The 67,368-nt window shown below is 49.8% G+C and overlaps 6 protein-coding genes across 10 annotated transcripts in view; 5 read left to right on the plus strand and 1 right to left on the minus strand.

Annotated features, from left to right (window-relative positions):
• KIF5A (kinesin family member 5A) overlaps positions 1-416 on the plus strand; it is a 44,629-nt gene extending 44,213 nt beyond the window's left edge. For both annotated transcript variants that reach the window (XM_049783063.1, XM_049783062.1), the window contains exon 29: positions 194-416. The gene's annotated coding sequence lies outside the window, so the exon portion shown is untranslated. The remainder of the gene's footprint in view (positions 1-193) is intronic.
• Positions 417-15,927: 15,511 nt separating this feature from the next.
• Positions 15,928-36,565, plus strand: PIP4K2C (phosphatidylinositol-5-phosphate 4-kinase type 2 gamma). The gene is made up of 10 exons (XM_049783078.1): positions 15,928-16,188; positions 18,877-18,974; positions 21,071-21,167; positions 21,541-21,684; positions 30,841-30,987; positions 31,828-31,866; positions 32,605-32,718; positions 33,848-34,115; positions 34,375-34,478; positions 34,684-36,565. The coding sequence occupies exons 1-10, from the start codon at positions 16,015-16,017 to the stop codon at positions 34,762-34,764; spliced, it is 1,266 nt and encodes a 421-aa protein (XP_049639035.1). The 5' UTR covers positions 15,928-16,014; the 3' UTR covers positions 34,765-36,565.
• A 1,232-nt stretch (positions 36,566-37,797) lies between these two features.
• DTX3 (deltex E3 ubiquitin ligase 3) lies at positions 37,798-43,166 on the plus strand. Of its 3 annotated transcripts, XM_049783083.1 has the most exons (6): positions 37,798-37,966; positions 39,324-39,384; positions 39,745-39,821; positions 40,142-40,890; positions 41,930-42,147; positions 42,473-43,166. In XM_049783083.1, coding segments are annotated over exons 3-6 (1,044 nt in total). In that variant the 5' UTR covers positions 37,798-37,966; positions 39,324-39,384; positions 39,745-39,820; the 3' UTR covers positions 42,549-43,166. The 3 variants fall into 3 exon arrangements, with proteins under 3 accessions (XP_049639040.1, XP_049639039.1, XP_049639038.1); XM_049783082.1 differs by lacking the exon at positions 42,473-43,166 and having other exon boundaries at positions 37,798-37,970; positions 41,930-42,455; XM_049783081.1 differs by lacking the exon at positions 42,473-43,166 and having other exon boundaries at positions 41,930-42,455.
• Positions 43,167-43,522: 356 nt separating this feature from the next.
• Positions 43,523-54,452, plus strand: ARHGEF25 (Rho guanine nucleotide exchange factor 25). Of its 2 annotated transcripts, XM_049783073.1 has the most exons (16): positions 43,523-43,690; positions 43,972-44,077; positions 46,834-47,048; positions 47,171-47,266; positions 47,349-47,425; positions 48,667-48,733; positions 49,154-49,257; positions 49,706-49,775; positions 49,887-49,976; positions 50,690-50,782; positions 51,872-51,922; positions 52,345-52,422; positions 52,585-52,785; positions 52,882-53,062; positions 53,319-53,533; positions 54,001-54,452. In XM_049783073.1, the coding sequence occupies exons 1-16, from the start codon at positions 43,592-43,594 to the stop codon at positions 54,109-54,111; spliced, it is 1,854 nt and encodes a 617-aa protein (XP_049639030.1). In that variant the 5' UTR covers positions 43,523-43,591; the 3' UTR covers positions 54,112-54,452. The 2 variants fall into 2 exon arrangements, with proteins under 2 accessions (XP_049639030.1, XP_049639031.1); XM_049783074.1 differs by lacking the exons at positions 43,523-43,690; positions 43,972-44,077 and adding an exon at positions 45,771-45,892.
• Positions 54,453-57,348: 2,896 nt separating this feature from the next.
• LOC126022164 (solute carrier family 26 member 10-like) lies at positions 57,349-65,910 on the plus strand. The gene is made up of 17 exons (XM_049783011.1): positions 57,349-57,664; positions 58,135-58,245; positions 58,895-59,052; positions 59,267-59,431; positions 59,708-59,860; positions 62,206-62,288; positions 62,416-62,563; positions 62,660-62,773; positions 63,849-63,926; positions 64,061-64,177; positions 64,463-64,552; positions 64,790-64,906; positions 64,992-65,025; positions 65,102-65,184; positions 65,286-65,340; positions 65,430-65,536; positions 65,828-65,910. Exons 1-17 carry the CDS (start codon positions 57,349-57,351, stop codon positions 65,864-65,866), a joined length of 1,968 nt encoding a protein of 655 aa, XP_049638968.1. The 3' UTR covers positions 65,867-65,910.
• A 77-nt stretch (positions 65,911-65,987) lies between these two features.
• Positions 65,988-67,368, minus strand: part of B4GALNT1 (beta-1,4-N-acetyl-galactosaminyltransferase 1) — an 8,782-nt gene continuing 7,401 nt past the window's right edge. Inside the window, exon 11 of the mRNA XM_049783075.1 lies at positions 65,988-66,709. Within this exon, the coding sequence (XP_049639032.1) occupies positions 66,492-66,709 (218 nt within the window). The 3' untranslated portion in view covers positions 65,988-66,491. The remainder of the gene's footprint in view (positions 66,710-67,368) is intronic.

A 67,368-nucleotide genomic window follows, 5' to 3' on the forward strand; every position in this document is an offset into this window, starting at 1 on the left:
ACCAGAATCCAGTAATGGGAAAGGAAGAATGAGGGATGGTGTAGGGACAAGAGGGGAGAAGGGAGAGTGATATCTGGCTGTTGGCAGTTATGAACAGCACTATAAACCAAGGTTCATATAGAGGCTGCCTAGTTCCTGTTGAGTGGCTGGCTGCCACCTGGTTCCTCACAAATTCTTTCTCTTTCCTTCCCAGTTTCTAAGAGGGACTGAGGCCTCTTCTCAGCATGCTGCAATCCTGTGGTCTCTGACACTAACTCGCTCCCCAATCCTCGTTGTTTGACTGTACCATTTGATGTCTCCTCTTACTCACTCTGTATCTCTTTGTACTCTGTATCTATATATCAGAAGCTGCTGCTATGTCTCTGTCTTACTCTCTTTAAGTATCTACTGATGTATATTTAAGCAATTTCTAAACATAGTATATTCCCTTCTCATTTGGGACAACAGGGAGGAGGGTGAACATTTCTTCTTTCTCCCTCATATTTTTGTCTCTCACACTAATTGGTGTTAGCCACGGAAATGATGAAAGGAAAAAGTGGGAGTTCGAGGGCTGCAATCTTCCTCACATAGACATGCACACACACACATGTGCACACGCAAAGCCTTAAGCAGAAGAAGTCTCAGCATCCGGTGAGGTATAGAAATGGAGTCTGCCAGCCTCCTCTCACAGTTGGCACAGGGGAGGGTAAAACGGAAATATTGCTACAGTTGACACATAATTTGCTTCATTCACCTCTCACCTAGCACTGAGGGATTCTGGGTGTGCCCTTTGCCTCATCCTGGAGTTTGTCAAAGGACTTCTTGGTCCCTATTGCTCAGGGACTACTTTCCTTTCCCGTAAAAACTCCTTTTAATATTTTCTAACCCCTGGGCCAGAGTGATAGCACAGCGGTAGGGCATTTGCCTTGCACGCAGACGACCCAGGATGGACTCAGGTTCAATCCCCAGCATCCCAGTGTCGTTCCCTGAGCCTGCCAGGAACGATTTCTGAGCGCAGAGCCAGGAGTAACCTCTGAGCGCCACCAGAGGTGGTTTCAAAATTCACTGGAGGGGCCAGAGAGGTAGTATACTGATCATGGTACTGGCCTTGCATGCAGCCAGCCTGGGACTTATATGGTCTCCTGAGTTCTGCAGGGAGTGATCCATGAGCACAGAGCCACGAGTAAGCCCTGAGCCCTCCCAGGTGTGGTCCCAAAACAAAACAAAACCACTGAAATTTGAGAGGGAACTTCCTTGATAGTAGTCTCATCTGTCCATGGTGGTAGTAGTTATAGATAAGCAGAATCAAAATAATTGCTTCCTTGGATTGTGAGGAGGAGACATGCTTGGAAATTTCTAAATATTTTTGTCACAGAGATGAGCTGGATTCCTATCTGTCCCATATTGGGCTTCATATTTCTTCCCATTTGGGGGCTTCCAGTTGACTGACAAAATGTCTATCTTGAAATGTTCTTTCAAGCTGGAGCCTGATTTTTCCCGAATATAAACAAAAGACAGTTTCTGTGTTTCTTTCTTTTCTTTTTTTTTTTTTTTTTTTAGCAGCATTCCTTCTAATAATATCCCCATTTTGGTATTAAGTGCACTTTAAAGAAAGGGATAAGATCCAATTTTTTAGGGGTAGAAGAGTCCTAGGGGTCTCCTTGCTTCATCCTATGTACCTTATGGAATTATTGGTTTGGTTTCAGAATCTTTTCCTTCCACATGGTGCTAAGGTAGTTTTCTAGGTAACTGCAGGGTTGAGAATGGAGGTCACCAGCCAGTTCAAATCAAGAAAACCCGGTGTCCAGATACTGTTTTATCTGAGATGGGAGCACGGGATGCAGGGCAACCTGTTATTTAATTTCTAGGTCAGGAAAGAAAATTCCCTGTGAGAAAACTCAATGCTAGCTGGTAAATAGAAACAAAGTGGTCTGTGATTCTTTTTTTTTTTTTTTTTTGTGGTTTTTGGGTCACACCCGGCAGTGCTCAGGGGTTATTCCTGGCTCCAGGCTCAGAAATTGCTCCTGGCAGGCACGGGAGGACCATATATGGGACGCCGGGATTCGAACCGATGACCTCCTGCATGAGAGGCAAACGCCTTACCTCCATGCTATCTCTCCGGCCCCGGTCTGTGATTCTTGCAAGGAAAAATGATCCTTCTTGCTTTGTCTTTTGGGACTTTTTTTTTTTTTTTTTTTTTTTTAGCAAGGTGGTGATTTTTTTTTTTTAAAAATTTAAAAAATATATATAATTTAAAGACTTCCCCCCACACACAAAAAATCTAAAACTCTGTTATAAACTACCTAAAACAATGTGGAACTAGGTACTTGACAGTTTGGTTGTTGGAGGTGCCGTCATGGTCCACAGAGACCCAACCAGTTCTAGCTGTCTGAAGGCCACTGCTGAAAAACAGGGCTCACTCCTTCTGGCTCCCCTGCCCCTTACCCACTCAGCAAAGGGAAGAAGGGCGGGGTACATGAGCTGCACTCACTCCAGACCAATTGCAGAGCAAGTCCCCTGTAGCCTCTGCAGGTGTTTTTCAGAAAGGCATCCAACAATTCAGTGGGTTTTATGGAATCTTGCCACCAGATTATTTTTGAATACACCAGAAAACGTGAAGGTCTAGCACAGCTGAGAAGAGAGGTGGGGGGGGATCACCTTCTCTTTTATAAGATATAAGGGAACTATACTTCATTTACAGAAATGAGAACACACACACACACACACACACACACACACACACACACACAGAGCCTTCACTAGGATCACTCCAAATCCTCCTCCATCCACCTCCCTGACAGCCTCACCACATTCCTTTCAGAGCACCAGGGTCCCCATGAGCCCCTGGTCTGTCCACTCACATCAGCCAAAATATTGCATGCCAGCGTGGAAGACAAATCAAACTGCACAAACCCCAAATACAGTATGTATTTATTTGATGTACATAGATGACTTTAAAATAAAATAAATTCAGTGATGACTCTGTGGTGTCTTATATCATTTTCCTTCCCCAGTCTCCTTGCCTTTCATGTCACACATCTAGCATTTGGCAGCATGGTATAGATCCTTCCAGATGTTCTGTTGTTTTGTTTTTGGGCCACACCTGTTGACACTCAAGGTTTACTCCTGGCAGGCTCCGAGGACCATATGGGATGCCAGAGATGGAACCTGGGTTGGCACATGCAAAACAAATGCCCTACTAGCTGTACTATTTCTCTAGCCCCCCCACCTTCCAGATGTTCTGCCATGTATTTATATGATGGGTGTCTTCCCTTCAAATTGACAATGAACTTGAGGGTCTTTTCATATTGTTATACCTAGATCTACCTTATTTAACCTGAAAGTAGCACATGTTACCCTCTCAGGGCACAATGCTAATCTTACTGATGGTCAGACCAGCCCATAGCTGGGAGGGGCCTATGGAAGGTAACAAAGGGGTTGTCTCAGGGGCAGAGAGAGGAGATTCATTGAGAGAGATTCTGGAAGAAGCCTCATCAGGAAGCAGAATGGGGAAATGAGAGATGGTTGGGTGCAGAGAGGCTGTTTAGCTTAGAAGCCACACATGGTGGCTAGGGCCTTATAATAAAGCTACTTGTCTCCTGACTTCTACTGACTGCTTGTGGATCATTTCCTCACCGTTATCCTGAACCCTCAGACCGGCCAAAGAAGCTGCAGGCTCCGGGCAGGCCGAGAAAGGCCTCACCACTCCATCCACCACCATCCAGCACCATCTAGGACTCTTATTAATTTAATTAATCCAACAGCACAAATTTGGAAAGTGTAGGCCACTTTCATGCTTTTTGTTTGTTTCTTTGTTTGGGCCCCACCCAATGACAATCAGGGGTTACTCTTGGCTATGCACTCAGAAATCGCCCCTGGTTTGGAGGACTATATGGGACCTGGGAGATCGAACTGAGGTCTGTCCTAGGCTAGTGCAAGCAAGACAGATGCCTTATGGTTTGCGCTGGCTCTTTTTGTTTTTTGGGTCACATCTGGCGGCGCTCAGGGATTACTTCTGGCTCTGTACTCAGAAATTGCTCCTGGCAGGCTTGGGGATCATATGGAATGCTAGGAATTAAACTGGTGTCTGTCCTGGGTTGGCCATGTGCAAAGCAAACGCTTTACCACTGTGCTATCAGTCCGGCCCCACTTCATGCATTTCTTTCTATTCTCCATATCTACAGATTTCAGCTTCATGAATTCAGGCAACCAAATCTATGGGTTGGTTGAATACCAGGATGTTAAACTCAACTATTTATTGAACATGAACAAATTTCCAGGGTGCTGAAACAATCACACCTCAATCCAAAGGACTAACTGGTTTAGTTTGATAAGAGTCAAATGTTGGGGACCGGAGAGATAGCATGGAGGTAAGGCATTTGCCTTTCATGCAGGAGGTCATCGGTTCAAATCCCGGTGTCCCATATGGTCCCCCAAGCCTGCCAGGAGCAATTTCTGAGCCTGGAGCCAGGAGTAACCCCTGAGCACTGCCGGGTGTGACCCAAAAGCCACAAAAAAAAAAAAAAAGATTCAAATGTTGTATGCAAAGTTTTACTATATGGGGAGAGACCCCTAACCTTTATATTGTTCGAGGGTCAAAAAAACAAAAAAAATTTTTCATACTATATATTTATACTATATTAATTTATTCAACCATTTCACTATTGTTGGACATACTCAGGTAGCTTATACTTATTTTTGGGGGGGTCACCCAGCAGAGCTCAGGGTTACTCCTGGCTCTGTGCTTAGAAGTCACTCTTAGCAGGCTCGGGACCATATCGGATGGTCCAGGAATTGAACCGGAGCCCATCTGGGATTGGCCTCATGCAAAACAAAAGCCCTATTGCTGTGCTCTCACTCTGGCCCTGGTTTATACTTTTTAGCCAAAAATAATGGTGTCTTGGGATAGAGGTATAGTATAGTAGGTAGGGCATTTGCCTTGCATGTGGCTAACTCCGGTTCAATCCCCAGCATTCCATATGGTTCCCTGAGCCTACAAGGAGTGATCCCTGAGTACAGAGCAAGGAGTAATCCCTGAGTATCACCACGTATGGCCAAATATCCTACCCATAAATGCTATTTTTTCCCACAGCCAGTGGCACTCAGGAGTTACTCCTGGCTCTGCACTCAGAAATCACTCCTGGCAGGCTCGGAGTACCATATAGGATGCCGGGGATTGAGCCTGGGTTGGCAGCGTGCAAGGCAAACGCCCTACCACTGTGCAATTATCTCTCTAGCTCAGCTATTCTTTAAATTTTCATTCCTATCAGCTCAGACCCACCATCAGTTTGGTCCCTTTCTAGTGTGGTCATCCCTCTCTGCTAACAGATCAAACCTTGTTCAAGGTCATCACCCTAATTACTTCCCTGAATCAGTGTTTAGAGTTGTTTCTTTGTTTTGTTTTGGCCATACCCAGCAGTGCCAGGAATTACTCCTGGCTCTGCACTCAGGTCACTTATGTTGTGGCTTGTGGACTTTATTGGATGCTAGGAATTGAACCTTGCTTAGCCATATGTCAGGTAAATGTCCTACCCACTATATTATCGCTCTGCCCTCTCCCCTGTTTTTAGTGAGTTATCAGTATACAGTGTAGTGGGGCTCAAGAGATAGCTCAAGAGAATGAACACATTCTTCGCATGCAGGAGACTTAGATTATATCCCCAGGACCACATGATACTCCAACCTTTTCTGGGAGCAACTCCCAAACGAAGCCTGGAGTAGCCCAAAACCAAGTCAAGTCAATAGTATTAATATTAATGTATACTTGGAGGGCTGCTTCACCAAACCAACTATTATGTCAATATTCCTTCAACCAGGGGCCGGCGAGGTGGCACTGGAGATAAGGTGTCTGCCTTGCAAGCGCTAGCCAAGGAAGGACCGCGGTTCGATCCCCCGGCATCCCATATGGTCCCCCCAAGCCAGGGGCAATTTCTGAGCGCTTATCCAGGAGTAACCCCTGAGCATCAAATGGGTGTGGCCCGAAAAAAAAAAAGATTCCTTCAACCCATTCCAAGGTCACCGCTGACACAACCCCCTTCCTCTCTCTCTCTCTCATACACACACACACACACACACACACACACACACACACACACACACACACACACACACACATTCTTAATCCCATTAGTTCTACCCCGCCTATCTTTGTTCAGACCTCAAAAGCTTCTACAGACATAACTGGATCTTCAGTACTGTATAATGTGTTTTTCTTTCTTCCTTCCTTTGTTTTTTTTTTTTTTTTTTGGTTTTTGGGCCACACCCGGCAGTGCTCAGGGGTTACTCCTGGCTGTCTGCTCAGAAATAGCTCCTGGCAGGCATGGGGGACCATATGGGACACCGGGATTTGAACCAACCACCTTTGGTCCTGGATTGGCTGCTTGCAAGGCAAAGGCTGCTGTGCTATCTCTCCGGGCCCCATAATGTATTTTTCATTTCCTTAGCTCTGCTCAGTTTCCTTTCTCATTCTCTAAACTGACTCATCTAAACTCTCACACATTATGGTATATGGCTCCTTTCCTTGATAGTAATTTCCCTGCTTTTAAAAGAAAATGAATGTTGAGGGAGCCCAGCACAGCTGTAGGGTGTTTGGCTTGCATTTGTCCAACTGGGAGGGACTCAGTTCGATTCCCAGCATCCCATATGGTCCCCCACCTACCAGAGGCATTTTCTGAGTGCAAAGCCAGGAGTGACACCCCTGAACGCCACTGGGTGTGGCCCAAAAAATCAATCAATAAAATTAAAAAAAAATGTTGAGGGTGGAGTGATAGCACAACATGTAGGGCATTTGCCTTGCACCCAGACTGACCTGGGTTCAATCCCTGGCATCCCATATGGTCACCTGAGCCTGCAAGAATAACCCCTGAATGTCTCCAGGTGTAGCCCCAAACAAAAGAAAATTAATGCAAATGAACATGAAATTCTTCATCTCCCCCTAACCCTACCATGCACAGCATACATACCCTTTACACCCTTCTCATTTTTCTGGACCAGATAAGTTTCCCCCATCTTTTTATTTTTGGCCACACCTACACCTAACAGTGTTGTGGGCTTATTCCTGGCTCTGAGCCCAGGGATCACTCCTGGTGCTCTGGGGACCAAATGATTTGCTGGGGATCAAACTCAGATCAGCTCTGTGCAAGGCAAGCTCACTAACCACTTGTGCTTTCTCTTCGGCCCCAGAACCTTTTTTTTTTTTAATTTTATTAAAACCATTGTGATTTACAAAGTCCTTCATAGTTGGATTTCAGGCATACCGTGACAGTAAATTAGAGCTATTCCCACTACCAGTGTTGACCTCCCTCTGATGTTGCCAGAGTGTATCTCAGACCTCCACCCTTAGCCCCTCGGTTTACCAGTGTTAACAGGTCCATTTTAAGTTTAGATTGATTCTATTGTTGTTGACTTTGGCTCTGGTATGGGACGCCGGGATTCGAACTGATGACCTCCTGCATGAAAGGCAAACATCTTACCTCCATGCTATCTCTCCGGCCCTATTTATTTATTTTTTATCTCCACTAATGCACCTGAGACCATGTGGCCCTTGGCCCCATCCTCTTTATTTTTTCTACTTAATTTTATAGAAAAATGCAGATATTGGGCCGGAGAGATAGCATGGAGGTAAGGTGTTTGCCTTTCATGCAGAAGGGTGGTGGTTCGAATCCCAGCATCCCATATGGTCCCCTGAGCCTGCCAAGAGCGATTTCTGAGCATAGAGCCAGGAGTAATCCCTGAGCACTGCCGGGTGTGACTCAAAAACAAACAAAAAGATTAAAAAAAAAAAAAGAAAAGAAAAATGCAGAAATATGAGGTAAAATAAAATAAGTCACGTCCCAAGGTTCTATGAAAAAGGCTGGATACCCTATCTGGAGGATAAAAATTAAAAATAAATTAATAATAAATAAAATTTAAAAGGAGGTATTTTTGTTTTGCATAGATGCAGTAAACATTGAGAGGAATTGGAAAGGAAAAACCATTGACCTAAAAACAGGGTGTTTCTACCTATGAAGCATCCTGTCATAAGGCCAAATACAGTCTCCAGGCATACTAATTGTCTAACCCCAAGGTCTTTCTTCATGGTCCCAGGAAAAGTTCTCAATAACGGTTGCAGTCAGGATTTTATAAATAGAGATCTTGATTTTTGCACAAATCCTATGTTGAAGCTGGGGGTGTCAGAGCATCTTGTGGTGGTGAGGCAGGGAAACCTGCCCTTAAAGCAAGTTGTTGCTGTTTCCTAAAGTCATCAGGGTGTCTTATGAATCTACCTTGGAGCAAGTTGATGCCAGGGCAGCTTTTGGGCTTTCCCCCAGTGAAAGTTTGATTCCTGGTGTTGGTGCAGAAAGCCATGTCAGTACCATGGGCAGGAGAGATAGCTTAGAGGTAGGGCATTTGCCTTGCAAGTGTCTGACCCAGGACCAGTGGTTCGAATCCCAGCATCCCATATGATCCCCGGTGCCTGCCAGGAGTGATTTCTGAGCAGAGAGCCAGGAGTAACCCCCTGACAGCTGCCAGGTGTGGCCCCAAAACCATGCTGGTTCCAAAGATGAGATCCAAGCCAGAACCTTTAGAGAAAAAACGGCATATAAAATAACTTAAAATGATGCAGACTATGGGCTGGAGAGATAGCATGGAGGTAAGCCGTTTGCCTTTCATGCAGAAGATCAGTGGTTCGAATCCCGGCATCCCATATGGTCCCCCGAGCCTGCCAGGAGCGATTTCTGGGCGTAGAGCCAGGAGTAAACCCTGAGCGCTGCTGGGTGTGACCCAAAAACCAAAAAAAAAAAAAAAATGATGCAGACTGGAGTAGTTTGCATCTTCATTAACCTCTGTTCCAATGATGTCTTTTCTTACCTTTTATAATCCCTGAATACCTCCCTCCACCTTTAGTAGTTACGGATATTATCTATCCTGTTTCCTTACAACCGATTTCCTTTAAAAAAAAAAAATCCCAAGTTTCTGGAGCTGGAGTGATAGTACAGTAGGTAGCTACATACAACTGACCTGGGTTCGTTTTTTGGCATCCCATATGGTCCCAAAGCATTGCCTGGAGTAATTCCCGAGTGCAGAGTTAGAAGTAACCTCTGGGCGCCAAAACCAAAAAAAAAAAAAAAAAAAAAAAGAAGAAGGAGGAGGAGGAGGAGGAGGAGGAAGAAGAAGAAGAAGAAGAAAAGAAGAAGAAGAAGAAGAATGGGGCCGGGCGGTGGCGCTCGAGGTAAGGTGCCTGCCTTACCTGCGCTAGCCTAGGAGACGGACGCGGTTCGATCCCCCAGCGTCCCATATGGTCCCCCAAGCCAGGAGCGACTTCTGAGCGCATAGCCAGGAGTAACCCCTGAGCGTCACCGAGTGTGGCCCAAAAACCAAAAAAAAAAGAAGAAGAAGAAGAAGAAGAAGAAGAAGAAGAAGAAGAAGAAGAAGAAGAAGAAGAAGAAGAAGAAGAAGAAGAAGAAGAACAACAACAACAACAACAACAACAACAACAACAACAAAGAAAAGTCCTGAGCATCCTAGCCTCACTTACCACCTTGATCAGGCTGTTTGGTTGTATTTGTAGTTATCAAACACAAGGAGGCACTTCTCAGTCCTTGTCTGAATTTATCTTTCTATGACATTTGACACGACACTGCTCTCCACTCCTTCCTTCTAGAAACTTGACTCCTTGGGCTTCTGTGAGCCTACTCTCCTGTCTCCTTTAATTTCTCCAGCCATCCCTTCTCAGTCTTCTCTCTCACCAGCTTTTTTTTTTTTTAATAAAAATTACTTTATTTCAAGACCATGTGTCACAGAGTTGACATAGTTGATCATAATACATGTTTCCAGGTAAGTGGGAGAAAAAAAAATTTTTTTTTTGGTTTTTGGGTCACATCCAGCAGTGCTCAGAGGTTACTCCTGGCTCTACATTCAGAAATCGCTCTTGGCAGGCTCGGAGGACCATATGGAATGCCGGAATTTGAACCACCATCCTTCTGCATGCAAGGCAAATGCCCTACTTCCATGCTATCTCTCCAGTCAGAAAAATTATTTTTAATAATTATTTTTGGGTTTTTTTGTTTGTTTTTGGGTCACACCAGCAGTGCTCAGGGCTTACTCCTGGCTCTGTACTCAGAAATCACTCCTGGCAGGTTCAGGGGACCATATGGGATGCCAGGATTCAAACCACTGTCCTTCTGCATGCAAGGCAAACACCCTCCCTCCATGCTATCTCTCAGGCCCCATATTTTTAATAATGTTTTTATTTGGGGGCCGGAGAGATAGCATGGAGATAAGGCGTTTGCCTTTCATGCAGAAGGTCATCGGTTCGAATCCCGGCATCCCATATGGTCCCCTGTGCCTGCCAGGAGCAATTTCTGAGCATGGAGCCAGGAATAACCCCTGAGCACTGCCGGGTGTGACCCAAAAACCACAAAAAAAAAAAATAATGTTTTTATTTAAGCACCTTGATTACAGACATAATTATAATTGGTAACAGTTATATGAAGAACACCCCCTTCACCACTGCAACATTCCCACCATCAGTGCCCCCTATCTCCCATTCCCCCCAACCTGTATTCAAAACAGGCCTTGCACTTCTCTCACTCATTGACATTGTTATGATAGTTGTCAGTGTAGTTATTTCTCTAATTGCACTCACCACTCTGTGGTGAGCTTCATACTGTGAGCTGGTCCTTCCGGCCCTTATCTCTATTGTCTCTGGGCATTATTACAATAATGTCCTTTATTTTTCTTAAAACCATAGATATTACCTATTGATTTATACCAGGCTTCTATTTTTTTCGATGACACTCAGAGGTTACTCCTGGCTATGTGTTCAGAAATCGTTCCTGGCTTGGCAGACCATACGGGATGCCGGGGATCGACCAAGGTTCTTCCTGGGTCAGCCGCATGCAAGGGAAACTCCCTACTGCTGTACCACCAACCTGACCCCTGGCTTCTATTTTTTTAATTCTTTTTGTTGTTGTTGTTGTTTCTGTTTGTTTGTTTTAGGGACACACCCAGCAGAGCTCCTGACTTCTGGTTCTGTGCTCAGGAATCATTCCTGGGGGGCTTGGGTGAACCATATGGATGCTAGAGATCGAATCTAGGTTGGCCTTGTACAAGGCAAGCACCCAGCCCACTATGCTATTTCTCTGGCTCTGCACTCAGAAATTGATCCTGGCAAGCTCAGTGAACCATATGGGATGCTGGGGATAGAACCCAGGTGGGTTTGCAAGGCAAACACCCTACCTGCTGTACTATTGCTCTGGTCCCAAGGAGATGGGAAAACTGATCAGTGACATGCAGAAACATGAACTCAAATCTCTTCCTGACATCACACATAAAAGTCAAATAAAATAGTTTAGAGACCATGGGAGTTGGAGTGATAGCATAGTGAGGAGGACATTTGCCTTGCATGTGGTGGGCCAGGGTTAGATCCCTGGCATTTTATATGTTCCTTAGAGCCTGTCAGGAGTTATTCCTGAGCACAGAGCTCAGGACTTTAAAAAAAATTCAAAGACCTCAATATCTGATTTGACCTGGAATCACAAATACATAGAAGAAAATCCATGACATTGAAACTAGAGGCATCTTTAAAGATGACAAAGCAAGTGGAGGGGAAAACATTTGTTTAAATTAAGAAGCTTTTGCACTTCAGAGAAAAAGACCAGAATACAAACATAGCCCATAGACAGGAAGAAATAATTTCCCCACCTTTCATTTGATAAAGAATTAATATCCAAAATATATAAAACAATGGAAAATTTTTTACAAAGCAAAAGTATAAATCGAGGGGCCAGAGAGATAGCATGGAGGCAAGGTGTTTGCCTTGCATGCAGAAGGACGGTGGTTTGAATTCTTGCATCCCATATGGTCCCTGGAGCCTGCCAGGAGATTCCTGAGCGTAGAGCCAGGAGTAACTCCTGAGTGGCGCCAAGTGTGACCCAAAAACCAAATATATATATATATAAATCGAGAGAAGAGATGAACAGAAACTTCCTCGAAGAAATCTAAATTCACAAAGGCATATAAAAGATGTTCTATTTCATTAATCATCAAGAAAATGCAAATCAGAACAACAAGATAACCACCTCAAACTAAAAACTAGCACCCATCACAAAGAACCATCAGAATTGGTGCAGATGTGGAGGATAAATGTGCCCTTATTCATTGCTGGTCAGAATGTCAACTGGTCCAGCCTTCTGGGAAAACAATATGGACATTCCTCTAAAACTAGGAATAGAATTTTCATATGACCCAGCAATACCAACTCACAGTATAGAAAATGCAGCTGCATTTTTTTTTTTTTTTTTTTTTTTTGGTTTTTGGGCCACATCCGGCGGTGCTCAGGCGTTACTTCTGGCTGTCTTCTCAGAAATAGCTCCTGGCAGGCACAGGGGACCATATGGGACACCGGGATTCGAACCAACCACCTTTGGTCCTGGATCGGCTGCTTGCAAGGCAAACGCCGCTGTGATATCTCTCCGGGCCCAACAACTGCATTCTTAATCTTCATTGAAGCATTATTCACAATAGCCAGAGTCTGATGGTGCTGGAATGGTGCTGGGAGCTAAGCTAAGTCTGCCTCATACTTGGCAAGTCTGTTGTATTACCTCTCCCGCCCCTAAACCGTTGCATTTTTTTTTTTTTTTTGGCTTTTGGGCCACACCCTGAGGCACTCGGGTTGCTCCAGGCTGGCTCTGTGCCCCAAAACCACTCCTGGCAGGCTTGGAGGACCATATTGGGTCCTGGGGATCAAACCCAGGTCGGCCTCCTGAAAGGCAAATGCCTTACCCGCCCTACCCTCTCTTTGCCCATTGCACTTTTATTTATTTATTTATTTATTTGTTTTGCTCTGCTCTTTTTTTTGTTATTTTTGTTTTGTTTTGTTTTTTTTTTTTGGGCCACACCCGGCATTGCTCAGGGGTTATTCCTGGCTGTCTGCTCAGAAATAGCTCCTGGAAGGCACGGGGGACCATATGGGACACCGGGATTCGAACCAACCACCTTTGGTCCTGGATCAGCTGCTTGCAAGGCAAACGCTGCTGTGCTATATCTCCGGGCCCTGCTCTGCTCTTTTATTATTATTTTGGTAGTGTCCAGGGATCATTGCTGGTGGTGCTGGAGAAACCAGATGTAGTTCTAGGGATCGCACAAGGCAGACACTACCCACTTGTACTTTGTCTGGCCCTAATCCCTTGTCTTAACCACACCCATACTCAATTCAGTCTTTATCCTTCTAGCTTTCCCTGCCCAGCTCTCCCTACCAAGCCTCCCTTGCAGCTTGACATGGCCTGATCACGCATTCCCCTCTGGTACACCAGTGCCCTTGATTGGACTACGAACTCCTGTAGGACAGAACTCCATCCAACCCCTGGTTCATTCACACCAGGAGAATCAAGTAGATGTTCATTAAATACTTATTGAATAAGGGGCCAGAGAAATAGCATGGAGGTGGGCATTTGACTTGCATGCAGAAAGTTGGTGGCTCAAATCCCGGCATCCCATATGGTCCCCCGAGCCTGCCAGGAGCGATTTCTGAGTGAAGAGCCAGGAGTAACCCCTGAGCACTGCCGTGTGTGACCCAAAAACCAATAAAACACACACACACACACACACACACACACACACACACACACACACACAAACACACACACACACTTATTGAATAAGATCAATGATTCGACTTGTAAGGCGCATGAGGACATAAGAATTCTAGGATTCCCAGGGATGCTGGAGAGATAGATAACACAGGGGTATGGGCGTTTGCCTTGCATGCGGCCTACCCAGGACAGGGACCTGGGTTCGATTCCCTGCATCCCATAAGATCCCCCCAGCCTTCCAGGAGTGATTTCTGAGTGCAGAACCAGGAGTAACCCCTGAGCACCACCGGGTATGACCCCAAAAACAAAAACAAAAAAAAAACAAAAAATCTGGATTTTCAAGATCTGCTCATCACCAAGCACTACAAGGGTAAATGAAGGAAGGGTTCAGGTTAAGTCTCTTGAGGGGAAAATGAAACGAAGGAATTGGGCAAAACTGGAAGGCGGAACAACAGCGAATCTGTGAAAAAATTTTACCAGGACCACAGAGAATGAAATCAGGGAATCCGGGTTGGACAGCCTAGTATGCCTGGAGCCCTGAGTCGGTCTTATGCCAGAAATTTTCAGGGTTAAAGTCTCCATGTACTTAGGCCAAGGCTTTTTCCTTCCATTTCCCCCATATTTTGCTGGGTCTATGCAAACAACAATTGCTACCCACACTGTTTTTTTTTTTTTTTTTTGGTTTTTGGGTCACACCCGGCAATGCTCAGGGGTTACTCCTGGCTGTCTGCTCAGAAATAGCTCCTGGCAGGCACGGAGGACCATATGGGACACCGGGATTCGAACCAACCACCTTTGGTCCTGGATCAGCTGCTTGCAAGGCAAACGCCGCTGTGCTATCTCTCCGGGCCCACCCACACTGTTTTTACTGTATTTTTTGTTTGTTTTTTTGGGTCACACCCGCCAGCGCCCAGGAGTTACTCCTGGCTCTAAGCTCAGAAATCGCTCCTGGCGGCTCAGGGACCATATGGGATGCTGGGATTCGAACCACCAACCTTCTGCCTGCAAGGCAAATACCCTACCTCCATGCTATCTCTCTGGCCCTCCACCCACATTGTTTTTACTGTATTTTTTTAAACTCTCATCCTTTAAAAAAAAAAAAAGAGCTTACTAACCTTTCTGTTAATGCATTCATGAGTTCATCAGTGATTCAATCCTTTTCAAAAATATACTTGCCACTGAACATTTTCTTTTTCTTTTTCTTTTTTTTTTTTTTTTTGGTTTTTGGGCCACACCCGGTAACGCTCAGGGGTTATTCCTGGCTATGTGCTCAGAAGTTGCTCCTGGCTTGGGGGACCATATGGGACACCGGGGAATCGAACCTCGGTCCGTCCAAGGCTAGCGCAGGCAAGGCGGGCACCTTACCTTTAGCGCCACCGCCCGGCCCCACATTTTCTTTCCTTTCTCTCCCATCTCTTTAGTTTTTCTTTCAATTGTCTATTTCTTTTTTATGATTATTTTTTATTTTTTTCAATTTTCTATTTCTTACTTTTTTTTTTTTTGGTTTTTGGGCCACACCCGGTAATGCTCAGGGGTTACTCCTGGCTATGTGCTCAGAAGTTGCTCCTGGCTTGGGGGACCATATGGGACACCGGGGGATCGAACCGCGGTCCGTCCACAATTTTCTATTTCTTATTTTAAATCATGTTGCTTGGGGTCTTCCTGAAAAAATTGTATTATGATCAGTTATGTCGACTATGGGATGCATTTTCATCAATAAATAAAAAATATTAAATAAAAATTAAAATTAAATATTAAATAATATTAAATTTAAATATTAAATAAATTAAATTAAAAATAAATAAAATGGGCCCGGAGAGATAGCACAGCGGTGTTTGCCTTGCAAGCAGCCGATCCTGGACCAAAGGTGGTTGGTTCGAATCCCAGTGTCCCATATGGTCCCCCGTGCCTGCCAGGAGCTATTTCTGAGCAGACAGCCAGGAGTAACCCCTGAGCACTGCCGGGTGTGGCCCAAAAAACCTAAATAAATAAATAAATAAATAAATAAATAAATAAAATAATAAATAAAAATTAAATAAAAATATTTAAAAAAAAAAACAACCAAAAAACTGGAAGGTGGGAGAAGCCCCAAATTTGGGATTGAGTCAGGCTCAATCCCACCTTGACAAGGTCGGGCAAGGAAGGCGTCGGGATTCCCTGGGCTCCCAGGCCCCAAAACCTAGGAAGCAAAGCCCTGCCAGCCAGCCAGCCAGCCAGCAAGCCTAGTAACGATCCTGGAGGAGCAGAGCTCAACTCACGACGGAGGCGGGCGGGGCGGGTTTAGAGACTAGGGGCGGAGCCGGGGCGGTTCCACGGGCGGGGTCACCACTAGCCACGCCCACAGCGAGCCCGGCCTCCGGTCACGTGACGGCGGCGCAGGTGAGCGCTGCTTCCGGGGTCGGGAGCCCCGGATCGCTCCATCTACCTGCGCGGGAGTCACAGCCGGACCGCCCGGCCGGCCATGGCGTCCTCTTCCGTCCCGCCGGCCTCGGCCCCGCCGGCCACCGCCACCCCCGGCCCGGGCTTCGGCTTCGCCTCCAAAACCAAGAAGAAGCATTTCGTGCAGCAGAAGGTGAAGGTGTTCCGGGCGGCCGACCCGCTGGTGGGCGTGTTCCTGTGGGGCGTCGCCCATTCGGTGAGACCCTGGAGTCCCCCCAAAGGTGCCCCTGGGGGTCCCCAACTTTTCAGCCCAGGCTGTCGTTCTCTCTCTCTGGGTTCTAGGCTCCCCCCGTCTTGCGCCACCGCCTGGGCCCCGTTCCCTTGCCCACCTCGTCCCTCCCAGGGGCTGCCCCAAGTCTCTCTCTGCTTGCTTGCTTGCTCCAAGTGGAGGATTTTGGGGGGCTTCTCACTCTCACGCCCTTCTGCTGCCCCTCAGGTTCCTCCTTCTCCGCCTAAGCATTCCCCTGTCTTCCTGCCCTCCCACTCCACATCCCAGCTCCAGACTACCTTGACCTGTGCCAGTGCCAGGCCCCCTGGCTGGTAGGACATTAGGGGGCCCTGACCCCTTCTGAGTTGGGGGTGACTGACAGTGGGTGGGCCTGGGCAAGCTGTCTGTGCACTTTCCTGGCCCCTTGGTTTTCCAGGTGCAACCCCTTGGTTTCCTTGAATTTTTAAGCCTGCTGGCCTCTCCCTTTTCCTTCCAGAAGTATACATCATATTTTTAGAGAAGCTGCTATCACCCACACACCCACCCCAAATCCCACACATATTTGGGATTTTTGTCTATATGTGCTTTTGCTTTGAAATGCACCCTCCCTTGGCTTTGAAATGCACCCCCCTTGACTGAAAGGATGATGGGAGTAAGTGAGGAGTTTGGATCCTGGGGACTCTCCAAGGTAATGAACTTTAGAAGCAGAAAACTAGAGGATGTGGGATGTGGCTGGAGATCTGGAGGAGGCCAGAGAGGCCAGTTAGTTTATTCCCCGAAGACTTCCGTCGCCTGTAAAGTATGCAATGACCTTGAATATGACACAGTGTTTTTATAAATCAAACCCTTGACTCATGAAGACAGAGGTTGAGGGTGGTGAGGAAGAACAGTTTTGGGCATGTTCTTCATATGTGATTTAGAATGTCATGGTGGGGGATTGCCTATTTTGCTCCCTGAAGTTTGCGACTCTGTAGACTTCTCCCGGCAAGCTGCGTGGGCCTGTCAATCTCTGGCACTTGTGATGGGCAAGGTTGATGGAAGCAGAGCTGTCTGTTAAATGCATCTTTTAGGTGACTCATCCTTCTTCTGGGTTGCAGAAACGTAACAAAAGGAATTTCCTTTAGCAAGGGTTGAGAGCTTTCTGCCTCAGCTTTCATAGGTGTGTGTATTCATACACATATATATGTATATCTGTGTGTATATATATATAATGTTCATATATATTAGCCTCAACATCCCACTCTCCAGTCAACACACAGTTACTTCTAGTGTTTAGAATGGAGAAATTCCTTGAGCATATGTCTTACTGATGATTCAGCCTGTATGACAGCAGGTGACGAGGAGGGGGCATGCAGAACCATAGCTGAATTTTAGGCTGGGAATCACAAGTGGCTTTTTTCTTTCTTTTTCTGGAGGAATATGTTCTGTCCTCCTTTTCTACTGAGAATAAGAGGAGCTGGGTTTCACTGCAGGAGAGGGAATTTAGGTTAGACTGTACTTTATAACCTCTATGGAATCATCACACAAGGATAGGCAAGGGATGCATTTGTTTGCCTAATAAGCACCTCAGGACCAGTGCTAGCCAGGCTACTGAGGTGTGTATGCAGGTGACTAGAAGTGGTCCTTTCCCTTGAGCTCAGACTAGGTGGGTAATAGTTTATAGGAACTAAAAATTAAAGGCCCATGATAAGTAGCTTATTAAAGAAAGGAGAATTTTTTTTTTTTTTTGGCTCTTTGGGTCACACCTGGTGATACTCAGGGGTTACTCCTGGCTATGAGCTCAGAAATCACTCCTGGCTTAGGGGACCATATGGGACACTATGGTCCATCCTGGGTTAGCGCATGCAAGGCAAACGCCTTACCGCTTGCGCCACCTCTTTGGCCCCTAAAGAAAGGAGAACTCTTGAGTGACAGCACTGGATAGAATGTAAGTCTCCTTGGAATTTCTTAGTGCCGGAACTTCCTCTCCACCGGAAATAATAGACTGCAAGTTCAGGGGCTAGGAGATCATGTGATGCTTTCATATTTTGTGTGCTGTTGGCCTGATTTTAGTGGATAGAGGCCTGATGAACTCATATCCTTCTTCTGCCTTCATACTTTCTGAAATCAACTGCTCTTTTTTACCTCACACCTAGACAAATGGGTGGCCTGCTGCAGAGAAAGAACCTCCTGAAGGTGGTCTGGAAGGACCTTCCTATTTGTAAGGAGCTGCCTCTAGCAGGATACTGACATTTCTTTCTTATTGTTCTTGACTCCCCCACCCCCCAGCCCCCTTCACTCTCTTGTGTACTTTAAAAATGCCTTTTGTTTTGTTTTTAATGGAGCATGGAACTGTTTGTCTTGAGAGGCTCAGTTGACTGAGACTTTTTTTTTCTTTCTCAAGAATTTCTCACAACTTTAAAAATAGTCCTGGTTGCTTACAGGGTTTGCCTAATATAAAGTGACTGTGGCGAGCAAGCAGTTCCATGGGGGCGGGAGTGTGGGGCTTGCTTGCTGCAGTCCTTCCTGGACAGCAGGAGAGGTTGGCCACATTCTCTTGTCTCTGCCAGGCATATGCAGAGCCATTGTCTGGAAAGGCATGAGCTTTGAGTTACCCTTTTATGGCAGGAGAGTATATAAGTATCTCTGTCTACTCGTACTCACTTGCCCTTGCTTTTCTCCATCTGTTTTTTTCAGATCAATGAACTGAGCCAGGTGCCTCCTCCAGTGATGCTGCTACCGGACGACTTTAAGGCCAGCTCCAAGATCAAAGTCAACAATCACCTTTTCCACAGGTGGGAATTCCCACCCTTCTTTCAACCTTCCTAGCAAAGAACAAATTCGTCATTTTAAGAGTTAAGATTTAGGGGCCGGGCGGTGGCGCTAAAGGTAAGGTGCCTGCCTTGCCTGCGCTAGCCTTGGACGGACCGCGGTTCGATCCCCCGGTGTCCCATATGGTCCCCCAAGCCAGGAGCATCTTCTGAGCACATAGCCAGGAGTAACCCCTGAGCGTTACCGGGTGTGGCCCAAAAACCAAAAAAAAAAAAAAAAGAGTTAAGATTTAGTGAGGGTCTGAGAGATGGTACAGCATGTAGGGTGCTTGGACTGAACCAAGTTTGATTCCCAGAACCTCACATACAGTTCCCACCCCCTCACAGACACAGCAGGAAGAATAAGCCCTGAGCACAGAACCAGTAGTAAACCTTGAGCATTGATAGGTGTGTACCAACTGCCACCCTCCCCACAAAATTCAATGAGATTTAAACTTAGAAGGCAACATTTTGTTGTTTGTTTTGGGGCCACACCCAGCAGGGATCAGCTCTGTGCTCAGAAATAATTCCTGGCAGGCTCGGGGGACCATATGGGATACCAGGGATCAAACCTGGGTTGGGGGGCCGGGAAGGTGGCGCTAGAGGTAAGGTGTCTGCCTTGCAAGCGCTAGCATAGGACGGACCGCGGTTCGATCCCCCAGCGTCCCATATGGTCCCCCCAAGCCAGGGGCGATTTCTGAGCGCATAGCCAGGAGTAACTCCTGAGCGTCAAATGGGTGTGGCCCCCCCCCCCCAAAAAAAAAAAAAGGGCCCGGAGAGATAGCACAGCTGGGCGTTTGCCTTGCAAGCAGCCGATCCAGAACCAAAGGTGGTTGGTTCGAATCCTTGTGTCCCATATGGTCCCCCGTGCTTGCCAGGAGCTATTTCTGAGCAGACAGCCAGGAGTAACCCTTGAGCACCGCCGGGTGTGACCCAAAGACAAAAAAAAAAAAAAAAAAAACTTGGGTTGGCCACTTGCAAGGCAAACGTCCTACCTGCTGTGCTATCACTACAGTCTCTAAGTTGTGTGGTTTAAATTTGCTTTTCATTATAGTTTTATAAGGTATTTACTAATTTCTTTGTCCAATAGCCTGGTAGTTCTGTAGATTAAATGTTTATATTCTACTTTCATGCATTTCTTCTTCTTCTTCTTTTTTTTTTTTTTTTTTGGTCACACCGGCAGTGCTCAGGGGCTGCTCCTGGCTCTACACTCAGAAATCGCCTTCGGCAGGCTCGGGGGACCATATGGGATGCTGGGATTTAAACCACTGTCCTTCTGTATGCAAGGCAAACACCCTATCACTGTGCTATGTCTCCGGCCCATGCATTTCTTTCTTTTTTTTTCTTTTTTTCTTTTTTTTTTAAAAAAAAAAAGGAGGTTTGGAGTTGTTGGGTCATACCTGGCATTACTTTCTGGCTTTTTGCACAGAAGTAACTTTTGGCAGGGTTAATTGACAGAAAGGGATGTTGGGAATCGAACTTGGATTGACAGCATATAAGGCAAATGCCCTATCTGCTGTGCTAGTGCTCCAGCCCCTTCCATGCATTTCTGATAGAGGGACTCTGAAAGAAGTACGTGGATTTCCAAAGCCCTTCTATTTGAGAGGACATATTATCAAAGCAGGGCATTTCTAATTTTAGGATATCTCTACATTGCTTGAGATTTAGGAAATACTGGTTTGGTGGACAGTAGATTTTGGTTTGTTTAAGATACTTGCCAGCCATATAATTGTGGCAGATCATTCAGCTTGCATGAATCATAGTCTTCCCCCTACAAAATGGAAATAAGGGGTTGGAGTGATAGCACAGCAGGTAGGGTATTGGCCATGCATGTGCCTGATTCTTTACCCAGCGTCCTATGTGGTCCCCTGAGCCTGCCAGGAGTGATTTCTGAATGTCAAGCCAGGAATAACCCAGAGTGCTGCCAGGGATGGCCCTAAAAGAACAAAAACAAACAAACAATGAAAGGAAATAATACACCTCTAAAAGTTTTCTCAGGTTTTTCAAATAAGGTAATGTCTGAGAGGGTGTTTGATAAACTGTGTTGCTTTGTTTTCTTACCATGAAAACCCCTCTTTTAGGGAAAATCTGCCAAGTCATTTTAAGTTTAAGGAGTACTGTCCTCAAGTCTTCAGGAACCTCCGTGATCGATTTGGCATTGATGACCAGGATTACTTGGTGAGAATCCAATATCTGTTGAGGGTAGCTCTTTCTAACAGCTGGGGAACCTATGAGACATTCATAATTGGAGGAATGAAAGGTAACAGTCTTTTAAGTGTTACTCCTTACCTTGTTGTAGTCTCAGACATCTTCAGAGAACTGATGAAAGCTCTAAAGCCTCTCCTTGAAGGAAAAATAACAGAAAAAAAATTTCGCTTTCCGTATCATCCAGTCCATATTTGGGAATTTTATTATAGCCCCCCTACACAAGAACCTCTTGGACCAGGGCTATATCCACTTGTAGACATGGCCAGTTAATCGTTATCTTATGATTTACATTTTTGTATTTAAGGATGAGGGAAAGAGCCTGTACTCTGTTCTGTGTCCTCAGGTTTCCCTTACTCGAAGCCCCCCAAATGAAAGTGAAGGCAGTGATGGTCGCTTCCTTATCTCCTATGATCGGACACTCGTCATCAAAGAAGTATCCAGTGAGGATATCGCTGACATGCATAGCAACCTTTCCAATTACCACCAGGTCTGTCCTCTCTTTGATCTCATTCTCTCCCTTTTCTTTCCAATTCTTTTTTTTTTTTTTTTTTTTTGGTTTTTGGGCCACACCCGTTTGACGCTCAGGGGTTACTCCTGGCTATGCACTCAGAAATCGCCCCTGGCTTGGGGGGACCATATGGGACGCCGGGGGATCAAACTGCGGTCCGTCCTACGCTAACGCTTGCAAGGCAGACACCTTACCTCTAGCACCACCTTCCCGGCCCCTTCTTTCCAATTCTTACCCATTTTGTTTGATCTTGGGCCACACATATGCACAGTGTTGTTCAGGGGTTATTCCTGGCTCTATGCTCAGGAATTACTTTTAGTGGGCTTCGGGGATGTTGAGGATTGAATCTGAGTTGGCTGCGTGGTGCAAAGCAAGCTCCCTATCCACTGTATGATCACTCTGTCTCCTCAGTCTATTTTGTCCCCTAAGAAGCACTTGACATCATGCTTTTGTTTTATTTTACATTTTGAGGGGTCCATATCTAGGGCGTATCCAGTTCTTTGCAGGCTTACTTGCAAAATAATGCTGAGCCCTGTTTACTATCTCAGTGGCCTCGATTTTATGATGATTCTTTTTTATTTATATATTTATTTTTTGGTTTCCAAAGGTTTCTCAGGACTCTTGAGGCTACTTCCTGCAATTCTTTTTGTTTGTTTATCTTTTGAGGGGGTTGTACCACACCTTTAGGTACTTAGGGCTTACTCCTGGCTCTGCTCTCAGGGATCATTTCTGGCAGTGCTTGGGACAATATGGTGTGCTGGGAACAAACCTAATCAGTTGCATGCAAGACAAACTTCCTGTTTGTACTATTGCTTCAGCCCTTGTAAGAGAAGTTTCTTAAAAGATGAGTTGGGGCCAACCAATGAATAAGTTAGAAGAGAACATTCTAAGCAAAGAAAAATAGCACTTGTGAAGGCACAGAATCATGAGAGAGCTTAATATCAATTAAGTTGCTCTCAGAAAATCATTGCGGTGGATTATATTGTGGGGAAATAGGAACTAGATGATGAGGGATTTTATAAAACCTTCAAAGAACTTTGAGCTTCATACTGAAGGTGGATTGCTGGAAGATGATATATAGGTGGTTTAAATATATCCTTCTGGGGACCAGAGAGATAGCATGGAGACAGGGCGTTTGCCTTGCATGCAGAAGGATGGTGGTTTGAATCCTGGCATCCCATATGGTCCCCCAAGCCAGCCAGGAGCAATTTCTGAACATAGAGTCAGGAGAAACCCCTGAGCGCTGCCGGGTGTGACCCAAAAACAAAATATATTCTTATGGCAGTATTTTATTTTATTTTTTGGTGGGCAAGGAGTTTTAGGGCTTTCCCAAGTGGTTGTCAAGGCTACTTCTGGCTCTGTGCTTAGGAATCATTCCTGGTGGCAGTTCTTGGAGGACCATATATGATATAGAGAATGAAATCAGGGATAGTAAATATGAGGCAAATACCTTCATCCCTGTACTATCTTTTCAGCTCAGCCATACCCCAGACCCCTGGAGGTAATCTTAATAGTCTAGGTGAGAAAATACAAGACACTAGGGATGTAATGGCAGTAGAGATGGAAAGGACAAGAATTGGGGAAAGTAAGGCAAATAAGCTTCCGTATTTCTGGTTAGAGATAATTGGGTATTCATACAGTAATATGAAGCAGAAAAAAAATAATTTTGGGGCTGGAGTGATAGTATAGAGGGTAGGATGTTTGCCTTGCATGCAGCTGACCCAGGTTCGATTCCCAAAAATTCCATATGGTCCCCTGAGCCTGCCAGGAGTGATTTCTGAGCACAGAGCCAGGAGTAACCCCTGAGTGCTGCCAGGTGTGGCCCAGAAAAAAAAAAAAAGAATTTTTTTTTTCCAATCATTTCCCCCAAAATAACTTCTGTGTTTATCAGTAAGAATATGAGTAGCAGGCCCGGAGAGATAGCACAGCTGGGCGTTTGGCTTGCAAGCAGCCGATCCAGGACCAAAGGTGGTTGGATCGAATCCCGGTGTCCCATATGGTCCCCCGTGCCTGCCAGGAGCTATTTCTGAGCAGATAGCCAGGAGTAACCCCTGAGCACGGCCGGGTGTGGCCCAAAAACCAAAAAAAAAAAAAAAAAAAAAAGAATATGAGTAGCCTTTCTGGTTTTCAGTTTTCTCATTCATATAAATAATAATTCACCTAATAGTGCTGCTGTAATAAGTAAATATATTTGATAAAGGCCTCAAAATTGTTTTTTCGTTTTTTGGGTCATACCCTGCAGCGTTCAGGGGTTATTTCTGGCTCTCTCTCGGGGGATCACATAGGATGCCAAGGATCAAACCCGGGTCCATCCCAGGTCAGCTGCATGCAAGGCAAATGCCCTACACCTGTGCTATCTCTCCAGCTCCTATCTTTTCTGGGGTTTTTTGGATCAGAAATTTTTGTTTGTTTGTTTTGGTTTTTTGGGCCACATTCAGTGATGCTCTCAGGGCTATGCACTCAGAAATCATCACTCTTTGTTGTTGTTGTTTTGTTTTTTTATTTTATTTTCTTTGGGGGTCACACCTGGCAGCGCTCAGGGGTTACTCCTGGCTCTATGCTCAGAAATTGCTCCTGGCAGGCTTGGGGGACCATATGGGATGCTGGGATTCGAACCATCATCCTGCATACAAGGCAAATGCCCTACCTCCATGCTATCTCTCCAGCCCCAGAAATCACTCTAGGCTTGGGGAACCATATGGGATGTCAGAGGATCGAACCTTGGTCTGTCCTAGGTCAGCCGCATGCAAGGCAAATGCCCTACCTCTGTGCCACTGCTCTGGCTCCAAGAAATATTTTTTAAATAATTTATTTATTTAAACAACATGATCACAAACATGTTTGTAGATAGGTTTCAGTCTTTAAAAAAAAACCTTCGGGGGGCCGGAGAGATAGCATGGAGGTAAGGCGTTTGCCTCTCATGCAGGAGGTCATTGGTTCGAATCCCGGCGTCCCATATATGGTCCTCCCGTGCCTGCCAGGAGCAATTTCTGAGCCTGGAGCCAGGAATAACCCCTGAGCACTGCCGGGTGTGACCCAAAAACCACAAAAAAAAAAAAAAAAAAAAACCTTCGGGGCCGGGAAGATGGCGCTAGAGGTAAGGTGTCTGCCTTGCAAGCACTAGCGTAGGAGGGACAGCAGTTCGATCCCCCTGCGTCCCATATGGTCCCCCCAAGCCAGGGGCGATTTCTGAGTGCATAGCCAGGAGTAACCCCTGAGCGTCAAACGGGTGTGGCCCAAAAACCAAAAAAAAAAAAAAAAACCTTCACCAGTGCAATATTCCCAATACCAGTCCCCCCATCTTCCTCCTCTCCCACCCCCTGCTTGTATTTGAGACAAGCACTCTATTTCTCTCACTCACTACCATTGTCATGATTGTTGTTAGTATAGTTATTTCTCTCAATGCACTTACCTCTCTTTGCGGTAAGCTTCATATTATGGGCCAGTCCTTCCAGACCTCATCTCTATTGTCTCTGGGTATTATTACAATAATGTCTTTTTCTTTTCTTTCTTTCTTTTTTTGGGGGGGTTTTTGGTTTTTGGGTCACACCTGGCAGCGCTCAGGGGCTACTCCTGGCTCTATGCTCAGAAATGATCTCTGGCAGGCTCGGGGGATCATATGGGATGCCAGGATTCGAACCACCATCCTTCTGCATGCAAGGCAAATGCCGTACTGCTGTGCTATCTCTCCGGACCTGTCTTTTATTTTTCTTAAATTCCACAGATGAGTGAGACTATTCTATGTCTCTCTCTCCCCCTCTGATTTATTTCACTCAGCGTAATAGTTTCCATGTCCATCATGTTTGGAAAAATTTCGTGACTTCATTTTTCCTGACAGCGTTATAGTATTCCATTGTGTATATGTACCACCATTTCTTTAGCCACTCATCTGTTGTCTGGCATCTGGGTTGTTTATAGATTCTGGCTATTATAAAAAGAGATGCAATGAATATAGACATGCAGAAGGTATTTTTGTATTGTGTTTTTGTGTTCCTAGGGTATCTCCCTAGGAGTGGTATAGTTGGATCATCTGGGAGCTCAATGTCCAGTTTTTTGAGGAATTTCCATATTGTTTGCCATAAAAACTGGACTAGATGGCATTCCCACTAGCAGTGAATGAGAGTTCCTTTCTCCCCACATCCTCACTAGCACTGATTGTTCTTGTTCTTTGTGATGTGTGCCAGTCTCTGTGGCATGAGTTGTTGTTTTAATTTGCATCTCCCTCATGATTAGTGATGTGGAGCATTTTTTTCATGTGCCTTTTGGCCATTTGTATTTCTTCTTTGAGGAAGTGTCTGTTCATTTCTTCTCCCTACTTTTTGATGGGGATAGATTTTTTTCTTGTTAAATTCTGTCAGTAATTTGTACATCTTAATATTACGCCCTTTTCTGATGGGTGTTGGGTAGTTTTTCCCATTCTGTGAATGACCTTTGTATCCTAGTCACTATTTTCTTTGAGGTACAGAAGCTTCTTAATTTAATATAGTCCCATTTGTTTATCTCTTATTATTATTTATTATTTTTTGGTTTTTGGACCACATGCGGTGACGCGCAGGGGACACTTCTGGCTATACAATCAGAAACCGCTCCAATGAGGCTGGAGTGGTGGCACAAGTGGTAAGGCATCTGCCTTGACCGCGCTAGGCTAGGATGGACCTCCGTTTGATCCCCGGCGTCCCATATGGTCCCCTAAGCCAGGAGCTATTTCTGAGCATATAGCTAGGAGTAACCCCTGAGTATCACTGGGTGTGGCCCAAAAACCAAAAAAAAAAAAAAAAAGAAAGAAAGAAAGAGAGAGAGAAAGAGAGAAAGAGAGAAGGAAGGAAGGAAGGAAGGAAGGAAGGAAGGAAGGAAGGAAGGAAGGAAGGAAGGAGGAAGGAAGGAAGGAGGAAGGAAGGAAAGAAGGAAGGAAGGAAGGAAGGGAAAGGGAAAGGGAAAGAGAAAGAGAAAGAGAAAGAGAAAGAGAAAGAGAAAGAGAAAGAAATCACTCCTGGCTTGGGGGACCATATGGGATGCCGAGGAATCGAACCACTGTCTGTCCTAGGTTAGCATGTACAAGGCAGACATGCTACTGCTTGTGCCACTGTTCGGGCCCCATCTATTTTTTTTTTTATCTCTGCTTGTACTTGTTTGGACAATGGTGTTTCCTCCTTGCAGATGCCTTTAGTATCAATGTCATAGAGTGTTTTACCTGCGTGTTCTTCTATATACCGTATGGTTCCAGGTCTGGTATCAAGGTTTTTAATCCATTTGGATTTGACCTTTGTGTATGGTGTTAGATGGAGGTCCATGTTTGCTTTTTTACATGTGACTGACCAGTTGTCTCAACACCACTTGTTGAAGAGGCTTTCCTTGCTCCATTTTGTGTTTCTTGCCCCTTTGTCAAAGAATGATTGTACATCTGGGGAACATTCTCGGAATACTCAAATCTATTCCATTGATCTGAGGGTCTGTCTTTATTCCAATACCAAGCTGTTTTAATGACTATTGCTTTGTAGTACAGTTTAAAGTTGGGGAAGCTGGTGCCTCCCATCTTCTTCTTCCTAAGGGTTGCTTAGCTATTTGTGGGTATTTATTGTTCCAAATGAATTTCAGTTTTTGATTCACATTTTTGAAGCATGTCATGGGTAGCCTTAGATTAAGTGTCTTAATTTTTGGAGGGAAACTATTCTGGCTAAGAGATAGAACATTTCTGTAGTTCATCCATAGTCTATACTACTAATAGTTAATCTAGTAATAGTTAGGGTTTGGAGTTCAAGAAAGAGGATCAGAGCAGAAGTCTATGTTTGAGTTAATAGGTAAACTGGTGATATGAAAAGCTACAATTGAGACTATCAAAGAAGAGTGGGTAAAGTGAAATGAGAAGATTGGGGACAGAAGTTAAGGAGCAAGTAGGGAACGAGAGAAATAGTTCAGTATTTACCTTGATCATGGCTGACCTGGGTTTGGTCCTGGTACCCCATAAGGTCCTCTAAGCCCAATAGGATTGATTCCTAAGTGCAGAACCAGGAGTTACCCCAGAACAACCCTAGTGTGGTCCCAAAACAACAAAAGAAAACAAAACAAATAAAAGAAACAAGTAGGGGAAAGAGCCTTCTCATAAAGGAGACCAAGAATAGACGGACACTTTTAATTATGCTTGGCCTACTAATTCCATTTAGGACAGGATAATAACAGAATGGTATAACAGAAACAGAGGGTAAAGATTGTAACTGTGTTTTTTCCCCTACCTGAGCCTCACCTGGTAGTGCTAGGGTGTTGCCCCATTTGTTGGGTCCCGTTTGTTGATTGTTTGAGTATCCACAAAGAGCTCCCAGAATGAGAAATTGATTCCCATCCTCTTGTCCCCTTTTGGGGGGAGTTTTTGTAATATTTATCCACAGCAAATAATCCACACAGACAGGAGGGTTAAGGGTTAAAAGGTTGGGAGAAGAGAGTCCTCTGTCAGCCTGCTGCTAGCTCCAAAACACACCTTGAGCCAGCCAGACAACTCTGGCAGAAGACCCCAACCCCTCGCTCCCAAACTATTTATTCGGCTCTCAACAGCGCCCCACCTGAAAGGTCAAGGTGGGACAACAGGCAAAGAATAATCTTATGGAAATATTTTCATATACAACACTAGGGGACCTTGGGTGCTGGGGATCAAACCTGGACTTTCTCCATGCAAAGCATATATTTTAACCTTGAGAGTTTATATATACATATATATACACATATACATATATATGAATAATAGGAATCACTGGATTGACCCCAGGCCCCCTAACCCTTCACCAATGGTATAAGGTGAAGGGTTAGGGGGGCTGGGGTCAGTTCAGTGATTCTTTTTTTTTTTTTTTTTTTTTTTTTTTTGGGTCACACCCGGCAGTGCTCAGGGGTTACTCCTGGCTGTCTGCTCAGAAATAGCTCCTGGCAGGCACGGGGGACCATATGGGACACCGGGATTCGAACCAACCACCTTTGGTCCTGGATCGGCTGCTTGCAAGGCAAACGCCGCTGTGCTATCTCTCCGGGCCCCAGTTCAGTGATTCTTAGCCTTGCCACTTGAGTGCTTTGGCCCAGTACTACTTGGGGGCTGCCAGGGTCACTCACACTCAACAATGCTGGGGGCCAGGAAGGCACCTGCAGTGACAGAGATTAAATTCAGGGTCTGTGTAAGCTTGAGCCACATCCCCAGCCCCAGGTGAAAAAGCAGCTTTGTTTTTATTTTTGGGTCACATCCTACAGTGTTCAGGGTTTACTCCTGGCAGGGTTCAGGAGATCCTATGACAGCAGGGATTGACCCTGGGTCAGGTACCTGGGAAAAAACCCTGGCCACTATACTCTCTGGTTCCCCGCTGAAGATTTTTCCTTTTAGTTTTATTTTTTGGGCCACACCCAGCTCAAGTTACTCCTGGCTTTGCACTCAGGAATTGCTCTTGGTGTTGCTCAGGGGACCATATGAGATGCTGGGGACTGATATGGGTGTGAGGCAAATGCAATCTCCCTCTGTAGTATTTCTCTAGTCTTTGTGAAGAGTTTTTTGTTTGTTCATTTTTGTTTTGTAAGCAATACGGTGGTGCTCAGGGGTTACTCCTGGCTCTCACACTCAGAAATTACTCCTGGCGGGGCCAGAGCGATGGCGCAGCAGTAGGGCGTTTGCCTTGCAGGCAGCTGATCCAGGATGGGCCTCGGTTTGATCCCCGACATCCCATATGGTCCCCCAGCCAGGAGCGATTTTTTTTCTTTTTTTTTTTTTTTGGTTTTTGGGCCACACCCGGCAGTGCTCAGGGGTTACTCCTGGCTGTCTGCTCAGAAATAGCTCCTGGCTGGCACGAGGGACCATATGGGACACCAGGATTTGAACCAACCATCTTTGGTCCAGGATTGGCTGCTTGCAAGGCAAACGCCACTGTGCTATCTCTCCGGGCCCCAGGAGCGATTTCTGAGTGCATAGCTAGGAGTAAGCCCTGAGCTTCACCAGGTGTTTCCCTCCCCACCCCCCCAAAAAAAAATGAAATTACTCCTGGCTTGTTCAGGGATCCCAGGAATCCAACCTGGGTTGGCTGTGTGCAAGGTGAATGCCCTACCCGCTGTGCTAAAAATAAATAAGTAGTTTCAAGTGCCACCTCACTGTAATATGACCTTGATTAGGTACTCAGGAAGGATTGGGAAGAGAGGTGAGTTAGGGAGATTTCAGAGCAGAAATAATGGTATAAATCTGATTTTTTATTGGTTTGAGGTATGAATGGGATATAGCAAATGGATCAATTGCTGACTAATTTTCTGAAAAATATAGAGAGAGAAGTAGGCAGCAATACTGAGAAAGATATGGTCCAGAAAGAGGGATAGTTTAAGAACCCATATTATATGCCCTCAAACATGAATTTTATTTATGGGAATCTAGCTCACTAAGAAAGATGGCTCATATCACTTCATCGGGAAATGTAATTTCTTTTCTGTAACCCTGCAGTGCTCAGGGTTTCTCCTGGCTCTACACTCAGAATCACTCCTGGCAGTACTTGGGACCAAATGGGATGCCAGGAATTGAACCCTGGTTGGCCATGTGCAAGGCAAGTACTCTGCTATTGTGCTACTGCTCTGGCCCCTGTGAATGTAATTTCTAATTGTATTTCTATGACTACTTACACAAAAGGGCATAAGATAAGCATTAATGACACCTCTATTCTCCATCTTAGAAAATAAGAATGGTGGGCCCGGAGAGATAGCACAGCGGCATTTGCCTTGCAAGCAGCCGATCCAAGACCAAAGGTGGTTGGTTTGAATCCCAGTGTCCCATATGGTCCCCCGTGCTTGCCAGACCTATTTCTGAGCAGACAGCCAGGAGTAACCCCTGAGCACTGCCGGGTGTGGCCCAAAAACCAAAAAAAGAAAAAAAAAGAAAAAGAAAATCAGAAAGATGAGATGAATCATTTTAAGTTTAAGAGATAGTATCCAAATGGAATGAAACAGGAGATGGAAACTTAGAAACTAGGTGGCATGGGCAGCTCGGAACCCCCACCATTTTTGATATGTTGCTAGCTTCTCTACTTGAAGTTTTTTGCTCCATCCTAGAATGGTGATATCTGAATTCACATCTGTGGACTACCCATGGATCTTTTGCTTAGCCTCTCCACCTTTTTCCCTTCACTCCAGTACATTGTGAAGTGCCATGGCAATACACTGCTACCCCAGTTCCTGGGCATGTACCGAGTTAGCGTGGACAATGAAGACAGCTACATGCTCGTGATGCGCAACATGTTTAGCCACCGCCTTCCTGTGCACAGAAAGTATGACCTGAAGGTACGACAGGAGGGGACTCCTGAAATCCTGGTTTGGCTCTGGATGATTTGGTTCTAACTTCTTTTGATGGGGGGGTGGGGAGAATGTTGCCAAGGCTTCTTAGCTGCAAGCACCAAATGATTCATTTTTGTTTGGGGCCACATCTGGTGGTGCTTCATATTTCTTCGTAGATCAGTTTTCAGGGTCACTTCTGGCTATGTTTCGGGAGCCATGTGGTGTTGGGATTGAATTCAGTCCTTCATGCAAACCACAATCTCCAGCCCATTAAGCTATCTTTCCAGCTCCTACCTGGTTCATTTTATTTCTTGAGGTTTCTTTTAAGGGAGGAGCAGGGTAGGCATGGGTGCTCAAGAGACTTGACAGCCATTTGAATGATGCATATCTGACCAGGCATTCTGGGGGCTTCAGTGATAGGCCCCAGGATGTAGTGCCACTGTTACTCTACAGGGCTGGGATCACTAGGACCACTCTAACAGAGCTCAGGGACCTCTAGTACTACACTTGGTGATACTTGTGGGGCCATGTGGGGCCAAGGATGGAATCTGGATTACCTGGCATGTGCTATCTACCAGCCCCAGAGCAGTTCATTTTAAAGGGATGGAGGCTGCAGTTTTGAGGATCTGGGTCTTTTTTGTCTTTGGATTTGAGGGCCATAGCCATGGTACTATTCCTGGCCCTGTGCTAAGGGCTCTCTCCTGGGTGGTTCTTGGGATGGTGCTGGAGATTGAATTTGTGGCAACCGTGTGCAAGGCAAGCATCTTAACTCCTGTATTGTCTCTTCAGCCTAGCAGCTGGGTATTTAATCATTTTCCTTGACTTGCTCTTTGGGTCTCTTTATAGGGTTCCCTAGTTTCCCGAGAAGCCAGCGATAAAGAAAAGGTAAATATGAATTTTAAATGACAGGTGGGGGAGTGGAGAGGATGAGTGAAAGAAGGAGTCTTACTGAAATAAAAAAGGTCAGGCTCAGCAGTTCTTTATTCTTTTATTTTGGGGGAGGGGCACATCTGGTGGTGCTCAGGGGTTACTGTTGGCTCTGCACTCAGGAATTACTCCTGACTGGCTCAGGGGAACAAATGGGATGCCCAGGATTGAACCCAGGTTGGCTTTGTGCAAAGCAAGTACCCTACCCACTGTACTGATGCTCAGGCCCCTTGAGACTTCTTTATTCTTATCTAAACACTGAAAGGAAGAGAGATGAGAGACTTGAACTGATGACAGCCCCTAGAGAGATCAGTGGAGATAGGTCCTCCTTGCTGGTCTGCCTTCTTTCTGGGGAAAGCTTATAGGTTGGAGGTGAGAGTGAGAGGGATTGGGGAGAGTTTGAACAAAAGGCTTCCCCATTAATTCCCATTCAGGGCTCTTGTCCACAAATAGCTATTTGTGAAGAAGAAATAAAAGTCACTGCTAGAGTTTTGCCTGAAAACCGTAATCAATTTGGGGTGTAGCTGCAGACTGAGTCTAGGGAAACCATTGGAGGGGAGAACTGACTTTGGGGCGGCATCACAGAATGATATAGGAGGACTGGAAGCCCTGTTCTTTGCATTCACTGAATTAGAGCCCGAGATTACATTGTGGAGGTATGTTTGGTTCCCCGCAATGTCCTGTTCCCTTCTTAAGGTAAAGGAACTGCCCACCCTGAAGGATATGGACTTCCTCAATAAGAACCAGAAAGTTTATATTGGTGAAGAGGAGAAGAAAGTCTTCCTGGAGAAGCTGAAGAGAGATGTGGAGGTGATGGTTGGGTGCTCTAGGAAAATTCTTTGCTCCTTCCTTTTGCTCCCTGGGTAGTTGTCTCTCCCTAACACAGTCTTCTTTCTTTCTTTCTCTCTTTCTTTCTTTCTCTCTTTCTTTCTTTCTTTCTTTCTTTCTTTCTTTCTTTCTTTCTTTCTTTCTTTCTTGCTTGCTTGCTTGCTTGCTTGCTTGCTTGCTTGCTTGCTTGCTTGCTTTCTTTCTTTCTTTCTTTCTTTCTTTCTTTCTTTCTTTCTTTCTTTCTTTCTTTCTTTCTTTCTTTCTTTCTTTCTTTCTTTCTTTCTTTCTTTCTTTCTTTCTTTTTTTTTTTTTTGGTTTTTTGGGCCACACCCAGTAACGCTCAGGGGTTACTCCTGGCTATGTGCTCAGAAGTTGCTCCTGGCTTGGGGGACCATATGGGACACCGGGGGATCGAACCGCGGTCCGTCCAAGGTTAGCGCAGGCAAGGCAGGCACCTTACCTTTAGCGCCACCGCCCGGCCCCTCTTTCTTTCTTTCTTTCTTTCTTTCTTTCTTTCTTTCTTTCTTTCTTTCTTTCTTTCTTTCTTTCTTTCTTTCTTTCTTTCTTTCTTTCTTTCTTTCTTTCTTTCTTTCTTTCTTTCTTTCTTTCTTCCTTCCTTCCTTCCTTCCTTCCTTCCTTCCTTCCTTCCTTCCTTCCTTCCTTCCTTCCTTCCTTCCTTCCTTCCTTCCTTCCTTCCTTCCTTCCTTCCTTTCTCTCTCCTCCCTCCCTCCCTCCCTCCCTCCCTCCCTCCCTCCCTCCCTCCCTCCCTCCCTCCCTCCTTCCTTCCTTCCTTCCTTCCTTCCTTCCTTCCTTCCTTCCTTCCTTCCTTCCTTCCTTCCTTCCTTCCTTCCTTCCTTGAGTTCTCTGTGTAGAGGGGAGTTGGACATGAGCTCAGGAAAAAAAACCCTGGAGGTGGATGGCTAGAATGAGCTCTAAGGATGACCTTTGTCACCCATTTAGGCATTACAGGGCTGAGATATAGTCTCAACCTTCCGGTCTCATATGTCCTTTCCCCAGGGGCTCCTAGAAACTCAGTGTTGGAATGAGAAGATTGGTTTCTGGGGGTGGGGAGAGAAGTTCTGGAATGTCTGATTTGTCAGTGGGCTTTCAGTTCCTTGTGCAGCTGAAGATCATGGACTACAGCCTTCTGCTGGGCATCCACGACATCATTCGGGGCTCTGAATCAGAAGAGGAGGGGCCTGTGCGGGAGGAGGAGTCGGAGGGGGACGGAGACTGTGGCCTGACTGGACCTCCAGCTCTGGTGGGCTCTTACGGCACCTCCCCAGAGGGCATCGGAGGCTACATCCATTCCCACCGGCCCCTGGGCCCCGGCGAGTTCGAAGCCTTCATTGATGTCTATGCCATCCGGAGTGCTGAGGGTGAGGCAGATCTTGGAAATGTTGTGGGTGGGCAGGGTTGTCCTTGGACAGAGACCACGGTGTTGGGTGGAGAAGCTGGTTGGCTTTTCAGAGTAGGGCTGAGGGCAGGTTGGGGCCCCACTGGTAAACAGAGCTGAATGGTTGGTTCCCAGGGAGAAGAAATTGGGATTAGTTGTACCCTTCTTTATGCACTGATCTCTCTTTTTTTTCTCTCCTTCTCTCTGATTCTCTCTTTCCCTCTCCCCTCTCCCCACTCCAGGGGCCCCCCAAAAGGAGGTATATTTTATGGGCCTCATTGACATCCTGACACAATATGACGCCAAGAAGAAAGCAGCTCACGCAGCCAAAACTGTCAAGCATGGGGTGAGAGTTCCTCAAGCCTCTCCTTTTCTGTCATGATTCTTTGGAGACTCTTTAGAGAACCTCTTGTGCCAGAGCAGGGACCTGGCAAAAGGATGAAGGGCAGAGTGTGGGAGTGGTCTGGAGTAGAGTGGCGGTTAGGGAATGGGGAATAAGGGAGGCCTGGGGTGGGGGGAGGCTGATAACAGTGTTCCAAACTTTCTCACAGGCTGGGGCGGAGATCTCTACGGTCCATCCTGAGCAATATGCGAAGCGATTCCTAGATTTTATTACCAACATCTTTGCCTAAGAGACTGCCTGACTCCATGATGACTGCTGCTTTAAGTTCAAGGTGGTGGGGTTCTGAGAAGCTGGAGGGAATGTGGATATTCTGGCCACTAGTACTTCTTTTCCTCCTTCGCCAGTTCAGGCGATGTGCTCTTCCATCTCCATAACTATCTTATTGAATCGGCTCCTCCTGGATCTCAGAAATGCATCGTCCTTTCTTCCTTTTGTCCAGTCATCATAGTTCCCCTTGCCTGCACCCCCCCTCGCCCCAACATGTTTGCTTGCTACCTTAGAGTGTTCGTGTTGACTCTCCCAAGTGCCTTGATCTTTGTCAAATGTCCTGTTGTTTCTAAAACAAAGGAAGAGCTGGGGGTTAGGGGGCTGTTTGCCTGGCTGACAGCTGGGCCTCCTCAAGCAACTACTCTGGAAGCACTTTACTGTGTGTAGAACTAGTGTCTGAATTTTGCTGACAACCTTATATATCCCAGTGTGGCATGCTTCTTTCCGAGTATACCCTGGGATGGAGGACTTTCAGAACACTACAAATTTGGGTGCAGGCACACATACATTACAGGCTATGGCCAATCTCATATACTGGGTGGGGGTGAGGATGGGGGGAAGTGGTCAGGGGAACTGGCACCTCAGGGAGATGGGACCTAAGGATGCTGTGATTATGTAACTATTTGGAGAGGGTCTCTCTCAAGGATGGTCTACTCTCCGGTCATTTTCACCTCCCACCCCTCACTTCTGTGCTCTCCTCTCTCTTCGTGGGTGTGGGGGCTTGGAATCGGCCAGAGTGTTCATGCCTGGTTGAGGGCTTTCGCTGCTGCTTATCACTGGCGTCTCACACCACTTCCAGGACTGGAATCTTCAGTGAGGTGTGGGCGCTTCTGGAGGCAGAGGTGGTGGGTGGGCCTCATGTTAGATTTCTTCTCTTCAGATCTAGCTGTTTCTGTTTAGTCCGAACAGAAGGGACCAACTCTCCCTGGGTCTGCCCTAGTCATTTCAAGAGAATGGAGGTCTCTGTGTAGGGCCCCCCTCTCCCCTGCCATCCCCTGTGTATGTGCCTAGAATACTTCCTCCCCCTTTCCCTTCTCTAGCCCTTTTCCCCGTTGTATTTGTTATTCTGTTCTCTTCTGTCCCATCTTAGACTGCTACTGTGTCTCTCAGGGGACAGATGGCCTTCTTTGTCATCTTCACTCTCCACCCCCAGAGAGGAGCCAGAGCCATAACTCAATCATCTGCCCCCTCCAAACACAGTTTTGTTGATTTTAGCATGATAATCACACCAAGTAGAGGACCCTGGTGAAGCAGGTCGACTCCTCCCTTTTTTGCTGCCTTCCATCCCTTTGAGGCTTCTACTTGATTTTTGTGTGTTTGCTTGTAACATGAAGAGCAGTCCCAATAAATAAAAGACCTGCAGTGACACAAGCCTTCTTGCCCTGTATCTGACAAAACTGATAAGTCTCACGAGAAGATGTGGGCTAGAAAGGAGATTGTTCCTCTCCTTCAGTCTCTGTGCCACACGTTTTGAAGTAAAAGAAGAGTCCCCGGTTAAGGTTTGAGTCCCACATATTCTATTCCTGTCAGAAGCCTCCTGGATCTTATTCATTCCAACTGTACCTTTCCCCTGTTGAATGCAATAAAACTCCATGACACCAGCAACCGTTGTTCTTTGACCATGTGGCTAATGTATCATGAGCGGTATGGTCTTCATCATTCGTTGCTTCTGTTTTCATCTTTTATTAATAAAAAAAAAAAAGGATGGTGTGTATTTACTTCCTTTGCTGTCACTATATAAAAAATAAATTATTGAATCCAAATTTCTTCACAGAATTTCTCTTTTTTGCTCCAGTCGTCAGGGTATAGACTCCTTAACTAAGGATGTGGGTTCTCAGGCTTCGAACCCCAAGAGTTCATAGGGATTTGTAGGGAGATGGAAAACTAACTGGGAGCCAGGAGTCCAGCTAGTTGAGGCCTTGGGGAAACAGAAGTGACCCTCTTCTTGCCCAGAATTCTGGGCTTGACCTCCTGTCTCTATCGTTTTTGGGGGGCTCACAACTGTGGTATTCATAAGGTGGACCTAATGGGGGTCCAGAAATTGGGGACTCTGTACTTGATCTCCCATTTCTTGAAGGTAAGTGAGGCTCCCTGCTCATGATCTAAAAGAGAAGGAATTCAGAGTTCCTGGGAAAGAGATTCTCAAGTCTGGAGGGCAGGAAGAGTGCTGCAGGGTCCTGGGAAAGTGAGGAGGAAAAGTCCAGCCTGGGCCCAGAGGGGGTGTGAAGAAGAGGGTGGAGGAAAACTGTCCTGCTGGGGGGGAGGAGGGTTGGAGGCAGCTGGAAAAACCTGGTTAGATGTGGCCCAGGGGAAGAGATCTGGGCTGGGGTGGAGATTGCTCTGAAGTGGGTAGCTGGACAGACAGAGCAGGAGCTTTTTTCACCCCCTGAGTTTTAACTCTTGAAAGATAGGCTTGACATCCACTCCCCCAAGGGTTTATTTTCTTTTTAAAAGGTAGTCACTTCCACTTAGGTATGAACCTTTGTACCCCTCCCTGTTTGTAGAAAGAGAACCAGGGGCCACTTAGAAGTAAGTTGCAGGAGTCACAGAAGCAGAGAAGAGGAGAGAGAAAAAGGAACTAGTTTGGTCTTCAGGTTTTGTTCTAGATCAAGTGCTTTTGGTTTTACTACGACGCTTTCCTCCCCCACGATGTTCCTCAAAAGCCCCTGTGCCAAAAAAAAGCTCAGGAAACTGCGCCCCCGTCCCCATTCCCCATCCCCAAGCCCATCTCTGCGCCCCCATAACGCCCGGAGCTGCCACGCAGCGGCCCGAGAGCGCAGAGCAGAGCGAGGCCACTTGGGGTAGGGGAGCAGCAGCAGGAGGAGGGGGCCTCTCCGGAGCGCCCGAATTCCATCGCCGGCCCTCGCGCGCACGACTCCACCCCCGCCCCCCAAAAACAAGACGGGGCCCAGCCTCCATTTTTGTTTTGGGGCGGACTAGACGAGGAGAAAGAGGGGGTCGTGCTCCGAGGGGGTCAAAGGCAACGGCGGCGATCGGGGCGCGAGGGGAAGGGGCGCGGCCTCCCCATCCCATCTCTCCGGGTCCGCCCGCACCCCGATAGCCGCCCCCCATTGGGGTGTCCCCCTCCCTTGTTGCTAAGGCCCAGACCGTCATCCCAGTAACAGCCTCAGTCATGTGACCGGCAATGGCGGCGCTGATGAGAGGTAGGTGAGCCCGGGGCCCCCCACACCCACCGCGCGCCCCCCCAGGCCTCACTTGCACCCCCCGGTCCCCCCCGACACCTGCACCCCCTCCTCGCCTTTCTTCTCCCGTGCTCGGCCCTGGGGACCCCTCCCCAGCCTGGCCGATCAGCTGTCATCCTCCTCCAGCCGCGCGGCCTCCCTCTGGGGGTTGGGGGGATCTTGGGGACTGTGGTCGGTCCATGCACCCCTCCAACCAGCGGTGGGCTTGGGGGGGCTCGGGAAAAGGGAGATGAGGGGGTGTCGGTGCCGGGTCGAGCCTGGCAGGTCGTGGGGGAGGGGTGGCGTTGTCTTTTGGTTGATGCACCCCCTCCCCAGGAGGGACCCTGCACCCCCACTCCAGCAGGGCCAGCTCAGGCCTCTATCTCCAGGGACAGACTGTCCCGGAGCCCTGGCCGGCCTGGGCTGCCCCAGAGGAATTGGAGACCCAATCTAGGCTGGCGCCCCGCCTCCCCTTGGCAGTGCCAACAGGACTTGGAGCTACACCGCGGGGTCCTGGGAGGCCTTCGATGGGGAGGGGTCGTGCCACCCGGGATGCACCCCGAGGCTTGCAGATAGATTCACCTTCCGAATGGCCAGGTGCTCCTGGCATAGAGAGGACTGTCATGGAAGCACCCCGGGAGTGCAGCTCCCCTTCAGATGAAAGAATTGAGGTCATCCTAATGGCCCCCCTCTTCCTCTCTGAGCCTCCTACGTCTGGAGGTGGTTTGGATGGAGCTTGCTGGCTCAGTGAGCCAGGCCCAGAGTCAGGGGACAGGATAGGATGGTCAGGGCCCCTCCAGCCGGACCCCCCCATCGAGCCCCATCCCATCCCCTCCCCTCCTAGAAGGCTCCCAGGTTGCTGCCAGTCTTGCCCGGTGCTGGGTTGCAAAGGTGACAGTGAGAACTTGCTCATTGCAGAGGTTGCTGCCACTTTCTGGGCATCCCAGACAGGCAGGCTTCGGCCAAGGACTGTGTGAGCCAGCGCTCCCTCGTGTAGAGGCTGGATTGTATGGACATGTGGAGCAGGGTGAGGTGTTCTGAGCACAGACGATGTTTCTGGTCTGTGGGCTCTGCGGGAGGCAGCAAAACCTGCCCTGTGCCAGCCTGCCCCTTCCTCACTTCTCCTTGCTCCAGGGCTTTCTCGGGGGTCACAGCTGGGGAAGGAAAAGAAGAAAAGTTAGCATGTGGAAGTTCCTTCCTTAGCAGCTTGGGGGACAGGATAGAATCTTCTGGTGAAGGAGACCAGAGAGAGGAAAAAAGTTTGGTTTCTCAGCCGGATGGGGGAAATGGTAACCCTTGCTGTCTTAAGTCTTTCCCTCCCCCCACTTTTCCCCCCCAGTAATGGCCAGCTGCGTGGGCAAGTAGATTGCTGCTGCTGTCACCACCCATGGGCTTTCAAGGTATCTGCTTCCCAAGGGGAACTTCACTTAAATTGGGTTCCTTGGGCCAAATGGGGCGCTCAATGACTAAGCAATGCTTGGCATATGGGAGGTGAAGGTTTGATCCCTGGCACCACATGGTCCCTGCATAAAACCTGGAATGACTTCTTTTCCTCAAGAGAGTTTTATTGCCCCATGCACTCAGTGGGTGCCTTTCCCCCAACAGATAAACAAATTGCTTTTTTCTCTTCCATGTCCCAGGTAATCCCATTCTAATAATTTACATCTAAGTTTCTCAGCTGTGGGGCTGCTGGTGGGGACAAGTAGGAATGGAACAAGCAGTTTTTCATTTTCCCCTCTCCTTTCTTTCCCATTCTCCAGGTCACACCTCATACAAGTAAGGAGCAAGGACACAGAGAGAGAGCCTGCATGCCAATTCTAAGCTCTTCAGGATCAAAGTGAGCAAAAAAGAGGGTCCAAAAGTCCCTCTCTATTAAAGGGCATTTTCACCCAGAAGCAGGGAGGGGTGGGTTGTTTCTTGTGATCTTGGGGGGGGGTGTTGAATCCAGATTGATGCTTGCCTGAGATGCTAACAATAAAGTGAGAGAAACTGTCTTGCGCTTCTGAGTGCTGGTTTGAGAGCTAAGAGGAGATTGAGGTTGGGTGGACATTGAAAGAGTAGAGGGAAGAGAGGGTTGAAAAGGAACTGGAAGTAGGAGGCACTGTTATTTGTCAAATGGGGACCCCACACCCTGAATCCTCTTTACCCTGGGGGCAGTGTCGTTCGTCCTGTCCAGAATGGCAGCCTGTGGAGGCACCTGCAAGAACAAGGTGACTGTCTCCAAGCCTGTATGGGACTTCCTGAGCAAGGAGACCCCAGCCCGGCTGGCCCGACTTCGGGAGGAGCACCATGTGTCCATCCTCATAGATGGCGAGACTTCGGACATCTATGTGCTCCAGCTCTCCCCCCAGGGCCCACCCCCAGCAGCTCCCAATGGGCTCTATCTGGCCCGAAAAGCTCTCAAGGGGCTGCTGAAAGAGGCAGAAAAAGAGCTGAAGAAAGCTCAGAGGCAGGGGGAGCTGATGGGGTGCCTGGCTTTGGGGGGTGGAGGAGAGCACCCCGAGCTGCACCGTCCAGGCCCACCTCCTCTTCGAGCAGCGCCACTTCTGCCCCCTGGGGCCCGGGGACTCCCCCCTCCTCCGCCTCCCCTACCTCCTCCCTTACCTCCCCGCCTTCGGGAGGAGCCTGAAGAGCCCGAGCGCACCTGCCCCATCTGTCTGGGGGAGATTCAGAACGCCAAGACCCTGGAGAAGTGCCGCCACTCATTCTGCGAGGGTTGCATCACTCGGGCCCTGCAGGTGAAGAAGGCCTGTCCCATGTGTGGTCGCTTCTACGGGCAGCTGGTGGGGAACCAGCCCCAGAATGGGCGGATGCTGGTCTCTAAGGACGCCACCCTCCTACTGCCCAGCTACGAGAAGTATGGCACCATCGTCATCCAGTATGTCTTCCCGCCCGGCGTTCAAGGGGTAAGAGACTGCCTTTACCCTGTGGCTTCCTCTGAGTTTCCCTCCAGAGCTGGGACAAGTGGTTGCGCGAATGAGTATATGTGGTAGAGGGGAGACCTTGCAATCTCCCAGGATCCCTTCCTTCTCAAGCACTGAAATGGGGAGACAAACTAAACAAATCCCAAGTCACAGGGAAATCAGGTTCAAGAGAAAGGAACTGAGGGCTGGTGCCCTGATATCCTCAAGATGCTGCCAGCTCTTTTTGACTGAGGGGCATTATGTAGAGGTGAGGGCTTGGTGGGTGGCTTTGCATAGCTGGAGTGGACCAGATCCTTGTGTTGTTTTGTTCTGGATTTAGCAAAGAGCAAAGTCTGCCTGACTGCAGAAGGAGAAAACAGGAGTGGGCAAGGGCCTACAGTTGTTTTTCTGCTTGGCAAAGAGTAATTGTTGGGGAGGGAGAGATAGTACAGGAAGGTGAGATACTTGCCTGGCATGTACTTCTCCCAGTTGGGTTCTGGACACTATATATGGTCCCCTTGAGTGGCCCCTGAATTCAGAGCAGGAGTAGAGTTAGGAGTAGGTTCTGAGCATCACCAAGTATGGTCCACCCTCCCACACCCTCTACAAAACTTCATTTCCATTTCCAGTCCTTTCTGTGGCAGAGTGAGGACATCTGAGGAAGAGTGATAGAGAAGTAGAACAGGTTAGACAATGGAAGAAGCATTGGGGATATTTCTAAGTGGAAGAGAAAATGCTGCAAGAAAAATGATTCTCCATCTTCCCATTTCTACTGCATTAGATAGAGAGTAAGAACCTGCCATCACTTTAGAGAATCCATTTGCTCCATTGAGACTTGAGGGATGGAGACAGCAGAAAGAATCTCTTAGCAATAATGATTTCGTCTAGGAAGAGGTTCCTGGACCCAGGCTTTCCTGTCTCTGCTTCCTGGGAGGCCTTTCTCCTGTCACTGCCCAGTCAGCGTGAGCTGTGGGTAGATTAGCCAGAATGAAGCTGCCTGTCCTCCCAGGCTCACTGCCCACCCTGCTTTCCTCCCCCCCAGGCTGAACACCCGAACCCAGGAGTTCGGTACCCTGGCACCACACGGGTGGCCTACCTCCCAGACTGCCCCGAGGGCAACAAGGTGCTGACCCTGTTCCGGAAGGCATTTGACCAGCGGCTCACCTTCACTATTGGCACCTCCATGACCACAGGGAGACCGAATGTCATCACTTGGAATGACATCCACCACAAGACCAGCTGCACAGGGGGACCTCAACTGTGCGACTCTCCTTCATTTTCCTGCCCTTGGCTCCTGATTCCTACCACGACTCTCCCTTCCCACCCAAGGAACTGCATAGAGCCCCTGCCCCATGCCTCCCATTGGGGAGAGGACCACCCACCCACCATCTCTCGCCTCCCAATTTCTCCTCCATTCGGCCCACTGGCCCCTGATTATTCAACACGAATAAGCAGAACTGGGCTTAATAATTCTCTTATGTTTCCCTAACCCCATGGAAAGGTGAAGGGGGTGGGCATCCAGAATGGGGGAGACCCGAGTGGGCCCGAGACAGCTCACCTGATTCTCATTTCTCTTTGCTGCTAGGTTTGGGTACCCGGATCCCACCTACCTGACTCGGGTGCAGGAGGAGCTGAGAGCCAAGGGTATCACGGACGACTGAAGGGCCCCCCCCACTACTCTGTCGCAGCCCTGGCACTTCTCCACTAGGATCCAGCGGGAACCTCTGTCCTCTCCTCTCCCTCGGCCCCCCACACCACCCTCGCAGGGGACCGGACTGACCAGGGAGGGAGTCCTAAGGTGGAGGGGACAGGCCCTGTCCCCCACAGGCCTAGTGTTTCAGTGCTCTGTGAGCCGCTCCCTTCTGGCAGGGCTGATGTCCCGGCTCCGGCCCCTCCTCCTGTGTACATATTCCCTCCACTGCCCTCAGCTTCTGGTATGTGCTATAAGCTCCAGTGACTTAGCTGAGAGCATCGGGCGGGGAGTGGGGGGGTCCTGCACCCTTTCCTCCCATTCTGCTCTGGCTGAACCGCAGGGCAGGGCAACAGGAGTGGGGCTGTGAGTCCCACCCCACCCCTCCTTGGAGCTGCCCTGTGTCTCCCTCAGAAACAAGTCCCCCTTTTTTCCCTTGTCCTCGCCCTTCCTGTGTCTCTGTCTCTGTCAAGTCTCTGTCTTTCTCCCGCTCTTCCCTGCCCCCTCGACGAGCCTCCTCCTTACCCTGTTCTGGAATCTCCGCCAGACTGTAGCTTTTAATTTAATAAAAATAAAGTAAAATATGCAACTCTCTCTGCCACACCCTTTCTGTTGTGTGGAGGGCTGGAGGGGGGAGTGGGGGAGTGAAGGGAGGGGACCATGCTGGGGGAAATCCCTGCGAACACCCCCCCCAAGCTGCTGCCTGGGGGGAATGCCATGTACATAGCGGGTGGTACCCTAAAAATACAAGCAGGCTGGCAGGCTTCATCCTGGCCTCCAAGTTAGGATGGGGAATTAGTTGGGGCTTTGTTTGTTGTGCAGCTGAAGTTTAAGGAACAACCCCAGCCCAGTGGAGAAGTTTGGCTGGGGTGGGATTGAGGGCGGAGTCGGGCTGGGGGGCGGATTCCACAGCAGCAACTCCCCGGAACGCACGCAGGCCTCGGAGCCCCCCAGCTTCCGTGCCCCCTGGATCCCCGAATCTTGGAGCGGGGTAGGCTAGGGTAGGGGTCCAGCATGAAGCCCCCGGACCGCCCCGGCCCTGGCCGCACTGACCGGATACTGGGGGTCATGGGGGGCATGCTGCGCGCATGCGCCCTGCCCGGGCAGGAGGGGGTAAGAAAGGGGAACGGGGGGGGGTATATGGGGGGCATTAAGAAGATCCTGAAGGGTTACACCCCCACCACTCCATTGATCCTCAAAAAGGACTTTCCGCGGGGCAATGGTTGGGGTCCAGCAGTTTCCTCCTGTTCAGAGCCAACCAACCGCGCCCTCCAGCCCTTCCCGGGGACCCCCTTGGCCCGTGGCGCATTTTTGACAGCGGGGAGACCCGGCGGCGGGCGGGGGTCGTGGCGGGGGTGCAGGGCAGGTTCCTCACGGACCTTCTGTCCCCGCAGGCTCCGAAGAGAAGCCCCCTAGGGCCGGGGGGCACAGAGCCCGGGTCTGATTGTCCCGAGGGGGACCAGAGAGGGCCACGCGAACGCGAGGCTCCTCCGCTGCACGGTAAGAAGTCGGGGTTAGGGATGGGGCACGCTTGCCATTCTGAGGACCGGGATGGTGACAGTTCCGAAGGGGACAGCCCTCATTAGCAGCTCATTTGCATGCGTCCGAGGCCCGTTAAGTCCCGGAGACCCGCACGTGCCCCCCGACCGGGCCCGTAGGCGCAGGCGGGGTGTCCCTGGCCCTGGCCCCACCCCTGGCCCCTCGCCAGCTGCGCTCCGGGACGTCGCCTTAATTGGCGAATTGCTGCAGCCGGAGCCCCGGGGCCTGCGGGGAAGAAGGGTCCGGCAAAGGGAGGCGGCACCTGGGCTGGGTGTGCCCTTCCCAGGACCCCAAGTGCACACCCCCCTGGGGTGCCTCAAATGCATACCCCCTGGGGCGCCTTATGCACCCCTGCAAGTCAAGTCTAGAGGCGACCCCAAGCCTCAGCACATGTTGCTCATGCCCCACTGGCTCTTGCCCCGACCCCCTCCCGGGCTCCTAATCACAGAAATGGGGGCGCCCGTGCATACCCCACTGGCAGGCCAGAGACACAGAAGCGAGGGGAGCCCGGCGCACACCCCACTGATAGGCATGACCCTATCTGGGCTTCTTTATTGCAGAAGTGGGGGCGCCCCTATGCATACCCCACTGATAGATCTGCCCCAACCGGGCCTTTGACTGCAGAAATGGAGGGGCGTCCTGATGCACACCCACGGACAGACCCGACCCCAAACTCTTGATTTTAGAAGTGGGGGCGCCCCGGTGCGTACCCCACTGGAGGCCCCTCCCACCTCGGCCCTTGACTGCAGAGATGAGGGGCGCAGGGGTGCAAACCCCACCGGCTGGCCTGACCCTCCCAGGCCCTTAATTTGCTGAAGTGGGGTGTCCAGTGCATACCCCACTGACCGATCCGCCTCGCCCGGGTCCTTGACTGCAGAAGTGGGGGGTGCCCATGCATACCCCACTGGTAGGCCTGACACTCCCGGGCCCTTAATTGCAGAAATGGAGCGCGCGGGCACACCCCACTGCCAGGCCTGACCCCGCCTGGGCTCTTGATTTCAGTAGTGGGGCGCCCCCAGGTGCATACCCCACTGGCAGGCCCGACCCCCACCCCTAGCTCCGCATCCCGGGGTGCGGAGGGGTGCGGGGCGCCCGGCCGGCGCGCAGGGCGGAGGCGCTGGGGACGTGGAGTGGGAACGTGGTGGAGCCTGGGAGAGGGGGGCTGGGGCGGGAACCCGGCTGGGGCTGCAGGGGGGCCGGCGGGGAGGGGAGGGCAGGGCAGGGGAGAGGCGGGGAGGGCGGAGCTGGGCTGCAGATGCCCCTCCCCGCCGCGGCTCCGAGGCCCGGCCTGTTATTCCGCTTGCCGCACCGCCCGGACCCGCGCGCTGGGCGCCCCAGGCTCGGGGACTCGGCCCCCCGCTTGCTCCCGGCCCCGGCCCGGGCCTAGAGCCACCGAACCGAACCGAGCAGAGCCGGGCCGAGCCGAGAGGCCGCAGCCGGCGCTGGAGCGGCTGCCGCACCCCGACCCGGCCCCCCACGCCATCCCTCTCTGCGCCCCCCGATTCCCCGCAGCCCCGACGTCCGCCTCCCCCTGGAAGCCCCCCAGGGGCCCCCTCCCGCCCCTCCGCCCCCAGCCTGGCCCAGGGTAGGAGGGAACGGGGGTGCGCGCCCCGCCCCGCCCCCCGTGACCCCCCCTGCATGGCCGGCCCGGGTGGGGGGCGCGGGGGGCCCCGGGCGCCATGCGGGGGGGGCACAAAGGGGGTCGCTGTGCCTGTCCCCATGTGATCCGCAAAGTGCTGGCCAAATGCGGTTGCTGCTTCGTCCGGGGGGGACGTGGTGAGTGCGAGGTCGCCAGGGAAGGCTCGAAGTGTTTTGGGGGGGGTCGGGCTGGGGAACAAGACCTTGGATGGATGGATAGATGGGTGGATGATGGATGGCGCTGGCCCTGGGTTAGTTAGGGCTTTAGGGCTTGGGGACCGGACCCTCTCTGCATTTTCCTGGAAAGGGACTTCATGGGCTTGCTCTACCTCTAGAACGGCTTCTCTGCCCCCCAGTTGCTCTCAGTTCAACTTAAGGCAATTGGGGAAGGGGCGAGGGTGGCGAGGGATTCCTCAACTGAGTATGGGGAAAGACCTCCTGGCTCTGAGCCTATTTTCGGCCCTCAGCTCCGGCCCAGATCGACTTCAGATCCGAAGAGGGACCGAGGCATGAAGGGATGAGGGGGTCTGCCAGAGGTTCCCACACAGCTGGAGAGAGCCCCGAGGAGCATTCCTCATTGGCACCCCTCTGTTGGGGTTTGTGCGTGCTGTGGGTAGGGGGGACAGCAGAAACATTTAAAAGTGATGATTGCAATTAGTGGAGGAAGGGTCTGGGGGTGGCAACTGGGCTCTTTGCTCCCCCCTCTTCCTCGGAGAATGGTCTGTACCCATTGGAAAGGGGAGGGTTGCAGGAGAGCAGATGGCCACCCCCAGTTTCTAGCATCTTCCCAGATGGCTGCCCCCACCTCCATATCTGTGCCATGTTCAAGGTTTGGGGGAACCCCCACATGTAGCTGGGGGTTCCACATGGCTTGGGGAGCCAGGTGTCCTGGTGAAATTTGCTGTCGTGAACAACTTAAATGGGGCTGGCCGGATTGAACGTAAATCCAGGAAGATCTGGGCTGAGCATCAAAAGCCAAGACACACTGAGAGAGGGCTGTGGGGCTGTGGGGATTTTTGGGGGTTCTGAATCTGGAACTGGAACTGTACCTGAACCCCTGTCCTCTCTCTGCTTTTTAGAATCTTATTCCATTGCTGGCAGTGAAGGAAGTATCTCGGCTTCTGCTGCCTCCGGGCTGCCTGCCCCCTCTGGCCCCAGCTCTGGTCTCAGCTCTGGCCCTTGTTCCCCGGGCCCCCCAGGGTCAGTCAGTGGCCTTAGGAGATGGTTGGATCATTCCAAACATTGTCTCAGTATAGAAGCTCAAGCAGACTGTGGCCAGACTGGACCACATGAGGTGAGAACAGAAGCATGTGGGACCTTGCTGAAGATTCTGGGAGAGGTCCGGCCAAGTCCTCTGGCCAATGGGGAGATGCACCTTCTGTCCCTAACTTCTGGTCCTTGACCTCTGAACTCCAGACCTGGATGCTGGAACCCACTTTAGCGACCGGAGAGGAACTGCCGGAGCTGACCTTGCTGACCACATTGTTAGAGGGGCCCACAGTTCCGAAGCAGGTAAGGGTCCTTGAGAATGCTGTGAGAGGTCTGTGGGAGGTATCCACTTGTTTATTCTAGAATGTTCATTCATTCCTTCCAGCCACCTGAGGAGGAGACATTGTCGCAAGCTCCAGAAAATGAGGAGGAACAGAAGAAGGCAGCTCTGGAGAGGAGTATGTAAGTAGCCACACACCCCACATTGCCCCATCTCCTGACCCCGCTCCTGCAGTGCCCCTCTCATTTTAGACTTAAGACATGGAATTTCCTCCCAGATTGACTATGGTAACAAAGAAGCTTTTATCTGTTTCTTCCTTCCTTCCTTCCTTCCTTCCTTCCTTCCTTCCTTCCTTCCTTCCTTCCTTCCTTCCTTCCTTCCTTCCTTCCTTCCCTCCCTCCCTCCCTCCCTCCCTCCCTCCTTCCTTCCTTCCTTCCCTCCCTCCCTTCCTTCCTTTCTTTCCCTCCCTCCCTCCTTCCCTTTCTTTCCTCCCTCCCTTTCTTTCCCTCCCTCCCTTCCTCCCTTCCTTCTTTCCTTCCTTTCTCCCTCCCTCCCTCCCTTCCTTTTCTCCCTCCTTCCCTTCCTTCCTTCACTCCCTCCCTTCTTTCCTTCCTTCCACCCCTCCCTTTCTTTTCTTCCTTCCTTCCCTTTCTCCCTCCCTCCCTTTCTTCCCTCCCTTCTTTCTTTCCTTCCTTCCTTCCTTCCTTCCTTCCTTCCTTCCTTCCTTCCTTCCTTCCTTCCTTCCTTCCTTCCTTCCTTCCTTTCCTCCTTCTCTCCCTTCCTCCCTTCTTTCCTTCCCTCCCTTCCCTCCTTTCTTTCCTTCCTTCCTTCCTTCTTTCCTTTCCTCCTTCTCTCCCTTCCTCCCTCCCTCCCTTCCCTCCCTCCCTTCCCTCCTTTCCTTCCTTCCTTCCTTCCTTCCTTCCTTCCTTCCTTCCTTCCTTCCTTCCTTCCTTCCTTCCTTCCTTCCTTCCTTCCTTCCTTCCTTTTTCCCTTCCTTGTTTCCTTCCCTCTCTCCCTCCCTTCCTCCCTCCCTTTCTTCCTGTCTTCCTTTCTTCCTTCTTTCCTTCCTTCCTTCATTCCCCCCTACCTTTCCCTCCCTTCTTCCCTCCCTCCCTAATAAAAAAAGAGGAAAAAAAAAAAAAGAAGCTTTTATCTTAGAGGGAGAAATTGGCTAAAACCAAAGTGGAATTCTGTGGAAGGGGGGAGAGATAGTACAGCAGTAGTGTGTTTGCCTTGAATGCAGCAGATCCAGGACAGATCCTGGGTTCGATTCCTGGCATCCCATATAGTCCGAACCTGCCAGGAGGGATTTCTGAGCTCAGAGCTAGGAGTAACCCCTGAGTGTTGCTGGGTGTGGCTCACAAATCAAAATAAATAAATAAATAAATAAGTAACCCAAGGTGGAATTCTGCTTTCTTCCTAGGTATGTCCTGAGTGAACTGGTAGAGACAGAGAAAATGTATGTGGAGGACTTGGGGCAGATTGTGGAGGTAGCTTCCTTTCTTTTTTCCCATCCTGACTCAGCCCTTTTAGGAAAAGCCTTGATGTACGCTTGCTCTGTGAGCTGTGCTTCTAATGTGCCAGAAGAAGGAATTTTAAAAATTACATAAATGAAAGTAGAATATCAAATACAGAAAAGATAATCCTTAAAATCTTTTCTAAATAAGTCTTTTGTTTGTTTGTTTGTTTGTTTGTTTGGGGGCAAAACTAACATGAGATACCAAGGATCAAATCAAGGTTGGCTGCAAATGCCCTGTCTGCTGTCCGATTACTACAGACCCCAATCATCACATTTTTGTCATGTTTTTGTTTGTTTATTTTTGGTCATGGCCTATGCATGGCTCCTTTGTGAAGCTGATTCCACAAGGTATTGTTCTCCTGACATTCCCCCCCACCCCATCTTTCCTCAGGGTTATATGGCCACCATGGCTGCTCAGGGAGTGCCTGATAGTCTTCGAGGCCGGGACAGGATTGTGTTTGGGAATATCCAGCAAATCTACGAATGGCATCGAGAGTGAGTGATGGGGTTTCTGGGGTGGCAGGTGGATGTAGAGCTGATTGTCTCTTTCTTTCTCTTTCTTTCTTTCTTTCTTTCTTTCTTTCTTTCTTTCTTTCTTTCTTTTCTTTTCTTTTCTTTTTTTTTTTTTTTTTGGCCACACCCGGCGGTGCTCAGGGGTTACTCCTGGCTGTCTGCTCAGAAATAGCTCCTGGCAGGCATGGGGGACCATATGGGACACCGGGATTCGAACCAACCACCTTTGGTCCTGGATTGGCTGCTTGCAAGGCAAACGCCGCTATGCTATCTCTTCGGGCCCCCTGATTGTCTCTTTCTACCTACTGTTGCCTGAGGAATGGTTGGCAAAGTTTCTTGGGGTGCCTCCACTAGGGCAGAGAGCTCTAAATTGGAGGGTGGGATAGGATAGCTGACCTGCCTTTTTTTTTTTTTTTCCCAATGCTTCCAGCTACTTTCTTCAAGAACTTCAGCAGTGTTTGGATGATCCTGATTGGTTGGCACAGCTCTTCATCAAACATGTGAGGCTTGGGAGGGTGGAATCTAGGAGGGGAGGGTCTCAGGATGTGTCTGGGCTTTCCCTTCTCATCCACAGGTAAGCATCCCTGAAAATGGACCCCTTTCTTACACAGGAGAGACGACTGCATATGTATGTGGTATATTGTCAGAATAAGCCCAAGTCTGAACATGTGGTGTCAGAATTTGGAGACAGCTACTTTGAGGTCAGTGACTGAGGTACTGTGTCAGGGATCGGGAATGAAATTGGCATAATAGGACCAGAGAGATAGTCTATTTATTTATAATTTAGAGATAGTTTAAAGCATAGGAAAGTTTTCTTTGCATGTTGGACATTCAGATTTGAACCCCAGCACTCTATGGTCCCCTTGAGCACTGCCTGAAATGACCTCTGACCAATAAGCTGGGAGTTGCCCCTGAGTGCCACCAGCTGAGGCCCTGAAACAGAGCACTCTCCCCTGGAAAAGAAGGGGACTGGAGAGATAAAACAGCTGACCTTTGGGCTGAAGAGATAGCATGGAGGTAGAGCATTTGCTTTGTATGCAGAAGGATGGTGGTTCGAATCCCGGCCTCCCATGTGGTCCCGGAGCCTGCCAGGAGTGATTTCTGAGTGTAGAGCCAGGAGTAACCCCTGAGCAATGCCAGCTGTGATCCAAAACCAAAAACAAACAAACAAACAAAAAATAGCTGACCTTCATTAGATCAACCTGGGTTCACTCCCCAGCACCCCAAATGGTTCCCCTGAGCCGTACTAGAAGTCAGCCCTGAACTCAAAACCAGGAGTAAGCCCTGAGCATAGCTGAGTGTAACTCAAAACTAAAAAATAATAAGTGAAAGAAAGGGGGGAAAATCAAGCAAGAAAGAAATGAACATGAACCCGCTTCTCGGACTAATATAACCACCCAGTCTCTGTCCCCAGGAGCTCCGGCAGCAGTTAGGACATCGCCTGCAGCTCAGCGACCTCCTCATTAAACCAGTACAGAGGATCATGAAATACCAGCTACTGCTCAAGGTCAGAAATACCTGTTCCCGGGGTCAGAGAGATAGCATGGAGGTAGGGCACTTACCTTGCATGCAGAAGGACGATGGTTTGAATCCCGACCTCCCATATGGTCCCCGTGCCTGCCAGGAGTGATTTTTGAGTGTAGAGCCAGCCAGGGGGAACCCCTGAGCACAGCCGGGTTTGACCCAAAAACCAAAAACCAAACCAAAACAAAACAAAAAGAAATACCTGTTCCCTGGGGCACTTGGTAAAGAGGAGAGATCCCCTTCCTTCGTCTCCCTAAGGTTTCTCACACCATATGCTGATCTTTCTAAGACAGTTTTACCTTCCCCTCTCATCCCTTCATCCCTCATTGTCACTGAAGTCATTGCAGTGATGGAGGGCCGCACAAATTCCTGACTCTGATCATGGTACCCAGGAAGTTTTTTTGGCCACTCACAGCATTGCTCAGGGCTTACTCCTGGTGGAGCTTGAGGGGCAATGTCGGGTGCCAGGGATCAAACCCTGGTAGGCCACATACCAGGCAAATGCCCTGCTGGCTGTACTATCACTAGGATCCCTCACACATGAATTTGGCTAGCAGTGTTTATGCATCCAATGTTTCTGAGTTACAGAAGTTTTGGCCATAGTGCCCACCAGGGGGCGCACTTCTTAACTGTGGTGCTTCCACATCTTATTGCTGTGGCGCTGGCGATACTGGGGATCATAAGAGAGCAGAGTTGTCTGCTCCTTGGGGGTCATTATCCGTGGGGATTTGAACTTGTGACTTTACAATTAGCCTTGCTCTAGACCCCTTTGCTGTTCCCCAGCCCTCTGTGGGGAGTCTTTCTCTGTGTGTTAGATGACAAAGCCTTAAAGAGGTGGTCTTGGTGCTGAAGTGATAGTACAGCAGGTAGGGTGTTTGCCTTCCATGCAGATGACCCGGGTTCAATTCCCTGACATCCCATATGGTCCCCTGAGCCTGCCAGAAGTGATTTCTGAGTGCAGAGCCAGGAGTAAGTCCGGAGTGCTGCTGGGTGTGGCCCCCAAACCAACAAAAATCAAAAACAAATAAATAAAAGTGGTCTTAAAACTTTCCTGACCCTCCCTGCTTTGTAGGATTTTCTCAAGTATTACAGCAGATCTGGCAGAGACACTGAAGAGCTCGAGGTGAGAATCCCCCAATTTCCCAGCTCATATTGTCTACTTGGTGGGGCTAGAGTTGTCTGGTCTTTAGAGGGAGGTTAATAGTGGCACGAAGGGGGCCGGAGAGATAGCACAGTGGTAGGGTGTTTGCCTTAAAAGCAGCTGATCCAGGACAGATGTGGTTTGAATCCCGGTATCCCATATGATTCCCCCAAGCCTGCAAGGGCCAATTTCTGAGCGCAGAGCCTGGAGTGGTTACTGAGTGTCTCGGGGTGTGACCAAAAAATCATTATATATATAATATATATATATAATAAATATATATATAGTGTGTGTGTGTGTGTGTGTGTGTGTGTGTGTGTGTGTGTGTGTGTGTGTGTGTGGCATGAAACACAGTTGAAGAGATTTCTCCAACACTAACAGTGCTTTTCTCCGCCTGCTTCCAGCAAGCCGTGGAGGTCATGTGCTTTGTACCCAAGCGCTGCAATGACATGATGAGCCTGGGGAGACTGCGGGGTTTTGAGGTAAGGCAGGCCCTGTGTCCTCAGCCTGAGCCCTTCCATGAGGAATGATCCCCATCAACTGATCCCTGTAGTTTCTGGGGGTCTGAGGAGGTGGGTGTTAGAATAGAGTTGCCCTTTTTTAAAATTTGTTTCTTTCCCTTGGTCACTACCCCTTGTCTCTAGGGCAAACTGACAGCTCAGGGGAAGCTCTTGGGCCAAGACACATTTTGGGTCACGGAGCCAGAGGCTGGGGGATTGCTCTCTTCCCGGGGCCGAGAGAGGCGTGTTTTCCTCTTTGAGCAAATTGTCATCTTCAGTGAGGTGCTGGGAGGGGGTGTTCGAGGTGGCACACAGCCCGGATATGTGTACAAGAACAGTATCAAGGTAGGAAAGGGCCACGGAGGGGGGGGTGTCTGGCTCTTGGAATTTTGGGGAGAGGACCTGAAGGATCTGAGGGCACGCTCCGATTTGCCCTTCCAGGTGAGCTGCCTGGGACTGGAGGGGAACCTCCAAGGTGATCCTTGTCGCTTTGCCCTGACCTCCAGAGGACCAGAGGGCGGGATCCAGCGCTATGTCCTCCAGACTGCAGACCCTGCTGTCAGTCAGGCCTGGATCAAACAAGTGGCACAGATCCTGGAAAGCCAGAGGGACTTTCTCAATGGTGATGCTCTCTCCCACCCTTCTCTACAGCCCTTGACCTCCCTCAGATCGCACTGCCCATCCTGCCCTCCAGCTCAGACTACTCCCTTTTTCATCCCCTCACCCCATATTTCCACCACTTGCTCTGTATTTGGTTGATTCAAAATCTCTGACAGCTCCAAACAATTTGCACTTATGCTGGCCGCCCCTTGGAAAGTCCCAGGGCCTGTCTGAAGTCTGCTCTGCTCTGACCCTCCTCCTGTCTCTCTCTGCCCCAGCATTGCAGTCACCCATTGAGTACCAGAGAAGGGAGAGCCAGACCAACAGCCTGGGCCGGCCAGGAGGGGCTGCTGGAGTGGGGAGCCCTGGGAGAGTTCGCCCTGGAGACCGGGCCCAACTCAGCATGCACATGCCCATCAACGGCTCTCTACCCTCCCTGCTGCTGCTGCCCAAAGGGGAGGTAGCCAGAACCCCCCTGCCCCTAGACACACAGGTAGGAATAAGGGTCAGAGTGGGAAGGGCCCCTCTTGTTCTAGAATCATCCTCTTCTTCCTGTCTCTTCACCCCTATTTCCTGTGCCCTCACCCTTGTCCCTCATTACCCAGTTTAAGTCTGGGAGAAGTGAAGGTCAGATGGTCTAAGAAATGGGTTGGAGGGGCTGGAGTGATAGCACAGTGGTAGGGCATTTGCCTTGCATGTGGCCAACACAGGAAGGACCCCGGTTCAAATCCCGGCATCCATATGGTGCCGTCCCACCCCGAGCCTGTCAGGAGCGCTTTCTGAGCAGAGTCAGAAGTAACTCCTGAGAACCATCGGGTATGACCTAAGAACTAAAAACAAAGAAAAAATAGAAAAGAATTGGTAGGAGACTTGAATGGGGGTGTGTTTGGGAGTTTCTATGAGGGTGGGAAATGTTCCTGAATTTTTTCCTTTGCTCCTCTGACTTGGGTCTTTTTTCAGGCCCTCAGTGACATTCCCCAGATGCCTCCCGAGTCTCCTCCAGTTCCACAACTTCCAAACACTCCTCCCTGTCAGGCCCGACTTGCCAAGCTGGATGAAGATGAGCTGTGATGGATGAAGGCCAGGAGGGAGGCGCTGACTTAGCCACTCTGTCCCCCCAGCAAACTCAGCCCAGAGAGTCCTTCTGGCACTCTGGTGTGTCTCAGGGTAGGCAAGTGTCAGCTGGGAGGAAGGTACTAGACTTCAGAGAACTTTTTTCTGCCCAAGGAACTTGGGTTCCTTCAGCTTCCACCCCTATGCATGCATCACAGGTCACCCCCAGAGGAGGATATATGGGGGTAGAAGCTGGGGCAAGGGTCAGCTAGAAATCATTGGTTTTGTTTTTGATCTTGTTTTTTTCTTTTCTTTTTCCCCCACCCCTGTTTTCTGAGAATAAAGGTTTTGTTATATCACTGAGGCTGCTGTCTTGGCAAAGGGAAGGCCAGACTCAATGATGGGTAGTTGGGATAGGGGGGTGGTGGAGGAGAGCAGTGGACTCCAATTGAGTGGTGTTGCAGAGAAGGGGGTGGTAAAGACAGAAAGACCTGCTGGTGTGAGATAAACAATAGTACTATCTGCCTTTAATCTGTGGTCACAACATATCACAGTCTAGACCTGGGATTGGGGAGAAGGACCACTTGGAAACCCCAAGATCATTTTTATTTGTTTTTTGGGTCACACCCAAACTCAGGGGTTACTCCTGGCTCTGTGCTCAGAAATCACTCCTGGCAGGCTTGGGGGACCATATGGGATGCCGAGATTCGAACCACCGACCTTCTGTATGCAAGGCAAACGCCTTACCTCCATGCTGTCCCCAAGATCATTTTGGGGGGCAGACGGGTCACACTTTGTGAGGCTCAGGGGATATTCATGTCTCTGCATCCAGGAACCACTCCCAGGGGCTGAAGAGATAACACAGCGGTAGGGCATTTGCCTTGCAAGCAGCTGATCCAGGATAAACAGTGATTCGAATCCTGGCATCCCATATGGTCCCCTGTGTCTGCCAGGGGAGATTTCTGAGCATAGAGCCAGGAGTATTCCTAAGTACTGCTGGGTGTGACCCAAAAGAAAAAAAAAAAAGAACCACTTCCAAAAGGCTCAGGGAACCATATAGGATGCCAGAGATTGAATCCAGGTCAGTCGTGTGCAAAGCAAACAGCCTCCCCATGTACTATCACTGGGACCCTAGTCCCAAGATCTTTCATTGGTCCTCTTTCTTCCATCCTCTAGCCTCTGTTCTGAACCCCACTGGAAAGCCCCAGGGGCAGGTACAGGTTCCCTCTTCCTCCCAACATAGAGCTTTCTTGGTGGCCAACATACCTTTCCTTTGGAGCCTGAAGTTCTAGCAAGGACAGTGGGAAGGTGGAAAAGGTCGTGGGGGTCATGACCTCTTCCTGGTTCAGTCTTTCTTAGTTCTGCTCTCTGGGAAGTCAGACGGTATATCCACAGGGAGCAGGAAGGGAATCTTCAGAGGCAGCTGCACTCCTCCCCTCTTTTGCGACTGCCTCTGGGACAGAAAGAGCCAAAGGTTCAGAGCTCCTGGACCAGGTGCCTTGTCCTAGGTCAGTGGACATCACCGGGTCCACCTTGTCTGGGTGTCCCCTGGGCCAGGTCACGTGGCTCAGGCTTCCTCAGCAGACAATAGACTGCTGGGGTGGGAGGGTGACAGGCAGCTGGAGTCTCCCTGGGGCCTGAGGTCCCCCTGGCTGACAATGAGGGGAGGGACCTCTTAAGGGGGGACAGGACGTACAGCCCAGATAAGACTTCTAGGGGAACAATAGGAGGAATTGAAGAGGGGAGACCCACCCTCACTGAACCCCACCCCCAGGACTTTGGGGTCAGGGACTCAGGATGGGGGTGATGAGGAGGGATGCTGAGGATTCTTGAGCCAGGAGGAGGGGATGGGCCCACAGCAGACTGCTGGTACTCAGAACTTTTGTTCTGAACTACCTTGTCCCAGAGGTCCAGGGAGTGGACCATTCTGTACTAAATCCCACCACATGGAATTTTGTGAGCCCCACTTTGTAATTATACTTGTAATATATGGTGCTTGGTTGTATCGGGTTCTTTTTTACCCCGTTTTTTGTGGGGGAGGGGTGCAATGGCTATTGCTGGCTCTGCATTCAGGAATTATTCTGGGCAATTCTCAGAGAACCTTATGGGATGGGGATCCAACCTGGGTGGGTCACATGCAAAGCAAATGTCCAGTCTGCTTATACTTTGCTCTGTCCCCCTGGTTTTGTTGAGTTTTTTGTTGTTGTTGTTTGTTTGTTTTTTAATTACAGTGTCCCAACCTTGCTGTATTTCTTCACTGGAACTGAATTGTGGTTCACTCACCCTCTCAGGAGAGCACATGTGGGTTTTAGGTGCTTGATTCTCTAATATCTCTGACCCCTGGCCCTTATACTTTCTTGGGGAAAAGCTGCTTACTAGCGAATTTGGGGAAGAGGATTTAGGAGGTGAGAGGAACTGTATATATGGAGGTGTCAGAAATTCCACTGGGCTCTCTTCAGTGGGCTGGGGACTGCAGTGGCTCTGCAAGGCCAGCTTCTCTGTTTCTGCCCAAAGTGCAGAAGCCCTGGAAAGAGGCATTGGGAGTGGGGCTCGCAAGTCATGGCTGAGGAGAGGTAAGTCGTGGACACTGCGTGTTTTAGATGAATGCGGGCTTTCATGGCCTTTCTCTCAAGTTCCTGCTTTGCAGCCACCCCTCACAGCAAGCTTCAGAACCAGTGTTCCACCCAAGGATGTCCTAGGAAATGGAAAAAAGTGTAGCTTAGAGATGCCCCTGTCCTGGTTGAGAGAGAGAGAGAGAGAGAAGAGAGAGAGAGAAGAGAGAGAGAGAGAAGAGAGAGAGAGAGAGAGAGAGAGAGAGAGAGAGGAGAGAAAGAGAGAGGAGAGGAGAGGAGAGGAGGGAGAGAAGAGAAGAAAAAGAGAAGAGAGGAAGAGAGACGAGAGAGGAGAAAGAGGAGAGAAAGGAGAGAAGAGAGAAGAGAAAGGAGAGAAAGAAAGGGAGAGGAGAGAAAGGAGAAAGGAGAGAGGAGAGAGAGGAGAGAGAGAGAGAGAGAGAGAGAGAGAGAGAGAGAGAGAGAGAGAGAGAGAGAGAGAGAGAGAGAGAGAGAACACATGCAGTCGCTTTCTGGCTGCTCAAGTACCAGAGAGAGGAGAGAGGACACACACACACACACACACACACACACACACACACACACAGCCACTTTCTATAGCCGGATTGGGCCCTTAATCCAGGAGGCGGGACTCCTGCCAGAAGGTATTTAAGACGGGGCGCACTTGCGGGGGACCCAGGGCAAAATGAGTGGCCTCCTGGACGCGGGGACCTGCCCGTGCCAGGGAGAGACTTCTGACTTTAAGTCTCCCCTGGGAGCCCAGCGCAGGGAACCTCTCACCGAGGCCCGGTTCCAGCAGCTGTGGGGGGACGCAGAGCCGGAGCCCCCGCGGTGCGGGGCGTGGAGGCGGCGGCCCCGAGGCTGTTCCCGGGCGGGGGTGTGGCGCTTGCTGCTGGCCCGGCTGCCCCCCCTCCGTTGGCTGCGGCTCTACCGCTGGCGGGCCTGGCTGGTCGGCGACGCGGTGGCCGGAGTGACCGTGGGCATCGTGCATGTACCCCAGGGTGAGCGTCCCACCATCCCCATCCAGCTTGATTGTGGTGCCCAAGCTTAGGAGGCATCTTAAAAGCAGGGCGGCAGAGGGGCCCAGACCTTACAAGTCGGGGGGGAGCAGGGTGGGTGAAGGCTGGAGCGCCCAAAGTCACTGGCAGGACTTGGGGGGACACCATCAGGGTTCCCCCTCCCAGCTCCTCTGCTCTATCGCTGTCGCACAAGTTCTGGCTCAGGGAGCTGGAGAGGGCCCCAGGACTCAGCCGACACGGATTTTAACCTTGGCAGCCCCACGACCTCCCACTGAGACCGATTCCCCCCACCTGGTTCCTTCTTGACAAGGTCGCAGCTCAGGATCCAGCCAGGATCTAGCCAGCCCTTTCCTGCACCCCTGTGCAAGGTGGCACAGGGTGGTCCCGGTCCTGGCAAGGGCCCCTCACTGTCCCCACTCAATGATCCTTCCTTCCTGTCCTCCTACCCCCAGGCATGGCTTTTGCCCTCCTGACCTCGGTACCTCCCGTGTTCGGGCTGTACACCTCTTTCTTCCCCGTCCTCCTGTATAGCTTGCTGGGTACTGGGAGACACCTGTCTACGGGTGAGTGACCCAGGGGCTCGCCTCCTGCCCAGGAGGCCCCTGTGTGAGTGTGGGGTGTCCTTGCTTCTGGTCTCTTCTTTACCACCCACCCACCCATCCCAGCATTTGCTGGGAGTGATGGATGGGTGCTAAGATTTTCTCCCAACTGGGTGGGGGACAGAGTGGTAGATAGGTAGACAAGGGTATTTGCCTTGTTTGTGGCCAACCAAAGTTAGATCCCTAACATTCCAGGCGGTGTTTAGAGGCACCGCCAGGAGTAATTCCCACATGCAGAGGCAGGAGTCATCCTGAGCACTGAAGTGTTGCCCGCCTCCCCCCCCCAAAACACACACACACACACACACACACACACACACACACACACACACGAGTTTATCCCAACCTTTGCTATCCATTGAGTTTGGTGTTAGAAGGACATCTTGAGGATTTGGGAAATGGGGCAAAGAGAGACATGGTCACCCAGAAGTGGAGCCCGGGGTGTGCAAGCAAGCAGGGGTGGAATGGGGGGGGCAGTCTCTGCTCTTCCTTCACCACTGGCACAGGTGCCAGCTCTTGTCTCTGGCCAGCTGGGGGGCCAGAACCAGAACGGGGCCTGGCACTGGCCTGCCATGGGCACAGCGGGCGATCGCAGCCCCTTTCTCGGAGCTAGGAACTTTCGCGGTACTCAGCCTGATGACAGGCTCGGCCGTGGAGCGACTGGTCCCCGAACCCGTGGCGGGGAACCTGAGTGGGTCGGAGAGGGAGCAGCTGGACGCCCAGCGGGTCGGCGTGGCGGCTGCCCTGGCCTTCGGGAGCGGGGCGCTGATGGTGAGGGAGAGGGAGAGGGAGAGGGCTGGGGCACCCCAGGGAAACCCAGGGCTTTCCGGGTGAGGGCCAGGCGCTGAGAGCAGTGAGGGGGACAGAGGGAGCCGAGGGACCAGGCCCGGATCCCGGGGTCCAAGGCGGGCGGGCGGGAGAGGTGGAAGGAGGAGCCGGTGCTTTGCGGGGCTGCGGCCCTGACATCGCTTCTTCTCCCCCGCAGCTCGGCATGTTCGCCCTGCGGCTCGGCGTCCTGGCCACCTTCCTGTCCGAGCCGGTGGTCAAGGCGCTGACGAGCGGGGCGGCGCTGCACGTGCTCGTGTCCCAACTGCCCAGCCTTTTGGGGTTGCCCCTGCCGCGCCAGATCGGCTGCTTTGCTCTCTTCAAGGTGGGGGGCCCGGGGGAGACGGGGCGGGCTCCCAGGGGGTACTCGGAGAAGGGGAGAGGGGGAAGGAGGAGCCGCGCTCTGTGGGGCGGAGGAAAGCAGGTTTAGGCTCAGCGAAGGTGGCTGCCCCGTTGGGGCCGGAGGGACGCTGGGTCCCTGGGGGTGATGCTGGCTGGGTCCCTGGGGTGATGCTGGCTGGGTCCCTGGGGGTGACGCGGGGACCTCGCTGCGCCCCCCGGACCCAGCTACCCGGCCTTCTGCTCCCACCCCTGCCCGCAGACGCTGGTGGCCGTGCTGCAAGCGCTGCCCCAGAGCAGCCCCGCCGAGCTGACGGTCTCCGCGCTCAGCTTGGCCTTGCTGGTGCCCGTCAAGGAGCTGAACGTGAGGTTCCGCGACCGACTGCCCACCCCGATCCCCGGCGAGATCGTCATGGTGAGGAAGGCGCCGAGGTCGCAACCCCCGGCCCAGCCACCTGTCCGCTGCCGCTCCCTGGTGGCCTGCAGAGTGGTCACAGCCCCGAGGACCTGCTTATAAAGGCCTTTTCCAGGCTCCTCCCAGAGCATCCTGAATCCCTGGCACCTCCTCACACAAGGGAATTGGGTGCTTCTCTCGCCTAGCCAGCAGGACAGCTGATATGCACCCTCTTCTATTAAGCTTCCATGCAGTCTGTCCTTCATTGTCATTCTCGGTGCACCGTTCTTTTTGGCGACACTTCTCTTCCTTCCCAACTAAATGAGTGTTTCACATCTTCACAGGCAGTCTATAATACCTAAACACAGCCCGGACTCCCTACTTAGGGTGCAGTGTTTCTTTCCTTTCTTGATCAGACCAGGTCGTGTTTAAGGGCTATCCCTGGCACTACTTTCGGTGATGCTGGGGGGTGCATATGAGGTGTGGGGGTCCAACCAAGTGGTTGTGCGGAAAGCAAGTACTTTTTAGCCTTTGTGCTCTTTCCCACTTCTCTTCATTTTCTTCCTTCCTTTCTTCCTTTTCTTTCTTTCTTTCTTTCTTTTCTTTCTTTCTTCTTTCTTTTCTTTCTTTCTTTCTTTCTTTCTTTCTTTCTTTTTCTTTCTTTTTTCTTTCTTTCTTTCTTCTTTCTTTCTTTCTTTCTTTCTCTCTTTCTTTTCTCTTCTCTTCTCTCTTTCTTTCTCTCTTTCTTTCTCTCTTTCTTTCTCTCCTCTCTCTTTCTCTCTCTTCTTTCTCTCTCCTTTCTCTCTCTCTTTCTCTCTCTCTTTCTCTCTCTCTCTCTCTTTCTCCTCTTCTCTCTTTCTTTCTCTCTTTCTCTCTTTTTCTTTCTCTCTTTCTCTCTTTCTCTCTTTCTTTCTTTCTTTCTTTCTTTCTTTCTTCTTTCTTTCTTTCTTCTTTCTTTCTTTCTTTCTTTTCTTTCTTTCTTTTCTTCTTTTCTTTTCTTTCTTTCTTTCTTTCTTTCTTTCTTTCTTTCTTTCTTCTTTCTCTCTCTCTCTCTCTCTCTTTCTTTCTTTCTTTCTTTCTTTCTTTTCTTTCTTTCTTTCTTTCTTTCTTTTCTTCTTTCTTTCTTTCTTTCTTTCTTTCTTTCTTTCTTTCTCTCTTCTTCTTTCTTTCTCTCTTTCTCCCTTCCTTCCTCCTTCCTTCCTTCTTTTTTATTTATTTATTTATTTTTTTTTGGGTCTCACCCAGCAGTTGCTCAGGGGTTACTCCTGGCTCCATGCTCAGAAGTTGCTCCTAGCAAGCACGGGGGACCATATGGGACGCCGGGATTCGAACCGATGACCTTCTGCATGAGAGGCAAACGCCTTACCCATGCTATCTCTCCGGCCCCTCCTTCCTTCCTTCTTTCCTTCCTTCTTCTTCTTCTTTCTTTCTTCTTTCTTTCTTTCTTTCTTTCTTTTTTTTCTTTCTTTCTTTCTTTCTTTTTCTTTCTTTCTTTCTTTCTTTCTTTCTTTTCTTTCTTTTCTTTCTTTCTTTCTTTCTTTCTTCTTTCTTTCTTTCTCTTTCTTTCTTTCTTTCTTTCTTCTTTCTTTCTTTTCTTTCTTTCTTTCTTTCTTTCTTCTTTTCTTTCTTTCTTTCTTTCTTTCTTCTTCCTTCCTTCCTCCTTCCTCCCATCCTTCCTTCCTTCTTCCTTCCTTTCTTCTTCCTTCCTTCCTCCTTCCTCCGTTCCTTCCTTCCTTCTTTCTTTCTTTCTCTTTCTTTCTTTTTTCTTTCTTTTCTTTCTTTCTTTCTTTCTTTCTTTCTTTTTTCTTTCTTTCTTTCTCTCTTTCTTCTTTCTTTCTTCCTTTCTTCCTTCCTTCCTTCCTTCCTTTCTTCCTTCCCTCTTTCCTTCCTACCTTCCTTCCTTCCTCTTTCTCCTGGTCCCCTGAACCTGTCTCTTCTCCTTAGTCCCATATTATTTCTCTTTCCCAACCCTTTTCACTTTTTCAGTATTTTTCACTCTCAAACACCCATTTCCAAACATGTCTCAGCTTCTGGCCATCCTAATCCTGAATTAAGTCTCCTATGGGGTCAGAGCAAAAGCACAGCCGTAAGGCATTTTGCTTGCACACGGCAGATCCAGGATGGACCTCAGTTCAATCCCTGGCATCCCATATGGTCCCCCGAGCCAGAAGTAATTTCTGAGCACATAGCCAGGAGTAACCCCTGAGTGTCATTGGGTGTGGTCCCAAAACAACAACAACAACAACAAAGACTCCTATGGAGTCCATCACTTTTCTGGATTCTGGAGGGCCCATCCCTTCTCATGCTCTCTCTCTCTCTCTCTCTCTCTCTCTCTCTCTCTCTCTCTTTCTTTCTCTCTCTCCCAGGTGCTTCTGGCTTCGGTGCTCTGTTTCACCTCTTCCCTGGACACAAGATACAATGTCCAGATTGTGGGTTTGCTGCCTGAAGGGTAAGAGAATAAAAGATGTCCGCTCTCTCCTCTCCCACCAAACTCCTGATCTAGCCTGCCCTCTCCTATCTTGTTTTTCATATTCTTTATTAGATCCAACCCATCATCATGGACCCTCTCTCCCCAGATTTCCTCAACCCCTCCTTCCCAACCTGGCGGAGCTGCCCAGGATTCTGGCTGACTCTCTGCCCCTGGCACTGGTGACTTTTGCTGTGTCTGCATCCCTGGCCTCTATCTATGCAGACAAGTATAGCTACACTATTGACTCCAACCAGGTGGGTCTTGGACCAGGTACTTCAAACTCACTAGGGTGGGAATCTACTTATCCTGACTCCCCAGGTCTAGCTCTCTATTTCTCTACATTCCCTCAGGAGCTCTTGGCACATGGAGTGTCCAATCTCGTCTCCTCCCTTTTCTCTTGCTTTCCCAACTCGGCCACATTAGCCACAACCAGTCTACTAGTGGACGCAGGAGGGAACACACAGGTAAGAGCTGGCATATATGTGTCATAGAAGGGGTGAGGGGAGATATCCAGGATGATGGTAGAGAAGTAGGTGGTCAGCACCCAATGGCATCTCTATGGGGGAAGATGGACTCTTGGGTGACAGTGGGTGAGAGGATCTAGGTAGAAAATACAAGTTTAGGGCCCGGAGAGATAGCACAGCGGCGTTTGCCTTGCAAGCAGCCGATCCAGGACCAAAGGTGGTTGGTTCGAATCCCGGTGTCCCATATGGTCCCCCGTGCCTGCCAGGAGCTATTTCTGAGCAGACAGCCAGGAGTGACCCCTGAGCACCGCTGGGTGTGGCCCAAAAACCAAAAAAAAAAAAAAAGAAAATACAAGTTTAGGGGGCCAAAGCAATAGCACAGTAGTAGGCATTTGCTTTGCACATGGCCAACCCAAAACAGACCTGGGTTTGACCCCAGCATTTTATATGGTCCCCTGAGCCTGCCATGAGTGATTTCTGAGCACAGAACCAGGAGTAATCCCTAAGCACCGCTGGGTGTGGACCCCCCTCCCAAAAAAAAGACAAGTTGTTTTGTAAAACACCACTTAGACTTCTGTGGCTACTCAGCACCATAAACATTTATATTACCTCATGAAAATCTAAAAATAAAGACCACTGAACTAGGAACTTGGAGAGAAAACTTGATTTTTCCCTTCATGGGGACATTTCTATTTACCTCTCCTGCATATTTTTGGTTTTTGTTACTTGTCTGGTTCCCTAAGCATGTGGTTAACCGGCTCTTAGGATAATCTCACTGTGGCTTTTTAGATGGAGGCAGACTCCAAAATAGGAAAGTTGAGTTATCTCTCAGGGGAGTCGTGAGGGATGGGCATTTAACTGGCAGAGAGCAAAGGTAGATGCAAACAGCAGATCCCAAAAGGAGCTGGAGGGATAAAGGGTTAGAGATGGTGGATAGAGCAGAGGGGAGGTTTCCAAAGAGCAGGCAGCAGAGCCATTCTCATGGAAGTGGGGTATTCCCCAGAGTGAACCAGGGCTATCACTGGGTGCCAGGGCTCCCTTCCTTCTGGCTCCTGTGCCTTCTTTCTCCTTCTAGCTGGCGGGACTTTTCTCCTGCATTGTGGTCCTGTCAGTTCTTCTATGGCTGGGACCCTTCTTTTACTATTTACCTAAGGTAAGGAGATGAGGTTGTGTGTGTGTGTGTGTGTGTGTGTGTGTGTGTGTGTGTGTGTGTGTCTAGGCTGGAAGTGGAAGAGATGGCTCTATTCCAGAACCTTGTGGGGGGTCAGCCCACCTCCTCTCTTCCAGGCTGTCCTGGCCTGCATCAACATCTCCAGCATGCGCCAGATGTTCTACCAGATGCAGGAGCTTCCACAGTTGTGGCGCATCAGTCGTGTGGATTTTGTGAGCAATGGCAGCACCCCAGTCCCTAAATTGCTCCCTACCATGTCTTGGCACTTAGCCTGGTGCAAAACTAATGGCCCAGGTCATAAATCTTATTCTATGCACACAAACACGTATTCTCTAATTCCTTTACTCAAACTAGGCAGAGGGAGGCAACCCTTTCATATTGTAATCTGTAAGATTATTCCAGTTGGTGCTACCCTTGGAGGGGCCAGTCCCCAGTCCTGTCCTCACTTCCTGTCATTCCTCTTGGACCTCTCTGCTTTACCCCCCTACTTCTGAACGCCTTCCTTCCATGCCCTGCAGGCTGTGTGGATGGTGACATGGGTGGCTGTCGTGACTTTGAGTGTGGACCTTGGCCTGGCTGTGGGCATCATCTTCTCCATGATGACTGTGGTCTGCCGTACCCAGAGGTGGGAGCAGAGATGAGGGGTGAGAGGGAGACTCCAGCCAGCATGGCCTGGCATCTGACTACAGCTTCTCACCCAGGGTGCGGTGCCAGGTACTCGGACGGGTTGAGGGGACAGAGCTCTACAGGCCCCTGAGAGAAAGTCACCAGGTGGGCAGTGGGACCCCGAGGAGGAAGGGGCCATGGAGCAGGCTGTGTCTGACCCTCTGACTCCCCCCCCTCAGCTCCTGCAGGTTCCTGGGCTCTGCATCCTCAGCTATCCTGCCCCTCTCTACTTCGGGACCCGTGGGCAGTTTCGCCATCTCCTTGAGTGGCATTTGGGGCTAAGTGATAGAGGCCAGGTGAGGGCGTGAGGGGAGGGTGGTGCCTTTTGAAGGAGGGGGGGGTCATGATGTCCTATTCATGGTGTGGCTCTTTGACTCACAGGAGACTCTAAAGACAGATGGCTCAGCTGAGACAGGTGAGATGGGTTGGCAAGAAGGGAGATTTGGCACCACCAGAGGGCGTCTGGAAAACCCTGCCTTCTCCTGCCCTAGACGTTGAACCTGTCAGAGCCTTAGTCCTAGACTGCAGCGGAGTCACCTTTGCAGATGCTGCTGGGGCCCGAGAAGTGGTACAGGTGAGGGAAAGGGGAGGTGAGGTGGCAGACGATGTCCCCTTGTCACACGCATTGCCTTTGATCACGACTCTACCTCCCTCCCCCCCCCCCCCCCCGCACAGCTGGCCAGTCGATGCCGAGATGCGGGGATCCACCTTCTCCTGGCTCACTGTAATGGTGAGGGGGCCTGAGTCTAGAAGTGAATGGGGCTGAGTGGGGCCACTGTGGACTCAGGATCTGAGAACCTGGCCCCCCTCTCCATGCAGCCTCGATGCTGGAAACACTGACCCAGGCAGGACTCAGGGACAAAGTGACCCCAGAACAGCTGTTCGTGAGTGTGCAGGATGCCGCTGCTCATGCCCTGGAGACACTGGTGAGGGGACAGTAGCCACAGGTGTGGAAGCTGGTACAGGGCTGGGCGGGGGAGGTGAAAGCCAGTGGAACAGGTTAGGATCAGGGAGCCAAGGAGGACAATGAGGGAGGGTGAGTGAGCACATAATAAATGGGCTAGAGACTCAGTCAGGAACACTGTGTCCTGGCATGGGTAGAGAACTAGGGGATTTAGTCCTAAAGAAGGGATTGTATCTGCCTCTTAAAGGACTGTCAAATGTTGGCTGCAAAGAGCAGCACCCTATATTCCTGACATCTCTCTCTCCCTCTCTAGGAGCTGACAGGCCCAAAGCCATGCACAGCGTGGTTGTGATCCAATCATACATCATGTAACTAATAAAACCAAAGCTGACTGAGAGCCTCTGGGGTTCATGACAAGGATCCCCATCCCATGCCCTTTTCCTTCACATACAGCACCGCAGAGACACTGAAAATGGCTTTCGCCTGTGTTCACCAGCTCCCACCCAGTCCAGCTCTCCAACTCCCAGTTCTCTCTGCAGGGGCAGGGCTGGAACCGGTGTAGAGTCCTGGATCCAGACATGGGGTACATCCCAGGGAACACATTTTTGGGGCTCCCCACTCCCTCAGTCCCAAGGAGTCGAGAGGTGAATGTTTCCACTTTAAGTTCTTAAGAGTCCCCTGGGCTTTTTGGCACTTGGGAGAGTGACCCCCAACTTCCAGCCCCATGAGAAAGGGGTTGGGGGAGAACTTGGCACTGGCTGTGGGCGTTATGGCTCCGTCCTGGCCCTGGCACTCACAGGAAGGGGGTTGTCACCAGCACAAGCCCCCTTTTTTTTGGGAGCTGAAGGGACGGGGTGGGAGGTGGCACTCAGGGCTCGGGGCCAGTCAGTTGAGTTGTCAGTGAGTGGTGGAGCTCTGGCAGAGACAAAGAGACAGGTCCAGCCTGACAGCTGCCAGGTTTGAGCGGCCCCACTCTGTCACTCAGCAGTTATGCACTGCAGCCGGTGCTTGTAGAAGAGCAGACGGTGTCTGGCCAACTGGCTTTCATCCAGCGATCCCGGGTATCGGTACTGGGCATAAGTATTCGCCCCGGCGTCCTTTGAGGCCCAAGGCAGCTTCACCTTGGAGGCATGATCCACAACCACGTCAGAGCAGGAGCCTACTCGAAGGGAGCCCAGTCCATCCAGAAAGAACTCTAGGGGCGGAGAGAAAGAGAGTGGGTGTGGGGGGAGGTCAAACCCCTTGTTGATGGTCTCCAAGTCTAAGAATGACTCCCAGAAAGATAAATTGAATCCCATTCTTCCGTCCCCCCTTTTGGGGGAGACTTTGATAATAATATCTGGAGTAAAAATCAACGAATGCAAAAGATTAGGGGACCAAAGGTTCAGCGAAGAAAGTCTTTTGTCAGTTGCAGCCAGCTCCAAAAAGCAAACCGAACAAGCTGTCAGTTCTGGCAAAAGAGCTCCCTATGCCTCCCCAACAAGCTATTTATTTCTTTCCTTAATCACCCCCACCTGGAAGATCCAGGTGGGATGACAGGCAAAAACAATATTACAACAATTACTCAACAAGTGGGCCCTGAGGATCACATCAGGGTGCAGAAAGCCAGCCTTCAGGAGGGCCTGGAATCTGAGTTCTAGAAGGGGGCATACGCAGCTCCATTTCTAAGGACCTATCTTGGGTGGGAGAGATAGCACAGCGGTAGGGCACTTGCCTTGCATTCGGTCAACCCAGGAGGGACCCAGTTCGATTCCTGACACCCATATATATGGTCCCCCAGTCTGCCAGGGGCGATTTCTGAGCGCAAAGCCAGGACTAACCCCTGAACACCGCTGGATGTGACCCAACAACCAA

The sequence above is a fragment of the Suncus etruscus genome, chromosome 11 (genome assembly GCF_024139225.1).
Source record: "Suncus etruscus isolate mSunEtr1 chromosome 11, mSunEtr1.pri.cur, whole genome shotgun sequence".
In the NCBI taxonomy this organism is placed as follows: domain Eukaryota; kingdom Metazoa; phylum Chordata; class Mammalia; order Eulipotyphla; family Soricidae; genus Suncus; species Suncus etruscus.

Coding starts and splice junctions, on each gene's coding strand:
- PIP4K2C (XM_049783078.1), top strand. CDS start 16,015: ATGGCGTCCTCTTCCGTCCCGCCGGCCTCGGCCCCGCCGGCCACCGCC. Junction 18,975..21,070: donor AACAATCACCTTTTCCACAG/GTGGGAATTCCC, acceptor CCCCTCTTTTAG/GGAAAATCTGCCAAGTCATT. Junction 34,479..34,683: donor CCAAAACTGTCAAGCATGGG/GTGAGAGTTCCT, acceptor ACTTTCTCACAG/GCTGGGGCGGAGATCTCTAC.
- DTX3 (XM_049783082.1), top strand. Junction 40,891..41,929: donor TCCCGCCCGGCGTTCAAGGG/GTAAGAGACTGC, acceptor CCTCCCCCCCAG/GCTGAACACCCGAACCCAGG.
- ARHGEF25 (XM_049783073.1), top strand. CDS start 43,592: ATGAAGCCCCCGGACCGCCCCGGCCCTGGCCGCACTGACCGGATACTG. Junction 49,776..49,886: donor CACAGCTCTTCATCAAACAT/GTGAGGCTTGGG, acceptor TTTCTTACACAG/GAGAGACGACTGCATATGTA. Junction 49,977..50,689: donor TTGGAGACAGCTACTTTGAG/GTCAGTGACTGA, acceptor CTCTGTCCCCAG/GAGCTCCGGCAGCAGTTAGG.
- LOC126022164 (XM_049783011.1), top strand. CDS start 57,349: ATGAGTGGCCTCCTGGACGCGGGGACCTGCCCGTGCCAGGGAGAGACT. Junction 62,564..62,659: donor ACACTATTGACTCCAACCAG/GTGGGTCTTGGA, acceptor ACATTCCCTCAG/GAGCTCTTGGCACATGGAGT. Junction 64,553..64,789: donor TCTTCTCCATGATGACTGTG/GTCTGCCGTACC, acceptor CCCCCCCCTCAG/CTCCTGCAGGTTCCTGGGCT.